Source organism: Mytilus californianus, unplaced genomic scaffold, assembly GCF_021869535.1.
Source record: "Mytilus californianus isolate M0D057914Y unplaced genomic scaffold, xbMytCali1.0.p SCAF_2, whole genome shotgun sequence".
Lineage (NCBI taxonomy): Eukaryota > Metazoa > Mollusca > Bivalvia > Mytilida > Mytilidae > Mytilus > Mytilus californianus.
In genome coordinates, this window is record NW_026262668.1 from 4,601,675 (window position 1) to 4,673,763 (window position 72,089).

The 72,089-nt window shown below is 32.9% G+C and overlaps 3 protein-coding genes across 3 annotated transcripts in view; all 3 read right to left on the reverse strand.

The window, feature by feature from the left end:
* Window positions 1–632: 632 nt before the first annotated feature.
* LOC127729115 (sulfhydryl oxidase 1-like) lies at window positions 633–46,482 on the reverse strand. The gene is made up of 10 exons (XM_052236771.1): window positions 46,168–46,482; window positions 43,201–43,301; window positions 38,189–38,337; window positions 34,751–34,841; window positions 32,426–32,565; window positions 29,622–29,762; window positions 26,499–26,628; window positions 26,172–26,288; window positions 24,765–24,903; window positions 633–2,526 (listed from the first exon to the last, which is right to left on the reverse strand). Exons 1-10 carry the CDS (start codon window positions 46,391–46,393, stop codon window positions 1,817–1,819), a joined length of 1,944 nt encoding a protein of 647 aa, XP_052092731.1. The 5' UTR covers window positions 46,394–46,482; the 3' UTR covers window positions 633–1,816.
* On the reverse strand, window positions 7,354–22,419 carry LOC127729112 (uncharacterized). Its single transcript, XM_052236768.1, has 8 exons — window positions 21,963–22,419; window positions 16,464–16,645; window positions 15,789–15,856; window positions 15,187–15,273; window positions 12,575–13,978; window positions 11,789–11,984; window positions 10,730–10,891; window positions 7,354–9,723 (listed from the first exon to the last, which is right to left on the reverse strand). The coding sequence occupies exons 1-8, from the start codon at window positions 22,199–22,201 to the stop codon at window positions 8,780–8,782; spliced, it is 3,282 nt and encodes a 1,093-aa protein (XP_052092728.1). The 5' UTR covers window positions 22,202–22,419; the 3' UTR covers window positions 7,354–8,779.
* A 25,017-nt stretch (window positions 46,483–71,499) lies between the features above and the next one.
* The window catches only part of LOC127729123 (CD63 antigen-like), a 12,195-nt gene continuing 11,605 nt past the window's right edge, over window positions 71,500–72,089 (reverse strand). The window contains exon 7 of the mRNA XM_052236780.1: window positions 71,500–71,863. Coding sequence (XP_052092740.1) covers window positions 71,798–71,863 — 66 coding nt within the window. The 3' untranslated portion in view covers window positions 71,500–71,797. The remainder of the gene's footprint in view (window positions 71,864–72,089) is intronic.

A 72,089-nucleotide genomic window follows, 5' to 3' on the forward strand; every position in this document is an offset into this window, starting at 1 on the left:
ATCTTAAGATAATGCCAAATAAAGTTTAGACATTTTCTGAATGACAGGACTCAACCCAATGTTTTTCCCCACTTTGGCAAGTTAAAGCACTACAGGAACTATATACATATTATTTATCGTGTAGGCTGTAGGTTGATTTAAAAATGCAGAACCTCATAAATATTCATAATCTGTGTCTTTACTTTGCATATTTCATTCAAAAATTATATTTTAGAAAATGCATCTAACTTTTGAAGCCATTTCAAGTAAGATTTTCATTAAATCAGCAATCCTGCCTGCCCCTCCCCCCCAAAAAAATCCTACAAATAATAAATATTGATTGACTACTGACTGTATGCAATGTAAGTCCATTTTTCAACATTAACCTTGAATGTAAATTAAATCAAAAATAAAATAGACAAATTGTAAAAGAATCAAACTTCATTCAAAAGTCATACATACTTATAAATATAATACATTCAAATGGAAATGTTGAAGTTTTTGGAATGTTATACTGATTAAAGCCATGTAAAAAAAACCTTACTTTTCAAGTAATTCTAAACTTACACCCCCCAAAAAAAATTTACAAATGCCAAAATGTGGTCCATCAATTTTTAAAATGGTACATACTATTGATTCATTATAAGTCGTGCGATTTCCTGTATATAGGTAGACTACAAATTTGAATGTTTATGGATGTTCAAACTATTTAGTTTAGCTTGTTAGCTTACTTTGACAAAACCATGAAAATCAAACATCCACAAAATTATTTTTTATTCAACCCACGAAAATTGTTCCTAATGAAAATATTTGAATCCACAGTCAAACACAAGTTTTTCTGAGAGGTAACATTAAAATCTATAAATATATTGCACTTAATTCTGAAGCATCAGTGGAATCATTATTATTCCAAGGGACTATTTTTTTTAGAATTTTCTGGGTCAAAATTATATGTTTAACAAAGAATAAATTTTCTATAGGGTTTGTATACAAAATTTGAAAAAACAACAAAATGAAGATTCCACAAGAATGATTATTCCTCAATCCATGAAATTTAGTACAAAGGAAAAATAAACGAATCAACAGTAAACACTCATTTCTCTTTAGTTTTACACATTTATATATGAAACATTGATTTCAATTTCATTTAACTAAAAAAAAAAAGACAAAAGGTTTCGTGTTATTCTTGATTATTACTTGATTATTACTTATAACATTTTAATAAATCTTCACTTTTTCAGCGGTTTCAACCTCTTTATATGTCTATTTTTAAAATTCTTTTTTAAGATTGTTGAAACAATTGTCATTGCTAATCATACAATATAATCCATGTCTCTCCCCAGCCCTGAAAAAAGTACCCATTCTCAAATGCAAAATATAGTATTTTTACCTCATTTATAATCCAATATAAAATGACATGGAAAAAAGACTAGATCTTGATACCAATTAATTAATTCATATCATAATCTAGCACTTTTAACTTATTCTTGCTAAGTGTCCCTATAATCCTAAAAGTATATTTTGAAGAAACAGAAATATTAAAAAATATAAAGGTATTTAAACTTTGACATTGATTTCTTAAACACTCATAACTTTAAAATTTTAAGCATTAGCTTCCACCAGCTACCTTTGTGCTGATTTCAATTGATTCCACAAAAAAAAATCCTGATGAGACTAAATAAAAAAATCTAACATGTTTGTTGTTCGAAAAACAATGTTATAACACACCCACCCCCTTTCCTTATTTACTTTCTCTCACTTTTTGAGGACAGTGGGACACACATTTGCCCTAAATAAACAAAATAGAACAAATAATTTTTTCGAATTTCACATAAGGTTAAGGATTAGAGCAGCCATTACATGGATTCATTTTCCTCCTTCTTACAAAATGGTAATACAACAAACCTATAATCGCAATACATAAGGCATAAAACAATACACACATGTTCATATCACCTCTACTTAAAACTGGTGAATATTTAAGTTTCTCTTCCATCAGGTATTTACTACTTGCTAATTTTTTAGAGACAGGTAAATGTTGACCGGACAATTTTATTTTTTCTTCTAACTTTTGTCTTTTCATTTGTCTTATTTCTTTGATTTTTTCTAAGTCTCTACTTCTCTGCATCCTCTCCCACCAATCTAAGTCAACTCGAGATTTTTTAACATCACTTTTTGTGTTGAAAGAAGAAGAATTTTTTACAATATTTTCTATATCATACATTTTTACAATAAATTCTAAAACTTCTTTTTTATCCCAATCTTGGGTACTGCCATCTTTTTCAATCCCTTTTCTGCATTTCGGACAAACTCTTTCTGATGGAAACATAATCTTTGGATGTAATGGGTCCTCTGATTGGTCACCGTGGAGTCTTTTATTTGCTTTGTTATGAGCAGTCCACAACCACAAGACTTGGTCAGATGCTGAGGAAATCTGTCTTTTATCAGCCATTTTTAGAAAATTTTTGACACATTCTTTGCAACCAAAGAAATATTTCATATAGTCTGTAATAGCATTAATTACTTCTGCATAGAGAAATTTTGGACCTAAAATAAAAAAAAAAATATATACTGATATATGAAATATTTGATATAAAGGTCGATTTGAACCATTTGTGAAGGTTTTTAAAAGATGTATGTAAAGTTTGTTTAACCATATCTGAAATACCCTAATTGGCTAAAATGAAGAGAAAATTTTTACAAAAAGTTCCAATATGAGAAAAAAAAAACAAAACAAAAGCTAATGAGTCTTCGAAGATACTAATTTCTGATGAACAATAATAATTGTGTTTGATTCAAATGATAATAAAATGCTCCGCAGGGCGCAGCTTGATACGACCGCAGAGGTCGAACCCTGAACAGTTGGGGCAAGTATGGACACAACATTCAAGCTTGATACAGCTTTGCATTTGGATTGTGATTAAATATTTGACACAGCATAGGTTTCTGACACAGAATGAATGTGGTCTAAGAACTTAAAAATTTTATTTTTTAAATTGGACATTCACCTATTATGGTCCAATATCCAAAATCTAAATACATGGTTAGATTCAGCATATCAAAGAACCCCAAGAATTCAATTTTTGATGAAATCAAACAAAGTTGATAACGGGGCCCAAAAATCAAAAATCTAAATACATGGTTAGATTCAGCATATCAAAGAACCCCATATATTCAATTTTTGTTGAAATCAAACAAAGTTTAATTTTGGACCCCGATTTGGACCAACTTGAAAACTGGGCCCATAATAAAAAATCTAAATACATGTTTAGATTCAGCATATCAAAGAACCCTAAGAATTCAATTTTTGTTAAAATCAAACTAAGTTTAATTTTGGACCCTTTGGACCTTAATGTAGACCAATTTGAAAACGGAACCAAAAATTAAGAATCTAAATACACGGTTAGATTCGGCATATCAAAGAACTATTGGATATTTCTTGCTATTGCGCAATACTGTGCAATTGAAGATTTCTTGCTATTGCGCAATACTGTGCAATTGAAGATTTCTTGCTATTGTGCAATACTGTGCAATTGAAAATTTCTTGCTATTGCACAATACTTATTATATAATAATTTACACATCCTGTTTGGTGTGTATCTCAGGGCTTCCAAAATTATTTTTAGCCAGCCGGACATTTTATATATTATCCCGATTTTAATCCCTTAAGACTAAACAAACAAAAGGCCATTATGGTAATCAGTTGCCGAGTTGGCCATCCCAATGATATTGACATTAAAAAAAAAAACGATATTAAACTTTCTTTGATTCAAATTCGAAGTTCTGACGTAAACTGTTAAATTGGCAGTGCATCATTCGAAGTGTGCAACATCAGCGTACTTATATCTGCCTTAGACTCTTTATTTGTGCAAAATAACGTTGTCAAAAACTTTACTTTCGTTTTTAAATCTAATATACCGGATGTTATCTTGACAATGGTAAAACATGGACCAGAGACCGATACGTAAATTCCGTGTACGTTTGCAAAGCGTGAATGAGTGGAAGAAGCTCTTTCTACGTTATTTCTTGAAGAAAATATTCGAAATAAACGTGAGATAAAGGTATCAATGACAATTTAAGCATGTTAGCACACGTGTACTAGTTCTAACAGAGACATGTCTCTAGTTCAAACAACGTGGTTATAACGATTTTTCATTTTCACCTTTTTAATTTTTTGATCAAATCATATTTCTAAATGTATTCAGTGTTCTCCCCAGGATTTTTGGATAGCACCAGGGTAACGCGTGTGAACAGCTTGGTGAAATGATTCATACAACCAGTTGTGTCGCGTGGCGTCGCTTTATTTCTAGTTACTGCAGTTTTTATGTCTCTTGTTTAGTTTTAATACTGTGGTACTGTGTTATGTCAGAATATTATTGGTTAAAAAGATCAATAAACAGTTTGTATGCTTTTAATATTTTTTTAAAACAAATAAAACATGATTCATTACATAATATTCATCTAAATTTAAAGTAATTAAATCTTTTATAAAATCCATGATCAATAAAAATAAAATATCATTCAAACAGGAACATATATATTGTTAGATATACTGTTCCCAGATTAAAAAGAGAACAAAAATGTTCAATTTAAAAAACCTTTCTAGTTTCTAGAAAGAAAGTTGTTGTATGTGAAAGGATTCCTGTCATAAGGAGATATAAAATTAACAAGAAACAAAATTGTGTAATAATCTGAACCAGTTTCTATCTTAAATTTTAATAAAAAGAAATTTTTCATAAATTTTAAAACATTTTGCCATAGATTTCATGAACATGTAAATATAAGCCTTTCTTGTTTTTGGTGATAATCAAACATAGATACAGACTTAATACTGCACTGAAATCCAAATCTTTATTTGTCATGATCCATTTCAAAAGAATTGCTAAATCTATAAATTTATCTTAGGTCTATAGATCTATAAGTAACATATTCAATGTCAACAACAAAGTCTCCCTATTTTCCCGCCCTTAATGACAGGAAGTAGATATAAATAGATTTAACATGTGCTTATGGATTAAAATTGCAAGATCACTTCTGTTATTCATTAATGATCATATGGATATAGATATCCAGTTTGAAGGTACAGTCATGCATTTTATTTATAAAATAGAATAGATTGCAGTTAATTGTAAATAATCTTGAATATTCTACGTGAACTAACTGGGTCATGTGATCCTTCTCCTTTGAATTACTTGTTGACAGTTTGAAACCGGAATAGCATGCAATAACTATGTCATAATTAAAGATAAATTTGGCCATGGTTTAATCAGAGACATATAAAACTATATAATAAGTATTGAGCTAACTTTATAATGCACAAAATATGTACCGCCGTGTGTACAACTATCGGGTCAACACGGTTTGTGTACAAAGTATTTGCCGACTTGTCAGGTGGTGAGTGAAGCCTTAAAATAGTTATCTTTGATCATAAAGTTATGATCTCTAAATTAAAACACAAAAGAATCATGTAAAAAGTGTTAATTACATCGGTTAAATCCAATCAACAAAGGTTAACCTCATAAAGGTAAATCAATCACGTGGTGTAAACAATATGTGTTGAACTGGTTTGAACTGGTCAAATTTCACCTGGAATTTTATACCGCACGGAAAAGATTTAACAAATCGTTTAAAACTTTACCGATTTACGATTTTTTAACTGAAAATTTTAGCACCACGGAGAAAAATTATACATCGCGGTAAGAACGATACCACCACGGTGAAAAATTATACATCGCGGGCCCGCGGTCCTTTAAGGGCCTGTGGAGAACACTGGTATTTCTGATAATTTAAATTTTTTGACTAAATTAATTAGATGCAAACCGCTGAAATGTAAGAAAATAACTTTGAATAGACCGATCAATGTCCGGTTCAAAATAGTTTACCTGTCACCTGAACAGGTAAATTTCAGCTGTTCGATAACTAATTAGCCTTGATTAAAATGAGAAGGTATTAAAGTAGGGGTTGTTTTGATAGTACTTAATGATCATGTCACTTTTATGACCGGAAATGTGTGGCTGTTAAAGGCAAAACGTTGGGTCAAAAAGATCGCAAATTATGTTTAAAATGACCGTCTCTTAAGTACAGGTCCATGTAAGAATCAGGCAAACAGTGATAAGCCCATGTTGGCAAATTGATCAAATAACATATTCTAGATGTGAACATACCTTATAAGAATTTGAAAATGAAATCCTTTTTAAAAAAAAAAAAAATTTGTGTTAAAAAAAATCATTTTAAAATTTCCCCTTGAAGGCCCCTGAAAATGAGCAAGGAAAACTACAAAAAGGCACGTTTTTAAAGTAATTTATCTTGCTTTAATCATCTAATTTTTGTTGCTAGAATATATTTTATATAGAGTTCATATGTATAGTGATATGAAAACAGATTGAAAATTGATTTCAAATATTTTCTTCCCTAGCAACCGTAACCATGGAAATGTGATCAAAAAGCATTTTCGAAAAATGCAAATTTCATCTAATTTCATTTAATTGTTTTTAGAAACAGCAACAGTATACACACTTTTATTATATATTTCCTTTTAGTAGAAGCCCTATAGAATAAATCTAAACAAAAAAAAGTTCGGAAATATTTTGCTGCTGTAGGTGGCAGCACCATCAAAATCATCAATTTTTAAGTTTTTTTTTATGTTATTTATGATTTTTACGCCCCATGTTGATCCAATTTAAGTGAAATATTCACTAATGTCGTACCAATTCCTATACATATGATATACCAGGGTTTAAAGGGTTAATTTTCTTCATTTTGAGTGGAACAATATATAGCGTGTTCATGTATGATTGGGGAGGAGGGTTGCTTAAACTATTTCCAAGGGGAAAAAATGTTATGATTTGCATTAGTAATGAGCCATAGTCCACAAGAAATTGTGTTGTTACCTTGCAAGCTTCAATTGGATCTGAATTGAAATAAATGAAGGATATGATTTCTAAAAACCAAATAATTTTCTCAATATACTGATCCACATCTCACAAGCCACTTTAATGAAGAAATTTCAGCCAACGATTACTATGTTTTGTGTCTCCCACACTGATTTTTATGGTATTTATAGATGAGATAAACAGATACTCCTACAAAATGTTTGTTCAGTGGTACAATCAGTAAAATAAAGAAACAGATGTCCATGGCACAAAGGTTCCCCCCCCCCCCCTTTTTCCCCTTCCCCAATATGTAAATATGCAAAAGTCAATGTTCTTGTATTAAGCATTTTTTCCCTTTTGAACAGGACATATCTAGTGAAATTACATGTATAAAGTGACACCACCCTTATTCGTATATCGATAATATTGAACTTAAATTCAATGTTTACCTCAGAGTCAATTGGAGATCATGGAAGTGAAGAATAAAAAGAAAAATAGATAATAAGTTGTTCAAATGTTTAATTGTCCAAAAAAAAATTAATTATATGGTATAAGAAAAATCATTTTAACATATTTTAATAATGCTTAGTTTTCATTGTTCAAATATGTATCATAAGCTTCTATTCAAAAGAGTGATTGCTTAGTACTTTAATAATTTGTGACAAATGTTTTTATGTTCGTTTAATATACTGTTTTGAACAAGAATGTGTCCATAGTACACCGATACCCCACTCACACTATCATTTTCTATGCTCAGTGTACTGCGAAATTGGGGTCAATACTTTAATTTGGCAATAACATTAGTAAGATCATACCATAGGGAACATGTGTACTAAGTTACAATTTTTTAGGCCTTACAATTCATCAAAAACTACCTACAATTCATCAAAAACTACTTTGACCAAAAACTTTACTTGAAGCAGGACAGACAGACAGAAAAACGAACGGACAAACAAACCAATGCACAATGTTAAAAAAAAAAATAACAAAAATTACAATTCATTACTGTTACAGTGCAGTTGATCTCATATTAGGGTAAATATTTCAATTCTACAGGTTCAGAGAAAAATTTAACAAAAAATGTTTGTTTAAAAAATGGACAGATTGAAGGACAATTTGATTGTAATTTAGCCCAAACTTTTTAATATGTTTTAAAGTTTTTCAAGCCATTAAGGATGTACTTTGGTGAAATTAAAAAAAATCAAGAATTTAAAATTGATACTATTCGTTCGGGAAAGTATTAGTTAAGAAACAAAATAAGCAAAAATATTAATGGGTTATGGAGCTCCTTTTCAAAATATTTGGATTTTTAAAAATTGCTGGAAAGGCGGACTGGGATTAGGAATGTGTCAAAGAGACAACAATCCGACCAAAGAATACACAACAGCCGAAGTCCACCATATTTTGGTAACTGACATTTAATGAGCTATTGAAATCTTATTTGAAAAGAAAAATAGGTGTTGTGGGGCAAAATATTTGACATCTGACACTAATTCCTAGACCTTATTCAAGTACATCCTAAAAGACACTAAATGTCATTCAGCTTCTCCACAAATTTTCTTGATCCAAAACCGGTTTTAATAACATGAATAAGTAAATTGCTTAACCAATACACAATATGATGACTTATAAGACATGCACACAAAAAAAAATAATCTGCTAAAATAAGCTTAAGATGTTTTTTTTTATTTTTTTTTAAGATATCACTTATAAGTAATAATTACTGTTAAAAGAAATTTTGCACCATACAAAAAAATCCTAGTTCTTGGTACAAATGGATATGTTTTTTAAATATTTATAAAATTTATGCCAAAATTGTATATTAGTTAGACTAAAAATTTAAATGTTACCCATTATTCAAAATTATATGACACTGTACATGTAGCCAAACAACAATAACAGGTATAGAATAATAAAAGAGTAAATAGTTATTGAATATTAGCGATAACAGTTTCCTCATCAATGGCAATTAGAGCTGCAAGAAGATCTTCATCATCAAGTTCAGTCTTCACTAAAGGATTAGGGGTTCCTTTACTACATAACCTTGAAAAGTAAGAGGTTATCTGACTGGCATTAAGCCAATGATTAATTGGAAACATTTTTTCCCCATTTGAGTTTTTCATCTTTTTCATTTCTTCTGCAACAGAGGTTGGGTTACACTTTTTTCCTGTTCTATTTCCTTCTTCAAATTTGGCCAATAGAAAGTTTTTAACAGATTCAGGAAATCTTGATATTCTCCTGCCTTTCTTTAAAGCCCATCCCATATTACTTGTGGAAAATTCTTTTTCAGTCCCATCTGTTAATGTTGATTTATTTTTGGTTGTAAAGACCACTTCATTGCACAACTGTGCCCACTGGTGTCTGATTTTATCATAGGTTGTTTCCCGTTGCAATTGTAAAAAATGCTTTCCTATCAGTAGATGGTTTTCAAGTCCATTTAAGGTAGCAAATCTTTTGACACAGCCAACTACTGTGCAATAGAACAGCATTTGATCAGAACTTTCTGAATGACAAGAGGATAATCTTGATGAGTCTTCATCATTTTCTATTTCTGTTTCTGGTCCTTCAAGGAGATTAACTGTAGGAACTGTTTTATGTGTTTTGATTTTTCCAGTTATATTAACAGGTAAATCGAATCCTGATATTACCACACATCCTGATTCATTTTCCTGCTGTTTACCAAAACCCATTTGGTCTAAGGATGCATTAGGAATAAATTTTCCTTTGCCGATGTTGTAGGCTTTCCTTAGTAGTATACCATCTTCTTCAACTTGCAACTCATTAAAATCATTTATTCCTTTCAACTTGTGTGTTATCAGTTTGTGTTTTGAGGTGTCTATTACACATTCAGAGACTTGACATCCAGCAACACCTGTGAAAAGAAACAATAATGAGGGGAATTATAAACTAATTCAAAGGTCATGTTTTCAACTTCAACAAAATGTGTGTACATTATTTGATATGATCTTTTGATGAAAAAAAAGCAATTTTAAAAAAAGTAAAAAAAGTAGTTACATATTTGTTTTTCGCTCATTTTTAATACATAAATTAGGCCGTTAGTTTTCTCGTTTGAATTGTTTTACATTGTCATTTTTTGGCCTTTTATAGCTGACTATGCGGTATGGGCTTTGCTCATTGTTGAAGGCCTTATGGTGACCTAAAGTTGTTAATTTCTGTGTCATTTTGGTATCTTCTGGAGAGTTGTCTAATTGGCAATCATACCACATCTTCTTTTTATATATTATAAGGAAATTATGAACTAAATTTCCAGCTAATCTGACTAAAACTTTCTACTATGACCAAAAACTTTAACCTGAAAAAAAACCTGTTTTCACGTTAATTAAATTTCTATAATCAGATAATATGCTTCTAATTTGGCATATAATTTGAAAATATCCCACCATCAAGATCATTTGTACTAAGTTTCAAGCTGATGTGACTAAAAACTTCAATCAAACTAACTTTGACCAAATAAGAAACAGACAGACAAACGGTCAAGCAGATGGACACACAGACCAGAAAAAATTAAGTCAATATAATATCATACATGGGGCTTCAAACAACATGCCATAGATCATTTTAACCAATGCTTTAAAAATTTTCTATTTAATATGGGTGATTTTACATGCGTATGTGAGCCTCAGCCTTTTGTTGTTATTTCATGAAGACACTGTTTTTTTAATATAGTCAAGTCTAACATTTTGACATTATCATGTCAGATTTATTTGTGAAATGAAATTTACTTCTGAGAAACAAACTGTCTCTGAAATTGTGTATTGAACCGGATTTGCTTATCTTAACAGGGCACATTTAGTTCACAGTGGGTTTGTGTTGTAATTATGTTTTCTGTTTGAACAATGTACATTTTGTTAATTTACCTGTTCCAGAGTCAAGTGCAGTTTTCATATCAGCTGCTGTTACGATGTTTTTTCCACTTGCAACCCAACTTTTCATCTTTGTGCGCATATGTGCTATCTTTGAATCACAATATGACTTTCCTGCTTGGGCCTCAGAATAGCAATATCCCTGAATATTGATCCCTATGAAATAAAAGATATTCATTACTTTGCCATAAATTCTGAAGTCTCTTCAATTTAAATATACACAAAATAACTGATTTTTATGTTAAGTATTGTGTATAAGTTTCATTACATTAGATTGAGGAAAACTACAGCAAGAGAACGAAAATTAAAAATTTAGCAATTTTACCATTTGTAAAGGGGCATAATTCTAGAATGGCTAAAGTGACGCCACCAAAATTCAAACTTGATTGTGTTTTGTGGTAATAAGCATTGTGTTTAAGTTTAATTACATTTGGTTAAGGCAAACTAAAGTTAGAGAACGGACGTACAGTGGTTGTCGTTTGTTTATGTGTTACATATTTGTTTTTCGTTCATTTTTTGTACATAAATTAGGCAGCTAGTTTTCTCATGTGAATTGTTTTACATTATCATTTCGAGGCCTTTTATAGCTGATTATGAGGTGTGGGCTTTACTCATTGTTGAAGGCCGTACAGTGACCTATAGTTGTTAATTTATGTGTCATACCACATCTTCTTTTTTATATAGACAAGGGTAAAACTTTAAGCTCCCTCTGCTATGGCAGGGGACATACAATCAGTTTATGAAACATGTCTAAATAAATAGAATAAGGGCAATAACTCTTCATGTGTTGTCTGATTCATCAGAAAATTTCTTGTTGGATAGCTTTTGTTATGGTGAACAATTTTACTACTTTAGTTTTTCCATAACTATAATTATGTTATTTTTTAGATATAGATTGAATGTTATCCCTAGGTTGTTTTTTCCAAAGCAATGTCTCAAGGTGCTTATTAAAAATAAAGATTTAGATGAACATTACACTAGTGCCACTAATACTGATATTGTTTTCTCCTATTCTCCTTTTATCTTAGCCCAAATTATTTTGTAATATGTTACCTGTTCTTTTACTTATTTCTTGTAAGCATAACCAGATATGTCCACAGTGGTAGCATGCTGCATTATCTGATCGCAGAACTAACTTCTTAGTTTGAGGGAGTTGATCTTTGATGGTCATTATAACATTTTCAAGAAGTGAAGCCACACAAAACCAATCCTGTTTCACAGATTCTAAAACATGGGTGAAAGTTCTATGCTGAAAAAGAAATGCACAAGACTTAGTGTATACATACAATTTTTATAAATTTGGATACTGAATTCATTTAAAATAAAAGACTACTTATATATTCATTTCATAAGAATCTATTTCATGTATTTCATTAGAATCTTAAACGAACACTGAATAATTTTATTTCTACACTATTTTCACGTTTCACAATTGGTGAGAGACATATATTTCTTAACACTAATGAAAAATTAGTTCTTAGCAAATAATTGGTTAAAATTTTATCATGATTGATGTCAAATTTTCATGTCAACAATTTTTTCAAACTTTTTAAAATTGAGCTAATTCTGACATGTAATATTGTTTATATTTGTTGGTTGTTTCAAAATAAAAAGCATATGATTGATATGCATGAAAATTTATAAAATACTTCCTTTTCGGTAATTACAGAGTGCATTGGCAATACATGTGTATGCATGAACAATTTGTACATGTCAATAAACAAACGATTTTTTTTTACATGTGTGACATAGCATGTAAAATGTATATATCAAGCCACATCTGTAAAATGCATCAATGTATTTTAACCTTGTATTACATACATGTACATATGCACTTACATTAATTGATCCATCTTTTTCTCTGTATATACAAACAATCACATGCCAGTTCTTCCCTCTTTGACCAAACCAGTCAGTTTGTTTCTCACGATATTTCAAGGGTAAAAATTTCATGGCCCAATCCATAACCAGTAAAGCTTTATCTGTTTCAAGATGTTCTATGGTATCCAATCTAAATTGGTCTTGGTTGACAGTTCTTACAATGTGTGATTTCCAATCAAATATCACCATCATTGCATCTTCGATCACTTTTGAAAATTCTTCTTTGTCATCTCCATCATTCATGGTATCAACAATGTTGCACAATTTAAGATGAACATCTTTCAATAGTTGACATCTATCACATTGCAAGCAATGAATGTGATCACAAGTGTTTTGAAAATGTACATCCTTTGGATCACTTAAACTCCAGTTTATACAGTGATCTGCACACATATTTGATTGGTTGATATGAAGTTTAAAGTCGGTCTTAAGATAAATACGGGATGCGGTTAAAGTTGTGGTCAATTCAGTGTGAATATCGGAAGAAATAAAAGATTTTTTTTTCAAATTGTTGACAAATTCATGAAGTGATTGAAAAGCTTCAACACCTTCAGCTGCTATATTATCAAGGCCATGAAGATTGGTTCTTTGTGAGGCTGCACAAGCTGTGAGAATTTTGAAAAGTGAGCTCTTTCCAAGGGGTTCAAAGTTGAGATCTTTACAGTAAGAAAAATACATTTGCACAATTTGTGAATGACAAGATGTTCTCACAACGTCTGGAATTGTCACTTTTTCTCCAGTGTCAAATGACAATTCTCTGGTACCATATGACACTATCTGTACGAATGATGGATCGAAAAAAAAGTTTAAAGCATGTTGCATTTTCTCCTGATCCATACGCTCTCTAGGTCTCCTTACTTTTTCTTCAATAACCAAACCAGACCCAGATTTTGATAGCAGTCTTGCTTGGTCTATTTTATATTTTGTTATGTCAGGCAGACGCTGCATAATTTCACCTTTTGTCATTTTTTGGGAAACAATTGATAGAATTTGTGTTTGAAGTTTGTTGTCTGCTGTTTCTTCATACAGTTTAAAAATGGTATCAGTGAGCTCATCATCTGTTGGAGGCTTTGTTGGTTCTGACATTATAAGTTTTTTTAACTCCTTTGATTGCCCTGGAGCAATAATGTTAAGTACAGAATCTACAGATTCATCTGCTTTACGCTTATAATAGCGAATGGTACTGTCCTTCAGGGAAGATATATCAGAAAGTAACTGTCCTCTTAACGGACTTGATTTACAATTTAGTATTTTCAATGTTGCATTTGCTTGGTCCAAAGTGGTTTCCATTTCATCACTCCAATTAGATATTTGGGACAAAGGCTGCGATAAAGACTGGGACTGCTGTGTCACATCAGAGTACTGAAATGATAAATGACCTTTTAAATTATAGTAATTTATGTAAAATCTAAATACATTCCAATAAACAGGTGTATATAAATGTAACAAAAAATTAAAATAAGAGTTCATTTTCACCTACATCAAATGTTCATTCAAATGGTTTTAACTTTTAACCATGCCCTTGGGAAAATATAAATTTCATTGATGAACAATAAAATTGAGAATGGAAATTGGATATGTGTCAAAGAGACTACAACCCAACCAAAGAGGGGAAAAGCAGCTAAAGGCCACCAATGGGTTTCAACACAGCGAGAAAATCCCACACCTGGAGGCGTGCTTCAGCTGTCCCCTAAACAAAAATGTGTACTAGTTTAGTGATAATGGACGTCATACTAAACTCCAAAATATATAAAGGAAACTAAAATTATACAAGACTAACAAAGGCCAGAAGCTCCTGACTAGGTACAGGTGCAAAAATTTGGTGAGATTAAACAGGTTTTTTTAGATCTCAACCCTCAAATCGTCATATTTCCCATTTATAAACAAAGGCATATCAAGATATGCTGTAGTTTCATAAATTAAAATTTTTTAAATATTGTGATGTTACACTATTGTTTCAGATAAGGGTGAAGGTTTGGTACCATTAAAACGTTTAAACCCACTGCAATTGTTTGCACCTGTCCTAAGTCAGGAATCTGATGTTCAGTAGTTTGTTGATGTGGTTCAAAAGTGTTTCTCCTTTTTTATATAGATTAGACCGTTGGTTTTCCCTTTTGAATGGTTTTACAGTAGTAATTTTTGGGGCCCTTTATAACTGCTGTTTGAAGTGAGCCAAGGCTCCGTGTTGGAGACCATACTTTGACCTATAATGGTTTACTTTTATAAATTGTGACATGGATGAAGAGTAGTCTCATTGGCATTCATACCCCATCTTCTTATATCTATGAATAAAATAATGTGCAATAAAAGTTGCTGCAAGAAATATGGTCAAAGTTCCACAACTCATGAAAAGGATAAAATTAAACTAGAACTAGTACTGTGAGTTAACTCACTAAAACATATACCAGTAAACATCAGTTTAATTAGGTCTACAAATAATTGCACACAATCATACAATGGTTTCTTTTTAAAAAAGCTGTCTCGGAGGACTAGCTCCAATAATATTTGAATACTCTTTGATAGTAACTGCAGCCACTTTTTTCTCTATAAATTAATGAAGTACTACTCACGTTATCATCAAATTGCTGGATAGGACGTTCTCTCAATTTGTATCCAGATGCATATGTACTTTCTTCTGTATCAACTTGATCAAAGCACTGAAAAATAAACACAAACGTTTGAAATCTATGGAATATCATTACAACAGCATGAATTAATACATTCCATACATGTATACATTACTGAGTGACAAGAAATATAATATACATTTTATATACCAGTCATGTGCATAAAAAATGAATGAAAAATGTAATTTCCCTGTTAGTTCACAAGGTAACAGTGGACAGGAAGCCATGTGACCCTTTAGATACCCGGAAGCATTATTTTTACTGAAATTGTTCTCACTACTTAGATATATGTAGTATGTGGTAAAAGTAGAAGCAGCACAAATTTCAAAGTCTTCGGTTTGACCCCTTTATTGAAACCTCAACCTTTGGTTCTCATGGTGAACAAGACGGTTTTAAAATTCAAAAGGAAATGACTATTGAAATTGCTATAATGAATAAAACTAGGAGTATGACGACAAAAAATCATCCAATGTACTGTCAAATTGTGCTGTAAACGGTCAGATCTGCATAACATCATAAATCAGATTTTTTTTCAAATACCATACCTCATTATAACATTCTGGCGTATTAGGAATTAGGTCTTTACACTTTATCTTACATCCATTACAAATTCCTGAAAATATATATAATTATTTTTAATGAAAGAAAAATCCTGTGGGATAATGATCCAAATTATAAATAACACCCTGCCCTTGCAAAGTCAGAATATATCAATTAAAGTGTGCATTTGATTACATTCAGCATGCTCAGAAAGTAAAATTATACATTTACATAAATATAATGCCCCCTCTACTATTTTTATATACATTGGTGTACTGGGCATTGAACCATAACTAGAATTTAGTTTCAATGCGCTGTTTTTGCTAAGGGACACCATTAAAAGACAAAAGTTCAATATAGGATAAAAAACTTAATTCACATAGTTTTTTCACTGACACCTCCCCCCCCCCCCCCCCCCTTAACTGAATTTGGGAAAAATTGATAGACCATTATGGATATATGTAAAAGTGATGTTGGATAAACAAATTTGCAGCAATTTTTACCCCCCCCCCCCCAAAAAAAAAACTATTTGATTAAAGTTTTTTTATCCTTCATTGATTTTTTAATGTTGTCCCTAAGACATCAGTTAAAAGATTTTACATTGCACTAAAGTGCAAATATGTGGATTTTCTTCATGACCAGCAATTTAGATATCTTTGCAATAATAAATAATGTTTTACCTGAACCTACAGGTTGAAGACATCCAAACTTGTTAAGGATAGTTTTGCTCATTAATGGAGTCACTCCTTTTTGTGGCTGCTGATTTCCTTTATGCAACGGGAAGATACACTTTTTACTTGGTTTCCAATTTATTCCTAGACTGTATCTGTGGTATGGACAAACAGTCATTTCTTGGTCGAACCTTGAAAAAAAGAATGATTTCATTTTTTGAACTGCTTTTATTTAGGGATGCAAACGAGTACTCGTGTATCACTCGGTTGTACTGAGTATCGAATACCAAAATGATACTTGACTAATAGGTCTCCTGTTAGAAGGTTGTAGTTTTCTTAAGCTTAAACAAAAAATATTTTTATTAAGAGGGCCTCCCGGGAAATTTAATATAAGTTTGGTAAAATTTGTCTCAGTAGTTTCAGAGCAGAAGACTTTTGTCAAAGATAATGAAACGAAAACGGATGACGGACGCCAAATGATGAGAAACGATCACTTAGCTCTTTGGGCAAGGTGAGCTATAAATAAGTAGTTTTTGAAAATTAATTTGGAGTTTATTGCAGATAACACTTATCAATGGTTTTTTTTATTGTCAGTGTGATAAGTATACAATTAAAAATTATAAAGTTGCAATTGGTCATGTTTAATAAATAAAAAACAAGAGGCTCTCAAGAGCCTGAATCGCTCACCTGTATTTCAGAGGAGAAGATTTTTAAATAAGAGCAAACATGATGAACAAATTGTGTAAAATTGTCTTTAAAGGGCAATAACTCCTTAAGGGGTCAATTGACAATTATGGTCATATTAACTTTTTTGTAGATCTTACTTTGCTGAACACTATTGCTGTTTACAGTTTATATATATCTATAATAATATTCAAAATAATAACAAAAAACTGCAAAATTTTGTTAAAACTACCAATTCGGTGGCAGCAACCCAACAATGGGTTGTTCGATTCGTCTGAAAATTTTAGTGCAGATAGATCTTGACCAATTAAACAATTTTACCCCTGTCACATTTGCTCTAAAAGATTTAGTTTTTGAGATATAAGCCAAAAACTGCATTTGACCCTTATGTTCTATTTTTAGCCATGGCGGCCATGTTTGTCAATGGATACAAACTTCGGATACAATTTATAAACAACATACCTTAAGGAACATTTAGTTAAAGTTTGAAGGTAATTGGCCCAGTAGTTTCAGAGGAGATGATTTTTAAATGTTAGCAAACTTGATGAACAAATTGTGTAAAAATTGTCTTTAAGGGGCAATAACTCCTTAAGGGGTCAATTGACAATTATGGTCATATTAACTTTTTTGTAGATCTTACTTTGCTGAACATTATTGCTGCTTACAGTTTATATATATCTATAATAATATTCAAAATAATTACAAAAAACTGCAAAATTTTGTTAAAACTACCAATTCGGTGGCAGCAACCCAACAATGGGTTGTTCGATTCATCTGAAAATTTCATAGCTGATAGATCTTGACCACTTGAACAATTTTATCCCATGTCAGATTTGCTCTAAAAGCTTTAGTTTTTGAGATATAAGCTAAAAACTGCATTTGACCCCTATGTTCCATTTTTAGCTATGGCGGCCATGTTTGTCGATGGATCAAAACTTCGGATACAATTTATAAACTAAATACCCTAAAGAACATTTATTTAAGTTTGAAGGTATTTAGCCCAGTAGTTTCATAGAAGTTTTTTGAAATAGTTTACGAGGACAACAGACGACGATGACAGACGCCAAGTGATGGCATAAGCTCACATGGGGCCCTTAGGGCCCCGGTGAGCTAAAAATGGTTATAAAATTAGAGTGCTAAACAGTCCCAAGCTGAGCAGAAGCTTATATATGTTATACAAACAGGAAGATGTGGTATGATTGCCAATGAAATAACTCGGGGTTCTCATTACAGATTTTTCAAATTTTCATGAGTCCAGGACTCACAGACTCACCATATTGAGAGTTATGAAACTCTCCACAAGAGACTAAATGACTTAGAGATTAATTATAGGTCAGGGATTTTCCAACCCTCATTTAGGGTCAAAATTTGGGTCCCATTCCCAATGAGAAATATGCTCTTTTTTTCCCAATTTTCAGCTGTAAAATTCCCAACTGTGATTACATTGTTGCGAGATTTTGTTGGTGTCGTATCATTGTTTTATGTTTACAAATCTCTTGAATCTTGTTTGCAATTTATGCAGTTATTCCTTCTCAGAATGCATGATTTAGCACCTAATTTTTCATAATTTTCGGGGTGGGGGGGCCTTACCCAAGACCCCCCTAGAAAGTTGCACATGCTGAAGCAACATTGTGCAGTGTGCCCTCAGAATAACCATACTAATATATTTTCCCCAAAGCCAACATTTCATGAACTTTTATTCCCAATTGCATGTGCCCCGTCCCCTAAACACTAAAAAAAATCACTGAATTATAGGTCAGGGCGGTTAACAATGAGCAAAACATTTACAATGTACTGCATAGTCAGATATAAATGGGCCCGAAATGCAAACTGTGACATTTTCCACATTCTGCATCATACCAATTATCTTTTTGAATTTTATAAAAAAAATCTGTATCAAATACACGTATATATGTCCAGAAATAATTACTTGCCTATTATTGTTGTATTCAAAACATTGAAAGAACATTTAGTAAAAAAGTATAATGGACAGAACCAACCAAATCGGGAAGGCACTGGCTACGGTTACATGGAAATGTAACAATAATAAAAATATTATGGTTACATTGGAGACTAATTGCTGGAATACAAGGTTGGGTAAGGATCCGATTAATTATGACTGTAACAATAATATTTGTGTCTACGGTTACATTGCTTTATTGAACATTATATAAATGATCTTCAATGTACGCTAGATTTATTAAACTTTAACCTTCTGTAGTTTTGTTGATTATTTTTTTTCGCCAATAAGAATGAAATTACAATCACAAAATATCTGAAAATTTACTCTAAAATTGAAAACACTGATTCCACCAGTTTCAACATGTCGGCAAATGTTGACATCAATCACTGTGACAATTGACTTGTATTTTTCAGTTTTATTGTTTTTCCCCAGCTATGCTAAGCTGGATATTGAAATCGGAAGTGAACATTAAATCAATTATGGACGACAATGAAATCATATTACAAACTCAAATGCTTCCAAAAAAACAAATGGATAAAAATATAAACATCGAAAGAGTAGAAAAATATTTTTCACCTGAAACATGACAAACATTGATTGATTGATTGTTGGTTGCTTAACGTCCAGTGGCAAATATTTCATACATATTCAGGGCGAGAACAAATTAATAATAAATACAATAGGTAGGTTCTGTAAGAGGGGCGTCCGGGATTAAGGTCGGAGAAATTTAGCCTGCCACGGGAAATGAGGGTATATTGGATAGGGACAGAAATTTAGCCTTGCAACAGGTCACCTACGGACCCCTCAAAGAGTTGTTGCAAGGGTTCTTAACGTGCAAAGAGCGTGGCACTCTCTTTACACGAGGCATTAGATTTAACGTCCCCATTCTGACCTGACGTGGCTGCAAATTTGTACATCCCGCACAGCCAAACGGATGCCCCATTTTAGCACGGGTTTTACTGCCGGTCGGAGGAAGACCAATGGTGACCATACTTCTATTCCCCAGTCACCCTTGGGGGCTGACAGACATTGAAAGTTGCTTTAACTTTCATAATGGGATATTGCAGAATGGAATTGTACAGTATGCAATACAGACGTGCAAATTGCTGCATCACTCGTTTGTGATGGCTGCTTAGATTATGGTTTCACCAAAATGCGTCAGACTATAACATGTCGCTCCCAAAACAACATACTGTACATTGTATATAAAAAAATAAAAATTGTATGCAATATTGTAAAATATAAATAGAAGTTTTTAAGTTTAATTTTAATATATACATGTATAGTCCAAGCTGGCAGCATACATTTGGAAGTGCAAAAATGTAAGATCATGTAACAATAACGCAATGTAACCGTAGACTCAATTATTACTGTTACATTTCCATGTAACCGTAGCCAGTGCCAATTGGGAATGGTGTATGAGCGAAACGACAAAAGGGTGAATGGTTTCATGGCCTAAAAGTCTCAAGAGCACCACAAGTTATTGCATAAATTAAATACATTTTGTACATGTACATGTAATCATTTGCACTTTGTAATATTTTACAAAAAAATATATCAAATGAATTGCACAGTAAATCTTAAAATGTTTATAACCCATTGGGGAAATTTGTCCCAAGCTAGAGCTTTAACCCTCTTGCTGCCAGAAAATACGACAGCTCAACGTCAGTGATGTCTAACAAAATTTGATATATGACGTCACGCCAAAATGACCGTTACATTTAGGAATCATTGAAGAAAACTATAACTATGTTTAATCTCTTGTCTTTTATTTGAAAATGATACAACAATGAGAAGACGCTTGCATAATTTTAAACATGGACATATGTTTCAGAAAAAGGGAGAAGGTTTGGTACCATTAAGACGTTTAATCCCGCTGCAAATGTTTGCACCTGTCCTAAGTCAGGAATCTGATGTACAGTAGTTGTCGTTTGTTTATGTAATTTATATGTGTTTCTCGTTTTTTTATATAGATTAGACCGTTGGTTTTCCCGTTTGAATGGTTTTACACTAGTAATTTTGGGGTCCTTTATACATTGTAGCTTGTTGTTCGGTGTGAGCCAAGGCTCGGTGTTGAAGGCCGTACATTGACCTATAATGGTTTACTTTTATAATTGTTTTTTTGATGGAGAGTTGTCTCATTGGCACTCATACCACATCTTCCTATATCTATACATGTGCCCCTCCGTCAGTCGGTATGGACACGTGAGTTTCGGGTTTGTGTTCAGATTTTTTCTTTCTTCGTTTTTTTTAAGCAGGATAGGGTAAATATTACTATCTACACTGTTCCTAATGATTTGAGGAGATACCATTTGATTTTTATTAGGGGGGGGGTGGGGGCGGTAGGATGACATTTGAAAAAAAGGCAGGTCGGAAGTTTTGATTATAAACAAAAATCAGGATGTGCAACCTGTCAAATAAAAAGGCAGGGTGACAACTTATGTAAAAAAAAAAGAAAGGATAAACTAATTAAAAAATGGCACGACCAAATAAACATGATAGAGTGAAAAATTAAAAGGCAAGACAGAGATAACAAAAAAAAAATATGCAGGACAAAATTTTTCATCCTAGCACCACCCCCAACCCCTAAACAATCAAATGATAGTTCCCTAAACAGCTTGATGGATGGGTGTGCTGCATATTTACCAATAAGACTCAAGTTAAGAACCCAAGTGACTGTGGTTTGTCCGATGGGACTGGGAGGCATAACAAAATACACCTTATGTCATGAACATATCGTCATATGTCATGAATGATGATGTTTATCATGGATGTTATTACTTATTCTATCTTTGTTGGTATTAGCGGTATTACTTATTTTGAAAACAGAGTGTGGGGACAGAGTCAGCATATTCATTTACCTGAAAATACCACATCTCAGTGCTATCAACTCTCCTTCACTGCCAACGGCTGGTTCATGTATAGTTTGGTGACCTCCACACAGTCTAAGATCTTGCAAATGCCGCGTTATGTCTTTGTCACATTCCGCCAGCTTTCTTACACTTTTATCCTGTTTATATACAGGATAATACCCGCATGTGTGGGTTGAAAACAGACTAAGGCTGCACTTCATGTCGGGCGGGACCGACTCGTCTGCCATTTGTTATTGTTGTTGTGCAGACTACGCGCCTTTTTTGAAAAGAGGTAACCAAGCAAGGGAGATAAACAACACGGTGAATGACGCGTTTCAATTATTTTACTTTAGTGAATAACATTTTTCAAATAAAAATTTCCAAACTTTTTATTCATTAAAAGAGAAGATATGTATCAAATGATTTCAAATATAAAAAAATATGTGTGCTAAGCATCTGCTGTTTACAGAAAATCAATATTGAAGTTGACCTACTTTCAATGCGTTACACTGTTGTCTATGCAGACGGCGAATGCATTTTATCTATTTTTTTCTAGACAAATATGGCATACATTGATGTAATACTATGGTTTTGTCACCTTTATTAATGGATTACAAAGTTCCCAAAATTTCACCATATTCCGTGTATATGGACTTATCAGTTTTTATTTGATTTGCCTGATTCTTACACGGACCTGTACTTAAAGCCTTGAAAACTAAAAAGTAGATGACCGTTTCATGCTTTGCCCAGCCGGACTTTTACCGGACATTATACAAATGTACGGCATATATGACCGTTTTGGAAGCCTTGGTGTATCTCCTACCATATCATTATTATTTGCTTTTAAATATAAATCAGAAATAACCAACTTAAAATGGAAAATTTTAAAAGAAAAAAAAAAGGAAAAAAAGAAAAAAAAGGAAAAAAAAAAAAATCCCCTCCCCCCAAATTTTTTGAACCCCCTTATGATTCATCACCCCAAACTCAATCCCAGCCTTCCCTTTGTGGTATGGTACCTTGCAGTACAATTTCAGAGAGATCCATACACTTGAACACAAGTTATTGTCTGGAAACTAGAAAAATGTGTTTTTTGGCCCCTTTTTGGCCCCAAATTCCTAAACGTTTTGGGCAATTACCCCCAAACTCAAACCCAGCTTTCCCTTTGTGATATGGAACCTTGTAGTACAATTTCAGAAAGATCCATACACTTACACTCAAGTTATTGTCATGAAACTAGAAAAATGCTTGTTTTTTGCCCCTTTTTTGGCCCCTAGTTCCTAATTTTTGAGGCAATTATCCCCAAAATTAATCCCAGCATTCCTTTTGTGATATGGAACCTTGTGGTACAATGTCAGAGAGATCCATACACTAACACACAAGTTATGTCTGGAAGTTACAAAAATGCTTATTTTTGGCCCCTAATTCCTTTACTGTTGGTACCATAACCCCCAAAATCAATCCCAACCTTCCTTTTGTGGTATTGAACCTTGTGGTAAAATTTCATAGAGATCCATTCACTTAAACTAAAGTTAGAGTGCGAAAACTAATGTGTCTTCGGACGACGACGACGCCAACGTCATACCAATATATGACCACAAACATTTTTTTGCGGTCGTATAAAAATTGTTTATTAGAAGTTTATCAAGTGGTTTATATTGAATATAATACTGGTAACTAACATATCAATTGAAATACCAAAAGTTACCATAGTATCACAATCTGTAAATGTTAACTCCAGATTGACAGTTATGAGAATATCTGGATGGAGTTTACAGCATAGAGACTATTGGGCAAAAAAATAGAGGAAACAAGCATTCTGAGAGTATTGCATGGCAATACATAGTCCCCCACCAGTTAAAAACTAATTGTACTGGAACAAAATGCTAACTTGATCTATAACTTGTCATGGTGTAAACTATATCACAAATATCAAGTCAATATCTTCAAGCATGACGAAAAAAAGTGCGGAAAACTGATAATTTAAGTGAATTTTCTAAGTCCAAGGACCATAACTCTGCAAAAAATCATCAAACCGAAATAAAATTCAAACTTGGTCTGTAACTTGTCATGATAAAACTATATACCAATTATCAAATCAATATCTTCAAGCATGACGAAATAAAGTGCGGAAAACTGATTATTTGAGTGAATTTTCTAAGTCCAAGGACCATAACTCTGCACAAAATCATCAGACCGGAACAAAATTCAAACTTGATCTGTAACTTGTCATGATAAAACAATGTACCAATCATTAAATCAATATCTTCAAGAATGATGAAAAAAAGTGCGGAAAACTGAATATTTGAGTGAATTTTCTAAGTCCAAGGACCATAACTCTGCACAAAATATCAAACCGGAACAAAATTCGAACTTGATCTGTAACTTGTCATGATAAAACAATATACCAAGTATCAAATCAATATCTTCAAGCATGAAGAAAAAAAGTGTGGAAAACTGATTTGCCGGACTCACAGAAGGACAGACAGACAGACAGACGGACGGAGTGCAAACCTAAAGTCTCCTTCGACTTCGTCTGTAGGGGACTAAAAATGAGCTGAATATAAAGAATAGAGAATAATATGGTACTAATATATAAAGAATAGAGAATAATAGGCCAAAAAAATAAACATACGAGAACAATGACCTTTACATGTACTACTAAAAGAATACAGAAATGTCCCCACTCCAGACCCTCTTATAAGAAGAGTTAAGAAGAAAACCATGAATCATATAATCATTATGCTGAAACAAAATAAAGTTTAGTTACTTTATTTACCAAATTGAAACATTATAAAAATATCAGAAACTTACTGTTTTTTCCAATGAGGTAAGCATTGGCTGTAAGTGTATGAAACAGTGTCCACATGGAACATGGGTATCCTCTGTACCTGGGTTCACTCCCCTTACAACCAACCCAGCTAATTGTTTCTGGTAAATACGTATCTACAGACTACAAAGAAATAAAATAATTAGTAATTATCTCCCCTTACAGCCAACTTGGTTAATTAGATCTGGTAAATATGTAGCTGCAGACTACAAATAAATAAAATAATCAGTAGTTATCTCCCCTTACAACCAACATACCTAATCTTATCTGGTAAAATATATCTACAGATTACAAATATTTAAAATAATCAGTAGTTATCTCCCCTTTAATCTAACCCACCTACTTAGATGATCTGGTAAATATGTATCTACAGACTACAAAGAAATAAAATAATCAGTAGTTCTCTACCCTTACAACCAACATACATAATCTTATCTGGTAAAATATATCTACAGACTACAAATATTTAAAATAATCAGTAGTTATCTCCCCTATAAACCAACCCAGCTAATTAGATCTGGTAAATATGTATCTACAGACTACAAATAAATAAAATAATCAGTAGTTATCTCCCCTTTAAACCAATGCAGCTGATTGTTTCTGGTAAACATGAATCTACAGACTACAAAGAAATAAAATAATCAGTAGTTATCTCCCCTTACAACCAACATACCTAATCTTATCTGGTAAAATATATCTACAGACTACAAATATATAAAATAATCAGAAGTTGTCTCCCCTTACAAACAACACAGCTGATTTTATCTGGTAAATATGTATAGACAGACTACAAATAAATTAAAAAAAAATCAGTAATTCTGAATCGATAACTAACTGAACAAGAAATTGCATGCATATTGTGCACCCCTTCCTAAATAGACATTGACTAAAAATTTCATGCTCTCAAGTGGAGTTATTAAATTTCAAAGTATTATCTCACAGAGGGTGACTACACAGTACAATCATCATTATAAAGTGTTAGTCCAAATATCAAATCATTCCTTAATAGAAGAGGTGAGTTATATATATAAAAGTCACAGCAGAACAGACAGAACTATGATTGATAGTGGTCTCATTGGCAATCATACCACATCTCCTTGTTTTTATATAGACAAGTTCATTGCAGAATAAGTTGTACTTCTTGACCCCTTCTTTTACATTTATTTTTCAAATTATAACGAAATATTTTTGGCCAGTGCCCATATCACAATGAATCAAAACAAACATATATTTACCTGTAAACTGTCTATATAATACACCATGACTTCTCCCGGAAGTCCTGAAGAAACAGAATCAAAACCAACATATTTACCTGTAAACTGTCTATATAATACACCATGACTTCTTCCGCAAGTCCTGACGACACAGAATCAAAACAAACTTATATTTACCTGTAAACTGTCTATATAATACACCCAGACTTCTCCCGTGAGTCCTGAAGACACAGAATCAAGCCAAGTCTTTATTCTCCGTAAAAATTTCTTCAGATACTCTTCACCTGGGAAATACTACAAAAATACCCCACATTCAATTGACTGATACAGAAAAGTTCAAAAATTATAAGTACATTAAATAGAAATTAAAATTAATAAAAAAAATGTATGTTGCAAATGAACTACCTGTTTACATAGAGTTGTCTTTCATTGTATTTTTACATTTTTTTGTATTTTGCATTTATTCTACAAATTTTGGACAATTTCTTAAGAATGTCAGCATACCTTTGTTAGAACTCTAATGAAATCTTTAAGTGCCTGTAGAGCCTCTCCATCAATAGATCTCTGTATAGCTATTTCTTGTCTGAAGCTGTAGGATAGTGCTGACTCTAAATCTGACATATATACAACTGTCCTGAAATACAAATCACACATTTTTTTAACACTTTTCAATCTGCCATATTCAAAACTGCTTAAAAAGTAAATTTGTGTCACTCATTAATGAAGATGTCCTGAAAATACATACACTGATACATCATGATAAAGAGTACATAACATTGGTGTTTTTTTATTCCCTTAACTATATGATTGGCATTGAAGCATGACAATAACTAAGTATAATCATAAATATATATTGAATATATAAAGAACTTTATCATAAACTTGAAAAAAAGAAATATCCACCTAAATGAAACGATTGTATCTTAAGATTTTTATATTCTTCATTTTTGCAGTGAAAACAGATTTTATTGAAAATTTACTGAAAAAGAAAAAGAGTTTGAAGTATATTTTGTTTTCATATTGATTTTTAAAAATATGTGTCTGGTAATATGGTAATCCATAAGATTCTGTCTCATTGACTTCCACCTAACAAGTCTTTTATTCCAACAACATCCACAAAGGTGACTGTGGAATAGATATATGGTCACTTGGTCTTCTTCCAACCAGCAGGATAGCCCCACCAAAGTGGGTCATCTGAAGGCTGTGTGGGATTGATGTATCAAGCACACAGCCACATACGGTCAGAATGGAGACGTTAAATCTGATGCCTTGTGTAGAGAGAGTTCCACTCTGCACTTTACGAACCCTTGCAACAACTCTTTGAGGGGTCCATAGTTGCCTGTTGTAAGACAAAATTTCTGTCCCTATCCAATATACCCTCTTTTTCCAAATTCCCCTGACCTTCATCCTGAACGGCCTCTTTAACAGGACCTACCTGTTGTATTTATTGTTAATTTTTCTTGTCCTGAACATTCATGAACTATTTGCCACAGGAGGTTAAGCAAACATCAATCAATATTGCAATAACAAATTGAGTACTGTTTCAGTGCAATGTAATCCATAATGATCATATCTTTTTTAAACAGTCAAAATACCAGTAAAATCAGAAAATAGCATCTGAATTAGTCCTTAAAGCTTAATTTCTAATCCAAGTGGAGCTGGGAACAAACAAACCACACACATTGTTCATCAATAGTCAACAACTACTTTTAAATTCAGAAATTTTAGCAAAGGTTTTTCTCATTGGGAAAATTGCAGGGAGAAAGGTTACTTGCATACAGTACTTCCTAAAATTTCAATAAGGCTACCCTTAAAAAATTATTTGTTTGATGTTGCCTACACATGCCTCATAGGGAGGTAGGGATTTTAATTTTTTTTTTACTAACAACATCAGTTACATGATATAGAAAAGAAAACAACGTTAGAGCAGTGAAAAATCTTTTTAAAAAAAATTGTGTCATATTTCCAACAATTTTTCAGGTAGGCTGCTTTTTAAGTTGGTAGGTAGGCAAAATCAAACAATTTAAGTTACCGTATATTGGGTTTTTTTCGCGTCTGCTTTTTTTCTGGATTTGATGACAAAATTGGCAGGTTAAATTTTTACTGTATTATTTTCGCTGAATGGGAAAATACTAGGGATGTCAACAAGTACTCAAGGATCGTTTGGTAGTACCGAGTATCCAATACCAAAATGGTACTCGAGTAATCGGTTTCCTGTTAGAATGTTGATACCTTCTTAAAGAAAAAATATTTGTATTAAAAGTGCCTCCCCGGAAATCAAATATTAATCAAAATTAAAATACAGTTCAAATGTTTGCGTTTAATTGTCATTTAAAGTTCCTTTGAACAGAGTTAGGCTATGAACAAGAGCACCTTTCCAAAGCTTACACTTTTAGCTAATGGTGTCATTCCACCACCTCTACCATCAGAGCAAATCAAATATTTTCATCAGTAGGACTGTTAGTTAGGTAACAAAGTCTAAAAATCAACTTGTCCCAAAAAAAGTAGACGAGATAATATTTCTAAATAAGAACAAATTCGTTCGTGGCACCCTGTGTCGACCCTCAGAGAATGGTTAAAGGCATCAGTAAGTTCTAATCATCTCCCCTTTGTTGATCATTACATGTGTTTCTTTACGATTCCCAAATACTGTTGTTTGAGTAATCATTTTCTGTAGATGTTTATTAATTAATTGATTAGATTATTGCCAGTTTACATAATTAGTACATGTAGTAAATGAGCTATTAATTATGGTATAAAATTCCTGGGACTATTATCTAGTCCTAGGTAATAATGTTGAGGGTTTTACATTCATAAGACAACTACCCACAATACGTAAAATGCGTATAATTTCCATTTTGTAGATGTTTTTCCGAGCGAGTACTCGAGTATCGCTTGGTAAATTCAACGAGTACTCGATTAGTAAATCTTCACCCAGTTGACATCTCTAGAAAATACACGCAAAAAAATAACTGTATTGTATTGTTAAAGTAGTAAACAACATGAACTTAATGAACTAACAGTTAGTCGATATCAAATAAATAAGAGTTCTACAAACAAAACATACACTTTCAAGGAACGTAAAATATTTATATTGGAGTATGTTAAAAGTTGAAGGTTTTGATCCTTACAGGTATACACATATCCGTGTAAATGTAATCTATTTTATTTTTACATTACATGCAAAATGTTCGGGTTATGACACCAATCAACAGAACGTCGCTAACTAACATTTTTAACATGTCACTGATTGTTGTGTTGTCAAAAGGTGTGACATGTATGATTAGCTAATTAATTATTACGAAAACAGAGATCTTAATTAGGTATGCATGTTCTTGGGATCTGTTGAACAACACAAAACACTCCATAATTAACAGTCTTTCAAACAATCATAAATCTTGGAATATGCAGGGAAATTTACGTGGGGTCAAATTTTCATGTTTCTTTGGGTGCAGAGAACAAAGTGAAAATTAAACACACATGAAAAAAACCTGATATTCAATATTTTTTGGCCTAATAAATCTTGCACTTGTGTCCATTGATTATCAATCCCAATAATTCAGTGCACACAAATATTTTATATTTACATTTCTGTGGAATAGTATAAGTCAGTGAATCAAACCTTACCCATTAGTAATTGCCGTTGTTTGCATCTTAACAGTTTTTTCTGCCATCTTATGGTCTTCTTGTGTCTCTCCATTATCATCATGATCAGCACCTATAAGCTTTTTAATAATCGCTACAATGGTTTCACGGTCATCAACTCCTCTGTTAAAGAAGAAAAATCTTTTTATAATAATACTGTTTGTTCTCATTTATATATTGGAACTTGCAACTGTCTATTATTATGGAGAACTTACAAATTGAAATGTAAAGGTAAATCTTTATAGTATCTTATCATCATATGTATACATTTTGATTGATCAGTTGTATAACAGATAACAACAACTGCTAATTTTAAATAAATCAATCACTTTGAAAAGTTGTTTTGACATCTACTTTTGGAATTTCAGTACCTTTTATATTATCAGCTATTAATGAATGAAAGATATAGGGTAGATGTATCTTTTATTTTAAACTTAAAATATGCCACTTCCATATATGGTTTTGTGGTTTTAGTTTTTGTGGTTTTTAGAAACATAAAACAAATATGTATGTTTTTTTTCTCAAAATAGGTATTTTTAAACCCAATACATTATAAATAAATAAATTATGATACATTTTGTTCGGTAACAAAGCTTGCAGTACTCATCATGCTCATTTTCCATTAAATCTAGTTAAAACAAGAAATGATTGTAACAGGATGCTGTTACGAAGTCTCCCAAACGAAGCTTCCATAATTCGTAATTCCCAGGGTCGCCTGACATTGGGCAACGTCCAGTGAAAATTGGTTTGGTCCAGTAAAGTTATATGCATTAGTGATGCCTGGGGACTAACCTTGTATATCATTCAAATCATCTTGGCATGACAAACCAGAATATATATGGTTTAGGGGTGGGGATCTCGACCATTTATAAGATACTAGAACATTGGGGGTGGGGAGGAACCCCTGGGGACTGGCCCTATACGTCATTCAAATGTTCATTACATCACAAACAGGAATATATATGGTTTAGGGGTGGGGATCTCGACCATTTACAAGATACTAGAACATTGGGGGTGGGGAGGAACCCCTGGGGACTGGCCCTATACGTCATTCAAATGTTCATTACATCACAAACAGGAATATATATGGTTTAGGGGTGGGGATCTCAACCATTTACAAGATATTAGAACATTGGGGGTGGGGGGAACCCCTGGGGACTGACCGTATACGTCATCCAAATGTTCGAGACATGACAAATAGGAATATATATGGTTTAGGGGTGGGGATCTCAACCATTTACAAGATATTAGAACTTTCTCAAATGGCAGGGGGTCGGGATGACCCCTGGGGACTAACCCTGTATATCATTCAAACCATCTTAGCATGACAAACCAGAATATATATGGTTTAGGGGTGGGGATCTTGATCACTTAGAAGATATTAGAACTTTCTTAAATGGCAGGGGGTGGGGGTGACCCCTGGGGACTAACCCTGTATTTCATTTGATGTGCTTTATCATGACAAACCAGAATATATATGGTTTAGGGGTGGGGATCTCAACCATTTACAAGATATTAGAACTTTCTCAAATGGCAGGGGGTCGGGATGACCCCTGGGGACTAACCCTGTATATCATTCAAACCATCTTAGCATGACAAACCAGAATATATATGGTTAAGGGGTGGGGATCTTGATCACTTAGAAGATATTAGAACTTTCTTAAATGGCAGGGGGTGGGGGTGACCCCTGGGGACTAACCCTGTATAACATTTGATGTGCTTTATCATGACAAACCAGAATATATATGGTTTAGGGGTGGGGATCTCGACCATTTACAAGATATTAGAACTTTCTCAAATGGCAGGGGGTCGGGATGACCCCTGGGGACTAACCCTGTATATCATTCAAACCATCTTAGCATGACAAACCAGAATATATATGGTTTAGGGGTGGGGATCTTGACCACTTACAAGGTATAAGAACTTTCTTAAATGGCAGGGGGTGGGGGTGACCCCTGGGGACTAACCCTGTATTTAATTTGATGTGCTTTATCATGACAAACCAGAATATTTATGGTTTAGGGGTGGGGATCTCGACCATTTACAAGATATTAGAACTTTCTCAAATGGCAGGGGGTCGGGATGACCCCTGGGGACTAACCCTGTATATCATTCAAACCATCTTAGCATGACAAACCAGAATATATATGGTTTAGGGGTGGGGATCTTGACCACTTAGAAGATATTAAAACTTTCTTAAATGGCAGGGGGTGGGGGTGACCCCTGGGGACTAACCCTGTATTTCATTTAATGGGCTTTATCATTTAGAACATTTTCAATTAAAAAGATTGTGTCTATCACAAACGGTTTTCAATTTATAATCAACTGAAAATTTAAAAAAATAAAATCCCGTAGGGTTCTATAGTAAAACCCTCTTTACTTTTTGCCCCTCAAAGTACCCCTTTATAAACCCCATTGCACAAACAAAACCCTGATTGCACCACTAGACATGTTAGTCTAACATATTGTGAAACCCTAAGTTAATCTGACAAGCGGTTTTGGAGAACGGGTGCGGACAAGTTCAAATTTAAAAGCGGCGGAAGAAGAAGAAGAATAATAAGAACTGAGCAAAAACAATAAGTCTTCCCAAACTTCGTTTGGGAGACTTAATTAATGAAATCATTCTTTCACATCGTAAACTTTCCCACACATTTCCAATGTCACAATTTATGCTTATCTCATTGTCTCACAATATAAAGAGGCCATCGTTGGATAACAACACTTACACTGATTGACCTCATAGTATCATAACATGACTGGTGGCACTGTTAAAATGATTGACTTACTTGGCTATATGTTCAAACCTGCCATCACCACCATGGAGTAAGAATAATGAAGGTAAATGTGTCACTCCAAACTTTACTATGTTTTGATTGGTAACTGTTCTTATCAACAAATGTTTATACTGGCTTAAATCTAGTATCACCTGTAAACATGTAATAAACAAATTTAAATCCATAATTTGTATGAGCATTAGTAAGATTATTCTGGGCAAAACTGATTCCAGGTTAATAATGAGCAATCCTTCTAACTAAAAAGCTGAAACAAGATGCTAAAATGTGGTTATGTCTATACAAACTGACTTGTGTCAAATTGCACAAATATTAAGAAAACAAATTAAAACCATTTCAACCAAAAAAATATTAAAATGTATGCTACAATAATTAATATTGACATGGCTTTTTATATATGAGCCTAATTTTTTGTTTCATTATAAGAAAAATATTCAGATCACATCACCAACAAGGCAATCTACAATAATAACAATGGTCCAACCTTTTTACTTTTACTTTGGAATTCTTGTGTAGTTCATTAACTGAAAATTGGAATTCCATCACAATACATGGTTCACCACAGAATGAAAATCAAGGATTGGGGAGTGATGTCGTCAATTCTAAGACCCTCTTAACACCATATAAACTCATAAGACCCCCGTAAACCTAAGACCCCTTAAAACTAAAAGTCTTAAAGTTAGATGTGGACATATCTTGAGTAGGTATTTCAATACAAGGAAAAAATTATAATTGAGTTATCTTTCTTGTATTCAAGTGTGCTCCTACTTCTCGAGAGGATTATACACAGTAGAAGTGAATACAATCAATGGAAGCCGTCATGTTTTTTCTTATCAAAAGTGAGGGCAGGCAAAGACAAAATATATCTGAATTTGACATTTCATAGGAATTCATTTTAACCAATGTTTTTTTAATAAGTTCATTACAGTTTTCGTTTTTTTGTCAAGAGTTTTCATAATGAAACTTCGGTAAATGTTGCAAATTGTGTGGTCATATGTTGAAATGTCCAATGACATTGCTGACTGACTGATGCTATAATTTAGGGATGTCAACTCGGTGAAGATTTACTAATCGAGTACTCGTTGGATTTTCCAAGCGATACTCGAGTACTCGCTCGGAAAAACATATACAAAATGGAAACACAAAATAAAATCCAATTTACAGATTGTGGGGAGTTGTCTTATGGACGTAAAACCCTCCACATTAATACCTTGGACTAGATAATAGTCCCAGGAATTTTATACCATAATTATGAGCTCATTTACTACATGTACTAATTATGTAAACAGGCAATAATTTAATCAATTTGTAATTATTAATAAATATCTATAGAAAATTGATTACTAAATCAACAGTATTTGGGAATCGTAAAGAAACACCTTTATGATCAACAAAGGGGTGATCATTTAAAAGACTTTAACCATTCTCTGAGGGTCGACACAGGGTGCAACGAATTTGTTCTTATTTAGAAATATTATCTTGTCAACTTTTTATTGGACAATTCAATTTATCAACTTTGTTACGTAACTAACAGTTCTGCTGATGAAAATATTTGCTGTGGCGGTACAGAGGTCACCTTTGTAGAATGACTAGGACACGATTAGCTAAAAGTGCAGGCCTTGGAAAGGTGCTCTTGTTCATAGCGCATGAGGGGATTTTAAATGACAATTAAACTCAAACATTCGAACTGTATTTTTATTTTGATTTCACGGGAGGCGCTCTTAATAAAAAAAAATTCTTTAAGAAGGGAACAACATTCTAACAACAAAAAAAAATGATTAGTCGAGTATCATTTTGGTATTCGATACTCGGTACTACCAAGCGATACTCGAGTACTCGTTGACATCCCTACTATATTTGTATGATTTAATTTTGATGATCATTAAGGACCCATCGGATAATCAGATTACCTGTAACAACAAATGACACCTGTTGTGACTTGATTAGCTTGGGGTCGTAAACTTGTCATAAACTTTTTTAGTTGGGTTAGAGGTATCAGGTATTTAAGTACAATCTATTTTTGAAGCTTGGTCATATTGGTAGACAACAAAATAAGCGTGGCACATGAAAATCAAAAGGTGGCGGAGGGAAATTCAAGCATGGCGGTGTCCCACACTACAATAGGTCATGGTGATCCCTGCAATAACTATCATAGTTGGTTGTGTACAATATCATTTAAACCAAATTGTCTGAATACAATCATGTTCAGAAAGTATTGACACTATTTAATTTATGCACTGGCGGTTGATCTACTGTGTTGTTAAAAAATCAAATGATAACGTTCTATAATATAATGCATTAAAGCTTTAGAATTGTTACCTGTCTGCCGATATAAGACTCTTTATGTTCAAACAGTAGAATGACATGTTTATGAATATCTTTAGATTCTTCCCAGATCTGCTCTACAGTACTGAAAAATGATAAATTTATATTATGGGCTATTCCATTTGAATAAATAGGACAGGGGAGAACTCCCACAAATAAAAAATAATAAATTAGTCTTATTACAGAAAGATGTCAACTCCAGGTCCATATATATCTCCTTACAATGACATACTAAAATCTAATGTTACTCATTTGTAAAATAATCCAGTGCTTCATTTTATTACATTATTTCTTATACCTCTCACATTCATCTGATATAAAAACTGTATAACAGCAAAAAGAAATCATAAAAACCCAAATATCATAAATACACTCTCTAGTCAGCAGCCTGTAATTCAATGGATGTTGTTTGTTGCTGTATATCATATTTGTTTTTCATTTATTGTTTTGTACATAAATCAGGTCGTTTGAATTGCTTTACATTTATTATTTAAAGCCTTTTATAGCTTGCTATGCAGTATGGGTTTTGGTCATTGTTGAAGACCAAATTAGCTATAGTTGCTTACTTTTACATCATTTTTTTCTCTTGTGGAGAGTTGTTTCATTGGCAATCATACCACATCTTCTTATTTTTAAATTAAAAGTTAATAAATTGCTTCGCTGAGCGCAGCTGGATAAGACCGCAGAGGTCCAACCCTGAACAGTTGGGGCAAAAATGGACACAATATTCGTGCTTGATACAGGTCTGAAATTGGACTGTAATTAAATATTTGGCACATAATAGGTTTATGACACAGAATAACTGTAGTCAAAGGACTTAGTATTGGTTATATAATTTGAATTTATATTCAATTTTTGCTTTTGTGCAATACACTATGCTGTTGCGAATTGACCCCCCCCCCAAAAAAAATTTTTTTTTTTACCCCCCCCCCCCTTTTTTTTGCTTTTGTGCATTACACTATGCTGTTGCAAATTGACCCCCCCCCCCACACAAAATTTTTTTTTACCCCCCCCCCCTTTTTTTGCAAAAAAAACCAAAATATTTAAAGAAATTTTCTTTTTAATTTCTGAAATCTAAAATGAGAAAAAATTGTCCTCCCCCAACAATTTCTTTTTTACCCCCCCCCCCCCCCAATTTTTTTTACCTCACCCCCCCCCCCCCCCCCCCTTTATAAAAAAAAATCTTTCCCTCAAGATATGGTCATAATCTCACTTCAATTTTCCAATGGAGTTTGCAACCATAATTACCCATTTGAATACATCATAAAAGTCTTAAAATAGAAAATGACATACATAATCATGACTAAAATTAATATTCTTTAATCAGCATTTTTAATAGTAACTTCTAAAAATAAATTGAGAGCTAATCACCTCAAGACAATACAACATTTCTTTATACATAATTTTAAAGCAACATTGTACTTTTAAGTAATTGTCCATTAACCAGGAAACCCTTGTTTTTCCCCCTTTTTTGCCCGTTATTACTTAACGGTTTGAGCCATAACCCTCCAAAACCAATCCTAACCATCCCTTTGTGGTATGGAAACTTGTGGTCGAATTTCAGAGAGATCCATACATCTTTCCACAAGTTATTGTTATGTCTGGAAACTAGAAAAATGCTTATTTGGGCCCCTTTTTGGCCCTTAATTCCTAAACTGTTAGGACCATAACCCCCAAAATCAATCCCAACCTTCTTTTTGTGGTTGTAAACATTGTGTTTAAATTTCACAGATTTCTATTTACATATACTAAAGTTATTGTCTGGAAACCAAATGTCTTCATACGACGCAGACGACTACGACTTTTTTGCTGTCGTATAAAAATGATATATCCACCCAAAGGTTAGATTTATTGTTGCTTGATTAATGTCCAGTGACTTGTACTGTTGGCATTTTTTTTTAATATTCTGGACGAGAACAAATCACAAAGGTAAGACAAATTTGAAAAACTAACATCTATCATTTAAGGCTGTATAGTGAACTTTAGATGCTTGAATAGATTGATTATTGTTTGCTTTACGTCCAATCCCTAAATACATGCATATTTCAAATGAACTCATTGTTTTTCTGCCGTCTGATTAAGCAATATAACTGTCAATTTTTGAATACAGAATATTAGTATATTTGTATAAGGGCAGTCAGGGGTACTACTTGTACAAGTAATCTTTATTTACTTGAAGAAGTAAAAAAAATATACTTATATAAGTTAATTATAATGTTTGAATAATCTCCCCTTAATTTTTTCAAAAATTTACTTGTATAAGTAAATTTTTTTTACAATCCCACAAAAATTCTCAAGTTTTGAAATGTTAAAACATGCCTTTAATGATTTTTCCCAGGTTAGCTCATAATTTTTTATTAGAGTTCAATGTTTCATCTCATTAACTCAACAAAGAAACTGATTGCGCAAAGATCTTATGTATTTGCGCAAGGCCTTCAAAAATTGCTTCTTGGGGGCTTGTAAATGAGCAGTGTTCTGAAGATAACAGACAAATGAGATTTTCATTGTCCATGAAATTACACTTAAATGATTAGTTAAGACATCTGCAAAGGACAGAAAATTTAAAATTCTATTAGAGCAAAGAAGTCCTATGAATACAAGAAAAGAAGATAGGATAACTTTTTCACTTATATAAGTAAAAAAATCTGAATGTCTTAGGGACATAACTAAGCCAATTTTTTTTTTACCTATACAAGTAAATAAAATACACTTGTATAAGTATCCTAAAAATTTACTTATATAAGTATATTAATATTACTTCTTCAAGTAAATAAAAACTACTTGTACAAGTAGTACCCCTGACTGAAGGGGTTTAAAACAGAAATGGGAATATAAGGAATGGACTTGTATCTAAGGTAGTACAATGTATATATGCTTGGATAAACCATTTTTTACGGCATCAAACATCTTAGTACTTGTATTACAGTTTTTCATTATTCCATCAGTTGAAACTGTTTAAAAAAACAACAGTAGAGGTATTCTTGAAACATTGAAATAATGCAAAGTATATGGACTACTGATGATATCTATATAACTACAAAAAATACATATTATGCCAATCTAATTATACTGATCAGCATTAGACTATTTTATAGAAGTATCACAAGAGTTGTCACACGTGGAGCAGGATTTGCTAACCCTTCAAAATCACCGGAGATAACCACCACTTTTTAATTGGGTTGTCAATAATTTTCTGTGTAGTGTTTGTCTTTCATTGTCTTTTGTGTAATGTCATGGGTAGTTTCCCCTTGACTTACAAGTTTTAAATGACCCCTTAGTATCTTCTGTCTATTTTTCTAGAAGACAATCGTACCTGAGAGGCTGTAACGCTGGCAATGAGGAAGGTTAGTGGAACCTTCAAACTGACCTACATGTATGTAGTTTATAAAACTCCTACCAATGGAATCAATGTCCTGATCGTGGATCTCTTACCTGAGAGGCTGTAAAGCTGGCCATGACGAAGGTTTACTGGCACCTTCAAACTGACCTATGTAGTTTATAACTCTCCTACCAATGGAATCAATGTCCTGATCATGGATAGGCTCTCCTCTATACGCTTCATCAGCATTTGGTGGAAAAAACTGAAACAATGCATATTGGATAGAATAAATAAATGAGGAATGTGTCAATGGGGCACAGATGATGCCCCAGCTTGCATATAACGTTATAAATTTGTACTTGATCTGAGTTTTGTTGTAATAAGCATTGTGTATAAGTTTGATAACATTTGGTTGAGGCAAACTGAAGTAAGGGAACGGAAACGAAAAATTCAGCAATTTTTCAATTTGTAAAGGGGCATAACTTAATAACAGTAAAAGTGACGCCACCAAAATTCAAACTTGAACTGTGTTTTGTGGTAATGAACATTGCACATAAGTTTCATATCATTTGTTTGTGGCAAACTAAAGTTAGAGAATGGAAACTAATAATTCAGCAATTTTTCCATTTGTAAAGGGACACAACTCTAGAATGGTAAAAGTGACGCCACCCAAATTAACTTGATCTGTGTTTTGTGGTTATAAGCATTGTGTATAAGTTTCATAACATTTGGTTGAGAAACTAAAGTTGGAAAACGGAAACGAAAATTTCAGCAAATTTTGAATTTGTAAAGGTGACGCTACCCAAATTCAAACTTGATCTGTGTTTTGTGGTTATAAGCATTGTGTATACTTTTCATAACATTTGGCATGTTTGGTTGAGGCAAACTAAAGTTAGAGAACAGAAACGAAAAATGCAGCAATTTTTGAATTTGTAAAGGGGCATAACTCTAGAACGGTTAAAGTGACGCCACCAAAATTCAATTTGATCTGTATTTTGTAGTAATAAGCATTGTGTATAAGTTTCATAACATTTGGTTGAGGCAAACTGAAGTAAGGGAACGGAAACGAAAAATTCAGCAATTTTTCAATTTGTAAAGGGGCATAACTCTAGAACGGTTAAAGTGACGCCACCAAAATTCAAACTTGATCTGTGTTTTGTGGTAATAAGCATTGTGTTTAAGTTTCATAACATTTGTTTGAGGCAAACTAAAGTTAGAGAACGGAAACCAACTTTGGGACGTACATACGTACAGACGGACAAGGGTAAAACTTAATGCCCCCTCCGCTACGGCGGGGGCATAAAAATTTGCCTTTGGTAGTGCTGAGAAAACTTCCTGGTATCTCTATGTTTCTTTCTAATGAAGAGAAACTAGACATTGCCAGTAGTGACTATCTCAAAATTAATGTTAAAATGATAAACAGAATCAAAGCAGTGTTAATGGTCCATGCAGCAATGGTGCGATCTAAAGTTTTTCTTTTGTGTAATGTATATCTGTTATTTTGCTGATATAATTACAGGTGTCTATGGTATCTGTTGATCAAATACACAATTTATATACTAGACTCATAGTGATTTAATTTATAGCTTACCTTTGGACCAAAATTTAAAAGCAGGAAATGTGTCAGAAATTAAAAAAAAATACTCTAAGGTATCTTTTGTTATTGTTTTGCTCTGTTGAGTTGTTAACACAAACATGTTAATGTTTACCTCCACACCCCCTTTCATTCATCCTCATTTCACGGTAGTAACAAATGTTAACTTAAAATGGCTAAAGTTGTTAAAAAAGTATCATATTTATTTCAGAATTTGTAAAATCTTTAATAATACTATAACAGGATAACAGGTCAATTATTAAAAATTCATTCTAAAAAAATCTATCATGAAAACAAAAGCATTTTAAAACGCAGGTGTTGGCATTGATTTTTGTAGAATCAGAAAATGAACAATGGTATTGTGATGCATGCATTGATCATGTTGATCTCAACAGATTAGCTCTGTATTGATTTTTAACATGAGAGCTGATTTTAAGATAAAGAAAATAAGATAGACATATAAAATCCTATCAATCATTTTCTAAAGTTAAGTTTGCCCATTTGTCTATCAGAGCCAGCTGAGGTATGAAATTTTCATAAAGACTGGTGATAATTATAAAAGAAATCTCTGAAAATGACCAAAAATCAAGTCAGTAAAATAGTCCTACAGAAAAACCTACAGGAGGAACTTCATTCCACTGTTTTAAGTATTCCATAAAATTAAAATGGAGCTTTCTTCCATGGATTCAAAAATTTCTTAAAAGTTTCATCAAAGCATGCTCTAATAATTGCACAATTTGATGCATGAATAGCAGTATACTATACTGTCCAGTCTGAGTAAATTTGAAGTTAAATTCCTATATAAGGAAATCCAAAAAAATTTTAAATCAAAAAGGATCTTACTTTTACCAATCCCAACAACAAAGTATACAAAGCTTGAAGTAAATTGATCCAAGCATATTAGCGCTAAATCACAATATATATATGTGAAAAATAGCCAGACATCTGATGGTTTAAGTCTCTTTGGAACCGGAATGACAGATTGGAAAAATTTCTATTAAACTGAAAATGAGCTTTCTTTTACCAAAGCCATTTACAATTTTAAGCGTACTAGAAAAATAAATCTGAAGGTTAATATCGCATTACTCTGGAATGACAGAAATCAAAAGTCTTTCATCGTCATCATATATATATATATAATTATATATTAACCATTTAAATGAAAGTGTAAAAATTCAAGTAAATCGATCAGAACATACTCTAGTTAGTGTGCAAGGTGTTAAAAATTTACTAAATGCATTTTTTTTTTTATGTTTTTCACTTTTAGTTCACAGTATACAGAAAACATTGTATATTTATTTTTGGCCAGAAATGAGAATATCTGATAAGTAATTTTAAATATTTCTAACTTCATGACATGTACAACAACTATATCATGTATATACATAGGACAGATGTTACAGGTTTTTTTTAATCAAGTACCAAGTTTTAATTGATTTGCATACATTTCCATCAATTAAATTTTGACTAGTCAGCAGGCAAAATTGACAGGTGATTGATCAACGTGTACTCCATGACCTTACACTAGTTTAATAATTGAAAGAAAAAAAAAACCTAGTCTTAAACTTCTATGTCATTTGGTCTCTGGTGGAGAGTTGTCTCATTGGCAATCATACCACGTCTTCTTATTTTCATATTTACACTAGTAGCAGTTTATACTATATCCATCCCATGCTACAAATATTTCTTTATCAGTACTTGTTACATGTAAAAATATGTATGCATTTCATGTGTCCAAGTCAGGTATCATGTAAGAGGGTAGGACTGTCTTTTATCGCCAAGCGCCAAACGTCCCTTTTTCGCTACTGTTAGTGTCAAATGAGCCTCAATTCTTTATCGACATTCGTCAAATCTCATTCTGTAGCTACATTTAGTGTCAAATGGAGTAAAATATTTATTGTTAACGTTATTTTAACAAATATTTTACCATCATTCGTCATGTGGGGTACCCCATTCCTACCCATATGAAAGTGGTTTTCTTATGTCATATCTTCATTTTTTTTTTTTTATTTGGAGAATTTGGTGTTGACTGCAGATTCTTTAAATTCTGTTTAATTTATTCCCATATATAATTTCCTAGATTAATAAGGGTGTGATCATGGTGATTTAGAGATTGATATATTGTGTAGACAATGGTAGATGTCTGTCTATTGTTGATGACTGTATGTTACCCTCTAAATGTTTATATTTCAACTTATTTGTTTGTTTTTGTTGTTTAGTTGCTGCCTTATTTAAATGTACATATAAACCACATCTCCTTTTATTCATATCAGCAGCTTATATTACAATATTAATCATCTTTAAAAGAGCTTCAGTAGCAAATATTACAGCCATGTTTCAGTTGAAGACAGTAGGCACTTTTACAGTCGGAATTCTCATCACCTTTAATTTGACATATTTCACTATTCATTTTCATAATACGTAATCCACACATGTACATGTGTAGATATTTTTAATACAACCATGTGTGACATTTTTCATTACTGCCTGCTAACATATAAATAATAATATTAACAAATAAATAGATCAGAACAATTGTTTTCAGGTTGTAAAAATTACATTTCTTTTCAAAAGAATTCCAAATTCAATTGTAACATTATTACTTCATTTTTGTACTTAAAGGAAATCAAATTCAATATTACAATATTTATGTAACAGCCTTTTATTTAAGTATGTCATATGTTCTACATGTCAATACAATACTTGTACAATAATGGCTGGATAATCTTGTATGTCATATGTTCTACATGTCTGTACAATACTTGTACAATAATGGCTGGGTAATCTTGTATGTCATATGTTCTACATGTCAGTACAATACTTGTACAATAATGGCTGGGTAATCTTGTATGTCATATGTTCTACATGTCAGTACAATACTTGTACAATAATGGCTGGGTAATCTTGTATGTCATATGTTCTACATGTCAGTACAATACTTGTACAATAATGGCTGGGTAATCTTGTATGTCATATGTTCTACATGTCTGTACAATACTTGTACAATAATGGCTCAGTAATCTTGTATGTCATATGTTCTACATGTCTGTACAATACTTGTACAATAATGGCTGGGTAATCTGGTATGTCATATGTTCTACATGTCAGTACAATACTTGTACAATAATGGCTGGGTAATCTTGTATGTCATATGCTCTACATGCCTGTACAATACTTGTACAATAATGGCTGGGTAATCTTGTATGTCATATGCTCTACATGTCTGTACAATACTTGTACAATAATGGCTGGGAATTCTTGTATGTCATATGCTCTGCATGTCTGTACAATACTTGTACAATAATGGCTGGGTAATCTTGTATGTCATATGTTCTACACAACTACACTTACAGTAATTGCTGGGTAATCTTTTGTGACTAAGTTCTACTTGACTACAGTTACAATAATTTCTATTATTAACCTTTGTATGTCATAAGTTCTCCATGTTCAACAGGACTATACATACAATTATTGCTGGGTAATCTTGTATGTCATATATTAGTTCTACAAGTTCAACAGGACTATACTTACAATTATTGCTGGGTAACCTTGTATGTCATAATCTCTACATAGTGGTATGTTATCTTTCTGTGAACAATCAACTGCTCCAACTGAAATTACTTTCTGCCATCCTGAAATCAGTATTTTTCAAATTTTAATGGGTAAATATAATTCTTGATGGAAGATATATGACCGATGTTTTGTTTTTACATGTTTTATTTTCATAATATTTAGACTGTCAATTTACAACCCAAGTTTAAATTCTAGACAATCAGTTTGTAAAACAAATACGTATGCAAATTTCAACAGTACAAAAATTATCATAACAAAGACTAGTTGTGGAACCGTAGCTCTTAGGTCCTTGTGATATTTTTTGACAATTTGCGGACTATTTCATTTATGGTCGGCACAAATCAGAAAATATAATAAGGACTATTAGAGTAACGGTTTTGCAGCTAAACAAAGACAACCATCAAAAAGGTTCTTGACTTGGAACAGGTTTCTAACAAACACAAAACTAATATGATAGAAACATACATTTAAAACCAATCATAATCATTCCATTATTTATTTATTTTTTTAATTTGTCCACAAGACATTGCCATATCTGCCTTACCAGGCAACTGTTATATGTAGGGTTAATATTTCAAGCAGGTATCATTATTTTCCTACACATGATACTGATTTTCATATCAAAAACAAACTGAAAATGAAAATCTGGACATATAAATGTTGTTATAGTAACTCTTTGCTTATGGTATACCTTGAGACAGAGCCACTATGTTCCTTTAACCAGGGGATAGGGTATAAACACTGAAAATATGTCAAATTTCCACAGACATGAAAGGAAACTACATGTACATAGTCATGTCCAGTGCTCCAGCTAGAAATCAAAAGGGGCAGGGTGCCAGTGGAGGGCAGGGCACTTTTTTATGAAAGGAAAAGGCACTGCTCATTTCTTTTGTCTACCATTTGTATACGTTTCTGTGTGTATCACGAGTTCACATTCTTTTTTTTACTGTATATGTTGTTATTAAAGATGCATAAGTTGTTGTTTTGATTATTTATTCTATAAAATTTGCATTAGAAAATGTAATTCCTCATACGACATGTTCATAAAACATGTCAATACACATTCATACATCACATCACTATAAACCAATAGAGGCAAATTAACCTACTGTTCTCCCACGCCCTCCCCCCCTTTTTCCAAAAAAAAAAGACAACATAAACTAAACATCTCATAGTTAGCATACATGTGACAGAGTTGTCTTATTTCAAAATTTTCAGCTAGGGTTTGGCCCTCAAAACTTTTTTTCATTGTTTGTGTTAAGGAATTACTTAGTAAAGCATCATCAAGTTGATGTCATGATAGTTTAACTTCACACTACCCATTTATGTAGGATTGCAGCTTAACATCATCATAAAAATTGGTCATATAAATTTCTTATTTGATAATGTATAGAACATGGATTGCTAAAAGTATGATTATCAAAAATAAATTGCAATATATTTTTTTTTGGTATGTTCAAAGACAGTAAATATCCTTAAGGCAACATTCTTATATAATTTTGTATTCAATTGGTAATTTATTCCTATTTTTAATACTAGATAATATTTTAGGAGCACAAATTTGTAATAAGCTAAAACAGGGGAAGTAACTCCATATATAATTAATTTCTAAAACGTTTACTGTTTGTTTGTCGCTCACAAGTTGAGATGGACGGCGTTTCTGTGAAGGCATAGCTGTATTTTGATGACTTAAATTCTATTCTAAAGTCATGAAAGTCTTCATTTATACACTCTTCTTGGAGATCGAGAATGAAAATGCGGACCCAAGCTAAAAACACTCGCTGACACATTCATCAAATTTATGAGAAAAAGGTACATTGTCTTAATTAAATTACCTAGTTATTAACACCTTTGAAGTCTTATCCACTGTAATTGATTGTAATGACATGATTAACCTTGGGGCAATCACCTGTTGTCATATATGTAATTTAACTTTGTGATAAGAAATCGATGAAACAAAGGCAATTTTACCAAAACGGCACAAGGGTTTTTGGGAAAAAGGCGTCAGGGCAGAAGGGCGCGGATGAAGGCACCCAGGTCGCGGCTGAGGGCACCCAGGGCACGGCGCCCTTCTATTTTGGGCTAATGAGACCACTGATGTCCTTATTACCACCATGATGAAATCAAATGACAGATTACTTTTGAAAGACCTTCCATCAATCATGTCATGATCAGTTACTATGAGAATATTGGATATACATGTACACAAATGCAGAGCTACTTAATTGATTTGTACATGATGTAAGGGTTATTAATTTGAAATGACTTGTATTAATCCTTCACCATGATAACAGACTTCCTGGTGTCAGAAACTCCCTTGGTAGCTGAAGCACCGAAAGAATCACAGGTCAACTCGGTGGGAACAGAAAAACCTAAGTGATACATGTAGCTCAAGATTGATCTCCTGGTTAAAGTCAGGGGGTATGTCTTTGACTAGCCGAGGCTCCAATGTACTCATTATAGTTTAAACTCTGGTCTGGGTACCAGAGATGTGAGAGGGAGGATGAAAATTACCCTTCTTATGTACTCAAATTTTCCACACCCACCTCACAATCGAACCCAGGACCTTCAGCACTGTGGCCATGGGTCTTAGCCATTAGACCACAAACTCACACAGTACAGGTGCATCATGTGACATACATGTACATTTTTTTTACATGATAATACACGAACAAACTGTACACATATGTCATGATTAGTCCAAATAATTATGACGTCTTGAAAGGCTATTTTAATTTTTTTTCTGTGACACTTTCCTGTTGTAGGAAGGCGTCACAGAAAAAAATAAAAATAGCCTTTCAAGATGTCATAATTATTTGGACTAATGTCATGATATCATATGATACAAACAAAATGGGCCCCTTTTTCTTGGTAAATGATTGAAAAATTACAATACATGTCAACATAAGACAATGGTAATCAAACCTTTTGTTTTTGTCGCAAATTCTTTCCACTTAGGAGCAAAATGTATACAATGACCACACCAGCTGTTGTAAAATTCAATTATCCATGCATTTTCTGAACCAAGAACCGCCGGTGGGAAAGAATCGGTTGTTAAAATAACGACATCATCGCTGGATTTATAAAGTCCTTCGTCTCCAAAACATATCGTACATTTAAAAATGAGTAAAATCCAAAGGAAGACAAACATATTATCGTCATCGCTTTTCAACGTTGTATGTAAAAGTTTGATTGATCACAAGGCATCTGCACGTCAGCCAGAATAATTTCTTCCGATTTTTTTTTGACAACAAATTTCCGAACGGATTTAAAATAACTAAGTACCGACTGATAACTCTAAACAGCAAAGCGTCCAAACGCACCTGTTCCAATCTCGGCCCATAGCAAACTCGGTCAATAACAAACTCGTCCTCTCAAACTTGGTCGTCAAAATCGGCTTCTCAAACTCGGCTTATAATAAACTCGAACTATTAGAATAATTCAAATAAGATAAAAGATGTTATTAGAATAGATTGGAAACAGTGTCGTCAGGTCACAAAAGACGCTCTTTCATCGTATTGTAAAAATTGGTGTAAACGGGAAAAATCTGATAAAAAATCTCTTGATTCTTATTTGAATAAATGAATGGATGTTGTGGATATTCGAATATCACATTTTGAAAATAATTTAGAAACAAATAAAATATGTCATAATAAGCCTATTTCTAGAATAAGAACTCGCAAAGCGTTTTGTGTTTGTACCGGCCGACAGAGCAGCCAACAATGTGGTGGTGGTATGTCGTAAATACTACACGGACGTTCTTAAGGGCATACGATACAGTTTTGATCCCACGGTGAATTTTTGACGAAAGTTTGCAAACAAACTATTTTTCACCTAGTTAATTCAAATATGTAATAAAACAAATACCTTCATGTGCTACTTTTAGAGATAAATGGGGTCGAAATTCTAGACATTTACTGGAAATTTCGGTTTCTTGGACATTTCTATCCTTTGGAATGACATACCTAAGTTTTTTGTTTTAAAAGATAAACGCAAGCAGATTTTTGTAAAAAGCATCTGGAATATCTTTTCTACATAAACGCGCTTTAAATTTGTGTAATAATTCATTGGAAATTATTCATTTTGATCACATTTTGATGATTTTAGTTAAAGAACGGCATTTATTGCAGTATATTTATCTAATTTAAAAAAAAATTCATCGGTGATTTGTTCAGTCATAAAAATTGGCACAAATATTCTTCATACATAATCAAGACAAATGTCATTTTTAAAAAGAAGGGTCCATGAACACGTTTTCAAGTTATATCAGTCTGAATGATAGAAATTCAGTCGAAAATGCATCTTTTCCCGATATGTTACAGTTTGACGTCGTGAAAAATAACATTTTACGTTAGCAACGTCATTACCTCCCCTATAAATGTATCGCCGGTATGCCCTTAAGAATGAAATTTTAAATTCTTCTACATTCAAGTCCGAGCGCTCCACAGAGAGTCATATATTAAACATTCATATTATTACCACATCACAGCTCAAGGCCTCTTCTGAACATTTGAAGGTCCCTACTATGTATTGGTTACCTAAACTACACAAAAAACCAATAAAATATCGTTTCATCTCGGCCTCTAGTAAGTGTTCTACAACTTTCAGTGCTTTCAAATAGTTCCTTAACTACTACCAAAGAACTTATTATTAACTTTTGTAATAAAACATATGAAAATAGTGGAATTAACACTTTTTGGAGTGTAAAAAAGTCTTTTGATGTTTTAGATAAATTAAGTGCCCTTGATGGTCCTTTTGATTTGGTTGACAGTTTTGACTTTTCAACTCTTTACACCGTATACTTCCACACAATCTTATCAAACAAATGTTTTCCTACATCGTTTGGTAAATCTGAATGCAAATATATTTGCTGCAACTCATTTAAAGCATTCCTCTCTAATGAGAAAGGTTAATATGCTAGATATACTTACTGGAGGTGTGATGAGATGATTGAAGCTGTTAATTTTCTCCTTGATTATATTTATGTATGTTTCGGCAATACAGTTTATCGACAGGTTATAGGTGTTACAATGGGCGCCAATTGTGCCCCTTTGATAGCAGACTTGTTTTTGTATTGTTATGAATCACAGTTTATGGCCAAACTCAGTAAAGACCCGTCTAAACTGCATTTAATTGATAAATTCAACAACACATATCGTTATCTTAACGATATTTTTTCGTTAAATAATCAAGAATTTTCTAAATATATTTCCGAAATTTACCCAAAGGAACTTATTTTAAATAAATCAAATATAAACGGTAATAACTGTCCTTTCCTAGATTTAGATATTTCAGTTTTACACGGGAAATTCTTCACTAAAATTTACGACAAAAGGGACGATTTTTCGTTCCCTAATGTTAATTTTCCTCTTTTGGACGGTGATGTTCCTTTGGCACCATCTTACGGTGTTTATATATCACACCTCGTTCGCTATGCCCGTGTCTGTTGTAGCGTTTTGGATTTCAATGAACGGAATCTATGTATTACCGATAAATTATTAAGCCAGAGATTTCGTAACACAAATTGCTTAAAACCTTTACTAAATTCTTCCATAGATATAAAGCTTTTGAAGTTTGGTTGTACCTGTAGAAAACTTATTTTTAACGGGATAGCACATCCTAATTTTTACGGAGATGTTGTTTACCGAGCCCGGAAATTCAGATACCATCCGGGTAAACTTACCGATCCTTTAAATAAACTAACCGGGATGCGGTATTCAGTACGTAGGTGAAACTGGACGATATTTATCTAAACGCACGCAAGAACACCTGTATCGTTTTAAAAGACCCAATAAATGCAAAAGTATCATTTATCAACATCTTGAAAAGCACAATCATCCTATTAAATATTAAACAGCTTTAGAAGTAGTAAATAAGCAGCCTGGTGAATCTCATTCAAAGTTTGTACGATCACGGAAAATAATTGAATTAAATTGGATTAAAAAATTACAGACAGTCTACCCTCTCGGTCTTAATGATAATATCATGGGAATCGGTAATATATCAAGAACCGATTCTGTTAACATTTTGGATATAGTTTCTAAAACTGTTCGTAAAAAACGTTCTCATGGGCGTAGAAAAAATCGCAATCAAAGAAAATTTCGGACCAACCATACAAATATTTCAGACCTAATTTCTATTTCAAAAATCAACGGCAGACATTATCTATTAACCAAGCTCTGCTCTTTACCTATAAATAAATTAAATAAAATATTAGACGATTGCAACACAATTTCATATTGCAGTCCTAAGTATGAAATCGTTCAAATTATAATGGCATATTGTTATTCTAAACTGTTTCCCAAAATTGATCGCCCTGAAGATCATAAAAAACATTTTATTAAAATAAAGTTTGTCAACAAAGGTTTTGATTTTGTAAATATTGCCGGTATTTTTAACGACCATTCTGTTATAGAACAAATTCCTGGATATTTTGATAATACTGAACTCCCTCTTATTTGTTATATTTACAAGAAATCTACCCGGAAATTGGAAAGAGTGTCGTAATATCATCAACGACTCACTTCGTGCTTATTGTTTGAAATGGATAAAACGGGAAAAAGCTGACAAAAAATCTTTGGACTCTTTTTTTAATTCAGTAATGAAGATAGTTAATATACGTATACAACATTTTAAAGAACATTTTACTCTTAACAATAACCATAAAAATCCTATTTCTCGTATCAGACATAAACTAAAAGAACTATCCAAGGAATCTGTTTTTGTCCCGGCTGATAAAGCTGCTAATAATATCATTATAGTTTGACGTAAATTTAACATTGAGGTTCTGCAAAAGGAAATCACCAATTCACCAACATTCCAACTGACTTCATTTTCAGAAAACGATATCTGTAACAAACATAAACTATTAGCTACTTCTTTACAAGCAAAACCAAATACAATGAAAGTCGATCCCAACTATGTACTGGCTTCCGAAGTTACACAAATCACCTTACAAATATAGATTTATTTCGTCTTCAAGTCATTGTTCCACTATTAAATTGTCTATTCTACTTACTAGTACACTTGGTACAATCAAAAACCTGATAATAAATTGTTCAAATAAGGCCTTTGAAAATAGTGGAATTAATTACTTTTGGAGTGTCAAAAACTCGTTGGAAGTACTTGATAAATTGCATGCATATATTGGTGATTTTGAATCGGTTCAAAGTTTTGATTTTTCTACCCTATATACCACTTTGCCTCATATTCTTATTAAGAAAAAAATTACATACCTAATTAAATGGGCATTTAAAAAGTCGGAAAGCGAATACATACGTTCAAACTCTTTTAGGTAATTTTTTAGTAGCAACAAACAAAAGAACTATGTCAATTGGACATGCTTTGATACTATATCTGCCCTTGAATTTTTACTTGATAACATTTTTGTTCGCTTTAGAGATTCCGTATATCGTCAAGTTATCGGAATTCCAATGGGGACTAACTGTGCACCACTTATTGCGGACCTGTTTTTGTATTGTTATGAGTTACAATTTATGACTAAAATCAGCAAAGACCCATCGAAACAACATCTGATACAAAAATTTAACAATACTTTTAGTTATTTGGATGATATATTGGCTCTCAATAATGACGACTTCAGTATGTATACTAAAGAAATTTATCCTGTTGAACTTACTTTAAATAAAGCTAATACTAACAATGACCACTGTCCTTTCCTCGATCTTGATATCTATATCATTAGCGGGAAGCTTAATACAAAAATTTATGATAAAAGAGATGATTTTTCATTTCCTATCGTTAATTATCCATTTTTAGATGGTGACGTTCCCTTGTCACCATCTTATGGTGTTTATATATCTCAACTTGTACGATTCGCTCGTGTATGTAACAACGTATTAGATTTTAGCGAGAGAAATTTATGTATTACTGAACAATTATTACACCAGGGTTTTCGATATCATAAACTAGTCAAAACATTTACTAAATTTTATCATCGGTATAAGGACATCATTCGTAAATATAACTCAACATGCAGATATCTTATACGTTCGGGTATTTCACATCCAATCTTTTATGGTAATATTCTTTACAAAGCACAAAAATGTCAGTATTCACCTCAAAAGCTAACAAAACCTTTAAACAGATTACTCAGAAGGGATATAGTTACGATACTGTTGTCAGGTCATTAAAGATTGCATATTTTGGCTTTAATATTGATTCACTCATAGGGTCTTTGCATCGGAATTAAACACATTTATTCTAAAACCAGTTGTTGGCATGACACGGGTTATGTTCTTCTCATATATTTTATGACGGTATAACACTAAACCCCTAACAGGAGGGATTGTCCCTGATATTCATATGATGAAGACATAATCTTTTAATCAGTTTAATTGAGGTCTGGAGCTGGCATGTCAGTAACTGCTAGTAGTCTGTTGTTATTTATATATTATTGTCATTTTGTTTGTTTTCTTTTGTTTCCTATTCTGACATCGGACTCGGACTTCTCTTATACTGAGTTTTACTGTACGTACTGTTGTGCGTTTGTTTTTTCTACATTGGCTAGAGGTATAGGGGGAGGGTTGAGATCTCAAAAAACATGTTTAACCCCGCCGCATTTTTGCGCCTGTCCCAAGTCAGGAGCCTCTGGCCGTTGTTAGTCTTGTATCATTTTTAATTTTAGTTTCCTGTGTATAATTTGGAGTTTAGTATGACGTCCATTATCACTAAACTAGTATACATATTTGTTTAGGGGCCAGCTGCAGGACGCCTTCGGGTGCGGGAGTTTCTCGCTGCATCGAAGACCCATTGGTGGCCTTCGGCTGTTGTCTGCTCTATGGTCGGGTTGTTGTCTCTTTGACACATTCCCCATTTCCATTCTCAATTTTATTATTCTAAAAGATTACCAATTCAACACTATAATTAGATCTTTAAATATTGATTTTATTGGTATCAATATTGATTTTGTTATCAGTAAATTAAATCCAAACTAAATATTATTTTTATATACATATGCACATTCATGGCTCTACAATCTGTCGTTACCTGTATCTTGGCATTGCACAAAGTCATGTTTTTCTATGACTGTTAATGACGTCTTTACACTAAATTCATTGGATGTTGGATGTGTACTGATTGATATTTTAGTCTTAGATGCATGATTTTTTTATTAGTTGTTATTGGCTTTGAACTAGCTGTCAGTAATTGCGAGTGCTCTCAGATCTGTACTTAGTGACTTTTTTGTGGGGATTTATAAGTACCCTGTCACGTCCACGTTTTCGTTAGATGTATTTCTGCTTTGTATTCATCTGATGAGTTAAGCTCTTTTCAACTGATTTGTATAGTTTGTTCTAATGTTGTACTGTTACACCACTGTCCCTGGTTCGGGGGAGGGTTGGCGCGCCTTCAAACTAGTTTAGCCCCGCCACATTCTGTATGTGCCTGTCCCAAGTCAGGAGCCTGAAATTCAGTGGTTGTCGTTTGTTGCTGTATATAATATTTGTTTTTCGTTCATTATTTTGTTCATTAATCAGGCCGTTAGTTTTCTCGTTTGAATTGTTTTACATTTGTCATTTCGGGGCGTTTTATAGCTGACTATGCGGTATGGGCTTTACTCATTGTTGAAAGCCGTACGGTGACCTATAGTTGTTAATTTCTGTGTCATTTTGTCTCTTGTGGAGAGTTGTCTCATTGGCAATCATGCCACATCTTCTTATTTTTATATTAACTTTTATTCAAATTACTAATCAAAAATTAGAAATTATTTATCTTTCAACAGATTGAAAGAAATATATAAATGATGCATGATGATGTTAAGGAGATAAAAAAAAAAGAATTGACTTATTTCAGTTGATCATTCAAGACTCTTGTTACGACTTATTTTCTATTCTTTTCCAATCTTTTCATATATCTTTAAATTTCATTTGCTTTGCTTAATAAAAGAAAGGCGAAGGATACCAAAGGGACATTCAAACTCATAAGTCGAAAATGCACTGACGCCATGGCTAAAAAAGAAAAAGACAAACCAACAAACAACAGTACACAAAACACAACAAAGAAAACCAAAGACTGAGCAACACTAACCCCACCAAAACTGTGTGTGATCTCAGGTGCTCCGGAAGGGTAAGCAGATCCTGCTCCACATGTGGCACCCGTCGCGTTACTCATGTTAGTACCAACCCGGTGATAAGTCTAATTCGGTAGGCCAAATTCGGGGAAAAGGGGAAGGAATAGTATTTACGACAATTGGAACATATCCGTTATCATCTGTGAAAAGGATATTCCATAACGGTCCGTAAAATTTACGAAGGGACGATTTCAACTTCACAACTTGGAACTCTTGGTTTAATAGTAACCTGATGTTCAGTGGTTGTCGTTTGTTGATGTGGTTCATAAGTGTTTTTCGTTTCTCGTTTTTTATATAGATTAGACCGTTGGTTTTCCTGTTTGAATGGTTTTACACTAGTCATTTTGGGGCCCCTTTATATATAGCTTGCTGTTCGGTGTGAGCCAAGGCTCCGTGTTGAAGGCCGTACTTTGACCTATAACGGTTTACTTTTACAAATTGTGACTTGGATGGAGAGTTGTCTCATTGGCACTCATACCACATCTTCTTATATCTATATAATAGCTTCCTTGTGAGCAACAACCCTCTATCAAGGAAATCATGATAGGAAATACAAGCCCTGTAATATTGTATCAACTGGGATATATATACTCCGTATGTAGGGGCTGCTGGAATGTTGTTATGGAATTGGGAAGCTGAAATCATCTCTTTTGTCATTAAGTTTTGTTTTGTTTTCAACCGACCATCATCGTCAATTTCTAGATGTAAGTCAAGATATGAGGCAGACTTAACTGAAAGGTAAATATGCTAGATATACTTACTGGAGGTGTGATCAGATGATTGAAGCTGTTAATTTTCTCCTTGAAAATATTTATGTACGTTTCGGCAGCAAAGTTTATCGACAGGTTGTAGGTATTCCTATGGGCACTAATTGCGCCCCTTTAATAGCAGACTTGTTTTTGTACTGTTATGAATCACAGTTTATGACCAAACTCAGTAAAGACCCGCCTAAATTGCATTTAATTGATAAATTCAACAACACTTACCGTTATCTTGATGATATTTTTTCGTTAAATAATCAAGAATTTTCTCAATATACTGCCGAAATTTAACCAAAGGAACTTACTTTAAATAAATCAAATTTAAACAGTAATAACTGTCCTTTCCTAGATTTAGATATTTCGGTTTTACACGGGAAACTCCACACTAAAATTTACGACAAAAGGGACGATTTTTCGTTCCCTATTGTTAATTTTCCCTTTTTGGATGGTGATGTTCCTTTGGCACCATCTTACGGTGTTAATATTTCACAACTCGTTCGCTATGCCCGTGTCTGTTGTGACGTTTTTGATTTTAACGAACGTAATCTATGTATTACTGGTAAATTATTAAGCCAGGGATTTCGTTACCACAAATTACTCAAAACCTTTACTAAATTATTCCACAGATATAAAGATTTGGTTTTGAAGTTTGGTTGTACCTGTAGAAAACTTATTTCAAACGGGATTGCACATCCTCATTTTTACGGCAATATTGTTTACCGTGCCCGGAAATTTAGAAACGATCCTGGTGAACTTATCGATCCTTTAAATAAACTTATTCTAAAAGATTACCAATTCAACACTGTAAGTAGATCATTAAATATTGTTTTTATTGGTGCTGATATTGATTTTGTTATCAGTAAATTAAAAGCAAACTAAATATTATTGTTATATACATATACACATTCATGGATCTACAATCTGACGATACTTATATCTTGGCATTGCACAAGGTCATGTTTTTCTCGGATTGTTTATGACGTCTTTACACTAAATCCATTGGATGTTGGATGTGTACGGATCGATATTTTAGTCTTAGATGCATGATTTTTTTATTAGTTGTTAGTGGCTTTGAACTAGCTGTCAGTAACGTCGAGTACTCTCAGATCTGTACTTAGTGTCTTTTTGTTGTTTGGATGTACAAGTACCCTGCCACGTCCACGTTTTTGTTAGATGTATTTCTGCTTTGTATTCATCTGATGAGTTAAGCTCTTTTCAACTGATTTTTATAGTTCGTTCTTATGTTGTACTGTTACACCACTATCCCAGGTTAGGGGGGGGGGGATCCCGCTAACATGTCTAACCCCGCCACATTCTGTATGTTTGTGCCTGTCCCAAGTCAGGAGCCTGTAATTCAGTGGTTGTCGTTTGTTTATGTGTTACATATTTGTTTTTCGTTCATTTTTTGTACATAGATTAAGCCGTTAGTTTTTCTCGTTTGAATTGTTTTACATTGTCATTTCGGGGCCATTTATAGCTGACTGTGCGGTATGGGCTTTGCTCATTGTTGAAGGCCGTACGGTGACCTATAGTTGTTAATTTCTGTGTCATTTGGTCTCTTGTGGAGAGTTGTCTCATTGGCAATCATACCACATCTACATTAACTGTATCTGTTGTATCCTTTATCTCAAGTTAGGATAGGATAGATCACCAAATTATTAAGTGAGAGAACAATGTATCATTAAATGATATATCAATCATATAATAATATATCAATCTGTTCGGAAATTTGTTGTAAAAAAATTCGTAAGGGTTCCGCGGAACCCAGTGTCTCGCCTACTTTTGCTGTTAATCGCAGGCTCAACAAAAATGAGAAAAAAAATTAATAAAAATATTCCTCTCTATACTATCATTTGAATGTAAGTAGCTTCTGTCCAAGTTTGGTAAAAATCCAGGATAATTTATGAATCTAATAAATGTTTTAAAAACTTAAACTGCAGACTGTATGTAATGTTGACTGGAAGAAAAACTAAGTCCATTTATAAGTAAAATACGGAAAAAATGGAACAAAATTTTATCAAAATTTCTTTCTAGATACTAGCTTTTGATCATAAACAAGCTTCTGTCCAAGTGTGGTACAAATCCAGGATAGTTTAAGAAAGTTGTTAAAATTTTAAAAACTTTAACCACAGAGTGAATGTAATGTTAACTGGCAGAAAAACTAAGTCCATTTACAAGTAAAATACGGAAAAAATGGATTTTTTTTTTTACAAAATTTACTTCTGGATACTATCTTAAGATCATAAACAAGCTTCTTTCCAAGTTTGGTAGAAATCCAGGATAGTTTAAGAAAGTTATTAAAATTTCAAAAACTTTAACCACAGAGTGAATGTAATGTTTCCTGGCAGAAAAACTAAGTCCATTTATAAGTAAAATACGGAAAAAATGGATTTTTTTTTTTACAAAATTTACTTTTGAATATAATCTTATGATCATAAACAAGCTTCTGTCCAAGTTTGGTAGAAATCCAGGATAGTTTAAGAAAGTTATTAAAATTTCAAAAACTTTAACCACAGAGTGAATATTTGTGGACGCCGCCGACGACGACGACGACGACGACGCCGACGCCGACGGAATGTAGGATCGCTATGTCTCGCTTTTTCGACAAAAGTCGAAGGCTCGACAAAAAACCAAACTAGAATACTAGACAGTTCTTTTCCAGATGCTCAGTTTAGTGTAAATGGATATCATTTATGGAGAGCAGATAGAAACCAGAACGGAGGAGAACTTTTTCGCATAACAGGTATGTAACAGGAAGTGTAATCACAGGCACTTGTCTCTGAAAGAAAATACCTAGACAAGTGCCTGTGAGTGTAATATAGAATTTGAATCGGTAGAATAAATTTGTGTAGACTTATTAGTCAATAATAAAAAAAAGCTAATAACAGGGTTATCTAGACCGCCATCCGTATGTCAAATTCAGAATTTGGGATGAAGAAACCATTATAAGTGACCAGAAGAAAGTAGCAGAACACTTCAATGATTTTTTTGCTCATCATTGTGACAAAAGATATTGGCAACAACACACCTGCTAACAATAACCCTTCAAGTGTTAAACAAATACATGAAAACAAAACTACCACACAAAAACTTGAATTCAGTACCATCTCAAATGAATTTGTAGACACACAACTTAAAAAATTAAACATCTAAACGGCAACAGGAATAGATGGCATCTCAATTAAACTTCTAAAACGAGCACAATCACTAGCTGAATTGATTAACAAGACTATAAAATCAGCTACTTTTTCAGATCAACTAAAACAGACACAAGTTGTACCGTTGCCCTAAAAGAACAATGTACTTGACGTAGGCAACTATAGACCAGTAAGTATAATTCCTGTTACTAGTATCTCAAAAATTGTCGAAAGAGCAATTTACAACCAGCTAGTTGAATACTTCAATACACTCTTTCACCCATACTTATCAGCTTTTCGACCAAAATACGGATGTCAAACTACTCTACTCAGAATCATTGAGGATTTGAAAATGGCAATGGATTAAAATAAGTTTATTGGGTCAATACGAATGCTTATGGTCTTTCAGCTTCTTCTCAAGAACTGATAAAAAAATACTTATCTAACAGGAAACAATGTGTTCGAATCGGCTCTAGTCTGATCAATTGGCAAAATATTTACAAAGGAGTACCACAGTGTTTTATTCTTGGTACTAAACTTTTCAACATTTTCTTAAATAATATATTCCACTTCACCTCACACAGTTCACTCTACAATTATTTTGACGACAATACACTTTCTTATGCAAATAGGGATATAAACACAGATATTTTTACACTTGAAAAAGACAGTTTGGCTCTAATAGACTGGTTCTCTTCCAATCAAATGAAGGAAAACCCTGAAAATTTTCAAACTTTGGGAATTGGCCAAAAAACAATGGACAAAAAAATTACATTTGACCTGTCAGGTAATAAAATAAAATGTGAAAAAGAGGTCAAACTATTAGGCATCACCATTGATTTTGAACTAAATTTCAAAACACATATCTCCAACTTCTGCAGAAAAGCATCTAGACAACTTAATGTTTTAAAAAGTCTTCGCAAATACTTACAACAAACTGGGAAAAATAACAATATATTATTCTTTCATTATGTCAAACTTTAATTTCTGCTCATTGCCTTGGCATTTTTGCAGTGAGGCAAACACTATTACAATTGAAAAAGTACAAGAATGAACACTTCGCTTCATTTACCAGGATAACAACAGCACATATGACCATTTACTTTTAAAATAAAAAATGCCATCTCTTAAAGTAAAACGCATAAAAGCCATGACAATAGAGGTATTTAGAACAGTAAATAAAAAAAATCCAATATACCTACATACTCTTATAAACTAAATATTCTTTCAGATATCAAAACTTAGCTGAAATGCCTACACTTAGAACTACAAGGTATGACTTGAAATAATTCAGATATTCAGCTAAACAATGGAATGAGTTGCCAAACCTCTTTAGAACTGAATCACCGTTTATTCAATTCAAAAGTCTAATAAACTCATGGAATTGCAACTCATGCCATTGCAATGGATGTGCTTAATATTCATTTTTATGTTTTATGTTACAGCTTTGAAATATAAGTAGTGCTGCTTATTATACTTCCACTCTTATTTCTGTTTTATTGCTTAGTGTTAGGGTGGTGTTTTATAATTTGTGATTGCTGTGCTTTAGTGTTTTTTGTTGCTGCTTTAATGCCACTTTTAGCTTAGTGCTCATGCATGCATATAATGTGAAGTATTTAACTGAGTTCAGCCTCGCCTAACTGTGCACGAAATATTTGTTTTATGTATTTTATGCTTTAAAATGAGTTATAAAAGCTCAAAGAGCTTATGTTATTGTTTTGTGACATGTCGACTTTAAGGAGAGTTGTCTCATTGGCACTCATACCACATCCTCTTTGAATAATGGGTCTCATAAGCCAACTCAATGGCTGGGTATTGATTGTTTTAATGTATATTTTTATTATGTTATTGTATATTGTACAATCAATATGTGGCACTATAATAAAATCAAATCTATTATTTATTATTATAATAAAGCTTTTAATTTAATGATTTGAATTGATTTGATCATTTGCATGACTTATTTTAATGAACATGACCTATACCTATGATTACAGCTGAATGTCGCCATGTGTACCCTTTTCCCTTTTTGATAAGTTTTAAATCACCTTTAAACCAGTTACTAACATGTGTTCTGTTAATACCTTTTTAATTACCATAAATTAAACCTAAGTGTTGCAAAGTTGCAAAACAATATATTTCACATGAAAACTGACATGTCAGCACGCTTTATTTTTTTGTATGAAGCACAGAATTAAAAAAGGAAGCAATTGAAATTATGCGTTTACACATTTGTGATTTTTTTTACCAAATCCCTAATTTCCACCAAAAAATGTATGCTTAAAGTGTTTTTAGAATTGAGAGGCATTATATATAATGGAAACGACCACAAGCCGGCTTGAGGAATGGATCACCGTTTTTTCTATTCTATAAGAAAGGCATTATATATATATATATAAACAACTTTTATTGCCATATAGTATGGATTATTTCTTCAACAATACATAGATATATTAACAATATGTAAAGTTCTAAAATACAGCCGGTCTAAAATAGTGGATAACAAATTAAACATAGACCTGCCATCAACACCAAATTCTTTACGTAACAAAACAAAACCATTAAGATATAACCTATGTTTATGGTAAGAAAACCACTGACGAGATTCATTATTTTACAGGCACATGGAAAAAGATTATAATCTTATAAATGTGACATGGTTGAAATCGCTCTTTTTTAATGTCGGCCATTCGACAAACAAAAGATACTGGCATAAGAGAACACATACTATAAATCAGAATATAAAAGTACTAATTACTAGTAACTCTATAAAAGGGTATAATACATTAAAACGATATACACACAAAATAATAATAAACAACAAATTACTCCGTATTAAGAAATCAAATTACTAGTCTTGGTATGATATGAAATCATGCTGTCATACATTGTTATACAGGTGGCTGTACTACACAATATATTTCATACAACAAAACCATAAACAGTACGGGAATACACTTCGCTGACGAAAGTTTTCCTACTTGCGTTTCACCACTCTTGCATATTTAAGCAAATGAAATATGTTTCAACTAAATCAGCAAGACATTACATTGTGATAATTCCCAAAACAATCCTGTACAGAACTGCAATGCCGAAAACTAAAACAAACAGAACATTTTGGTCTTGTCTCAAACAAAAAAAAATGAGAATCGATATTCATCTCCAAAAATATAAGAGCCACACATTTAAACACTATTATGATAGCCTTTATCAATAAGTTTACTGAGCCAAAAAATAAAGATTTCCTGTAAAATTACTACTGAACTTGTTAGCTTTATAAATAATATGACCTTAGTCTGGTTTTAAATCATCACTTTTTATTATATTCCTGCAGAAGGAACCATATTTCCACAATAAGTCTCAATATTTGTGTTAAAATTTAGTAAAGTTTTGTCCAATTTCTAATATCTATAACTTTGATGTGAAAGGATCTTTGTAAGTTTATTGGAATCCGAGACTTCACAACAAACACGCGTACGTGCATTTAAGTTGACATTGACAATTAAAGGTTTTGTATAAAAAGTATTTGAAGTTAGATGAATTGCGTATGAAGTGTTTTTTCTTCTTCTGAATTCATAGAGCTCATTAATATAAAAACATTACATAATTACTTCTAATAGGATACCAAAGGGAAAATAACAAATCTTTTATCAGAGGGGGCCTCGGTGGCCGAGTGGTCTAAGTAGTTACTTCTGTAATCACTCAGGCGGAAACCCAGTTGAAAGAGAACAAAAGAATCGAAGCTCTTTGTTAGAGAAGGCGATAAATGCTTACTGTAATGTTTACTATAGTAACAAAATTTTTAAAAGTTAATAGAAACAAATAAAATGACAGTTTTCGGCTAAATTACGATGTATTTTTTCATAAAAACACAATTTGCATAAGTTTTCAATTTATCTATTACATAATTAAGCAGAACAATTAGATACCAAGTCGACGACATGGTTGTCTATTCAGTTGGATCTAAAAAATGCATAACCTCCGATTTTTTATTTTTTTTTACCACGGACGGAGAACATATCAATCTATTTGTTCCTTAATTTTCGTTTCTGCCCTTCCATTATGTAACTCAAGAAAAAATTCAAAAAACGGGTAACAATTGCATCGAAAAGATCAAATCGAGTGCACCTTTTTATGTTAGGGCGTGTTTGAGTTAAATATTTTGTCTTGAAAACGTATAAAGCAAGAGTATTTGATACATCATCTCGCTTCAGATTCTATTATTTTTATATATCAAGGCTACAGGTTGACTTTATAACATCGAAAGTTCACAGTACTAAAAAATTAAATATATGGGTCAAGTGAAATACCTTTCTAATGAATCACAAAAACAGAATAGGTGTGTTTGAATAGCAAATTTTTACTAAAAGTACTTGACGACTGACTTTTAAGTTGGATCTTAAAAATGCATATCTTCGAAAAAACTTCATTTTTTGTGTGTGATAATGAGGGTTTATAGTCTTCAACCACTGAAAAATTTTAGTCTGCCCTTCCACGAAATATTTAATTAGAATTTTTTTAAATGTTTATGAATTTCCAAAAATTCCACCTGACAACCGATCCGACAATAGTTTTAAGTTGACTGAATGCAGACAAGTACATTAACTGATGCTCATTAGCTAGTAGATACATTAATTTTGTCTTTTAAAATACACCTGGCATATAAGGATCGTAATGGTGCTATGTGGATAAATTTATCGGTTTTCAAGAGCTAAATTGGAAGCGCGTCATCCCTACAATGGCTTCCATTTTTACGATTGTAAAAATGAACTGGCGTAATGGGGAGATAATTTTGACGAAGTAGAATCCTGACTGCACTAGCCAGTCAACACTGAGGTTGTGAGTTCGAACCCCGCTCGTGCGGGTGCACTCGACTCCAATTTTAATTGACTAGGATTGTCAGTTTTCCTATCGAAGGTCGGTGGTTTTCTCCGGGCACTCCGGCTTCCTCCACCAATAAAAACTGGCCGCCACGAAATAGCCTAAAAGCGGTGCTTAAAAGTGGCGTTAAAACACCAAAAATCAAAATCTTTTATCAGAGATGACCAGATAACCCAATAGTCAAAATAAATAAGACAAAAAAAAAGATTTATTAATTGCTCTGTGTTGATGTCTAACGGCAAATATTTCATTCAATTCCAGGCAACCAAACATAAAACTATATTGGCCCAGAAAATCTAAGATTGAGAAATACGAAGAGAGGTTGAAAACACACTTGTTGTATGTTATCATATGGAACGCCATAGCTGTCTTATGTGGTACTCTGATATTACGTTATGTTGTTTTATTAATAATTGATGATATTTTGTCTTTACATAATATGTTTTTGACATAACGTAATGATGTTTTGATAAAACTCAATATGGAATAGTCATTACTAAATGATATTTCGATATGACATGATATGGTTTCGTATGGGCTTGATATAGTTTTGTCATTACTTAATATGGTTTTGTCATAACTCGATGTGATTTCATCATTATTCAATGTGGTTGTGTCATTAGGCAATGTGGTTTTAACATTACTTGATGTGTATGTGGCTTAACGTTAGGTATTTGTTTCATTACATGATGTGGTTTTGTTATTTCGTAATGATGATTTGCCAATTCTTCATATGGCTTTAACATTACATAATGATGGTTCAAAGTTTGACGATTTTACACAACATGATGTGTTTGTTCCTGTATTTGATGTGGTCCTGTCATTCTTTGATGTGGTTATCACATAACTTGGTGAGGTAAAGCCACGTGACCATCTTGGAAAAAAATGTTATATTTTTAGCCCGATTTCCATATGTCGTTTGTTTAATGTGCCTAGGATGAGTGTCGCTATCCATTGAGTTAAAGTTCAAATTAAAGTTCGAGTTGTGGTTCAGAGTTATTTGGTAAGAAAAAGGGGAAAAGCAGACAAAAATAAGAAAAAAGTACAAAAAAAATATCAATATTTTGGACATAAGGGGGATAACCCCAAACCACTTGGTCCTGCCGTTTTTTCCCCTTAGTTCTCAAATGGAAGCACTATTACAATAAATTCTTGAAGAATTCCACGGAACTCTGTCTCTCGCCTGAGATTGCTGCTGTCATTGTAAAAGTGTAATGTTGACTGTAAAACGTCCATTTATCGGTAAAAAACAAAATTAAAAAAAAATGTTTTTCTTTACATGCTTTATCTCGATATAGAAGATTTATAACAATTCATGGAGGTTTAAAAATTTATCATGACAAAAAAGTTTAATTTGGTAATATTTAATGCAAATAAAACTTATATAAAAATAAGAAGATGTGGTATGATTGCCAATGAGACAACACTCCACCACATACCAAATGACGTAGCAGTTAATAACTATATGTCACTGTATGGTCTTCAACAATGAGCAAAACACATACCGCATAGTAAGCTATAACAGGTCCAGAAATGACAAATGTAACTGGGTCGGACTAAGCAACAAAGCATCAATTCTATATAATAAGAATTCTCCGATTTTTTTTAGCGTGTATTATCATTTGAACATATACGAATATCAATCTTTTCATATAGATTTTTATAAATTCCATTCTCTGATATACCTCGCACTAAATTGAAAAACAACTTTTTGGAATATATGTTTCACAGGTGATGACGGATATGTTCCAGTTGTCGTAAGCACAATCCCGTCCTCTTTTCCTCGAATGTCGACCTACCGAATTAGATCAAATCACTGGGTTTGTTCTTTCACGAATAACACGACGGGTGACACACGTTGGGCAGGATCTGCTTACTCTTCCGGAGCACCCGAGATCACCCCAGGATTTTGATGGATTTATATTGCCCACTCATACCGATCTATAGAGTTAAGCCAATAGCATCTGATTTTTTTACGCCCGTTTACGGGACGTATTATGGTATACCGTCCGTCCGTCCGTCGTCAACATGTCGGACAATAACTCAAAAACGCTTTAAACAATTTGCATGAAACTATGGTGAGGTGTGTATATCTATTGACGTGAACTCTCTTTCGATTTTTATAAATTTTAGATTTTACGTTTCCGAGTTATGGGGTTTTATTCATTAAAAAAGGTTTTATTTCTTCCAGTTTTCGCACAATAACTCGAAAACACTTTCACCAATTTGCAAGAAACTTTGGTGAATTGTTTATATCTATTGACGTGAGCTCCATTTCGATTTTTATAAATTTTAGATTTTACGTTTCCGAGTTATGGGATATTATTCATAAAAAAATGGGCGATTTTCCAGTTTTCGGACAATATCTTCAAAGTGCTTTGGTGACTGGTTTATATCTATTAAGATAACCTACCTTTAGTTTTTCATAAATTTCTGATACAGCATTGAGAAGTTATTGAACTTTATTCTTTGAAAAAGCGACGGGCGTATCATGCGCTCATGGCACAGCTGTTTATTACAGTTTATTCTTGTGTTGTGCTGTTACACTATTCACCCATGGTAGGGTTAGGGTTTAGCGCTCACAGACATGTTTAACTCCGCCAAGTGCACATTCTTTATGTTGTTGTCCCAAGTCAGGAGCCTGTAATTCAATGGTTTTCTTTGTTTCATGTGTGTCATATTTGTTTTTCGTAAGTTGTTTAAAATTTGTTGTAAAATTCAAATATGAACTCATATTATATAACTCCAATTTCAACTCGAAATCCTAATCTAAATGAGACTCAAATTCGAAGTCTAACTCGAACTCTACCTGAAAAGGTAACTCAAACTCGAAGTTCAACTCGAAACTCAATGCTAACTCTATCTTTAATTCTAATTATGACTTGAATTCTAACTCGAAATCGAAAATTACTCGAAGTTGAAATCGAAGACGAACTCCAAGTTTAATTTGAACAGTAACCCGAACTTTAATTTGAACTCTAACTCGATGGATTGCCACACTCATCCGAGGCAAATAAAACATGGAAATTGGTATAAAAAAATAGAACTAGTTTTTCCAAAATAGTCACGCGGTTTTATCTCATCAAGTTGATGATAACCACATCAAAGAATGACAGGACCACATCAAATACAGGAACGAACACATCATATAGTGTAAAACCGTCAAATTTTGAAACATCATTATATAATTTTAAAGCGATATAAGGAATTGGCAAATCATCTTTACAAAATAACAAAACCACATCATGTAATGAAACAACTACATTACGTTAAACCACATACACATCAAGTAATGTTAAAACCACATTGCCGAATAACACAACCACATTAAATAATGATGAAACCACATCGAGTTATGACAAAACCATATTAAGTAATGACAAAACTATATCAAGCCCATACGAAACCATATCATGTCATATCGAAATATCATTTAGTAATGACTATTCCATATTGAGAAATATCAAAACATCATTACGTAATGTCAAAACCAACCATATTATGAAAAGACAAAATATCATCAAGTAATAATAATACAACATAACGTAATATCAGAGTACCACATAAGACTGCTATGGCGTTCAATATTATCATGTTATTGTTTACAATTATCAATGGGGTATATTTGTTTATATAACAACATCTGTTTATCTAACATAATTATACCCCCGCTTTAAAAAAGTGGGAGTATAATTCCGTCCCATCCATCCGTCCGATCATCCGTCAGTCCGTCCGTCCGTCCCATCTTTCTCAGGAACTACATTACAAGGATTTCTGAAATTTGGTTTCAGTGTTTATATAAGTCAGCTATACCGTGTGATGCGTTTTCAGACTCATCACTCAACAACTTCCTGTTTACCGAACACTTACATCATCTTACACATGACATCCAAGTTGAAAATTTTCGTCACATTTTTATCAGGAAGTACATTACAAGGATTTCTGAAATTTGGTTTCAGGGTTTATATAAGTCAGCTATACCGTGTGATGTGTTTTCAGATTCATCACTCAACAACTTCCTGTTTACCGTCAAGTATTTGGGCGGGGGTATCATCGGTGAGCAGTAGCTCACAGTTTCACTTGTTTGTTTATCTAGCAACATTTGTTTATCCAACATACTTATCTTTTCAATAGTATGGGTTGGATGGAATTAACTCTCTTTTTTCCTTTGTTTTCCTAGGATATTGGGATTTTTGTTGGATGGTAAAATTCCTCAGTCCAATGGAGGAACAAGTGATCAATATCTCACTTTGCTGGATTTTTATGAGTAAAAAAAGAAATTTCGTCACAAAACAAACCAATTACGGAGTGATATGGAAAAGACATTTGCCCTAATTGTCGTCACAACTACAGACGAAGTTGACCGTCCTAAATCAGAAAGGTACTAGTGGTGCTTGTCATATCAATGAGACTGCTAAAAAATTCAATGTTCTAATACAAGAATATCGTGATTTAGACAACAACTATACAGACCTTGAGGATAATAATACTAAGTTGATGGACGCACTTAATGATTTGATGACAAAAGTGCACAGAAGGAGTTATATTCCATCAAAAAATCAAATACTTAAGTCTGAAGAGAATTATAAATCAAAGCTCATCTATCAAGAAAATAAAAGTACTGAAATGAGACAAGAAATTTCAAATTTGAAACAGTTTTAAAAGTAATATGCAATATATACAAGGCCTCAGTGCAGTGAAACAGCAGTTGCAGTCAGTTTCATCACAGACGCAATTACTTAGCGTCAATGACCTTGCCAGGAGCCAAGACTTCATAGCATTGTATAATAAAACTGTCAACGTCGGACAAGTCCCAAATAGTAGAATTGACAGTCTGATAAGTTATTAATATTATGATAAAACTTGCATTTGATTTGGAAGTTTGGTTGTACCTGTAGAAGACTTATTACAACCGGGATAGCACATCCTTATTTTTACGGTGATGTTGTTTACCGAACCCTTAAATTTAGATACGATCCGTACAATTATCGATGCTTTAAATAAACTTATTCTAAAAGGTTGCCAATTCAAAATTGTAAATAGATATTTGCTTATTGTTTTTACCGGTATAAATATTGATTTTGTTATCAGTAAATTAAAACCAAACTTAATATCATTGTAATACATATATGTACATTCACGAGTCCACAATCTGTCGATACCTTTATTTTGGCATTGCACAAGGTCATGTTTTTCTCTGACTGTTAATGACTTCTTTACACTAAATCCATTGAATGTTGGATGTGTACTGATTTATGTATTAGTCTTAGACATGCTATTTCTATTATCTGTTATTGGCTTTGAACTAGCTTACAGTTTAAAGCGAATACTCTCAGATCTGTACGTTGTGTTTTTGTGTTAAGGTTTTTATGTGCTTTATATCGAACTGAAGAGTTCATTTCAACTGTTATTTTTAGCTCACCTGGCCCAAACTAAGCCACACCCATCATTGGGGCATTTAGCTTTAAAAATGTGTTCGATGACCCCGCCAGCCAACCAAGATGACCAACATGGCTAAAAATCGAACATAGGGGTAAAATGCAAGTTTTGTCTATTATTTTGAAAAACGTTATAAATATAGAAAATCTGACAGGAGCAGAAAAGTTCAAAATGTTGAACTCTACCAATTGTCCATATACGTTAAAACTTTCAGACGAATTCTAATAGGAGGTATTGCCCTTAAGGGCATACGATACAGTTACAGGGGAAGTAATGACGTTGATAACGTAAAATGTTATTTTCGCGACGTCAAACTGCGACATACCGGGAAAAGATACATTTTTCGACTGATTTTTATCATTCAGACTGATTTAACTTGAAAACGAGTTCATGGACCCCTCTTTTTAAAAATAGTAAATATGAAACCGAGTGCGGTAGGCGGAGGCAATAATCGACTTCCGTAAGTTCTGGTCAATGGTATCGGAAACATGCCGCTGATAGCGTCATTTTCCAAAAATTACATTAGGTTTGATTACGTATGAAGAATATTTCTACCAATTTTTATGAAAAAGTCAACAATGGAATTTTTTTAAATTAGATAAATATACAGCAAAACATGCCGTTTTTTTTCCTAAACTCGTGCAACTTTGATAAAAATAAATTATTTCCAAAGAATTGTTATCCAAAATAAGAACATACTTGTGTAAAAAAGATTTTCCAGATGTTTTTACAAAAATCCGCGTGTGTTTATCTTTTGAAACAAAAAAGTAAGGTATGTCTATCCAAAGGATAAACATGTGAAAAAAAAACGTAATTTTTGGTAAATGTCTAAAATTTCGACCCCATTTATCTCTTAAAGTAGCACATAAAGGTATATTTTTATTACATATTTGAATTGACAAGGTGAAAAATAGCTTGTTTGCAAAATGTCGTAAAAAAATCTACATGGGATCAAAATTGTATCGTATGCCCTTAAATGACAAATTTTACCATTTTTTTTTTCATTTTTGCCTTTTAATTTGAAAACTACAAGTGTTATTTGGATCGGTGTTATTTGGTCATTCGAGGTACCGCTGTTAAACCATACCTTTGTGCTACCCTGTTGTTCCGACAGTTATAGACATATATTTTTCATATATAAAGTTTCATACCACTTCAAATAGTTTCCATACAATTGTTTTAATAGGTTCTATACATTAAGGTTTCAGACCAGTTTCATACATGTAGGTTTCTGCCTATTTCCAAACATTTGGTTTGAACGAATACCAGACCGAGAGGGTTTTAAACAGTTTTGATTTACCAGGTTCGGGTTAAGTTGATATGTGTTGAAATTCACTTTAAATAGTATTTAATTGACTTTAGAAATTTTGCATTGCTCTTCAAATCCCAGCAAACTGGTACGTATCATAAACCCGAGGATAAACATATTAAAACGCCCTGTCCGGTTTCACGTTACACTCGTCTCGTGGGTTTATGTACTATTAAGAATGCAGTGATGTGATATTTTCCACTGAAAAAGCATGCATAGCATAGCATGTAGTACGAATTCATATGACCAGAGACAGATTAAGACCTTTCCCCGTTCATAAATACAACATATACATATATCCTAAATAAAAATAGGGCGAACGGACTATCAGGGCGAACAAACCTACGGCGAGCATGTAATCAGGGCGAACGGACCTAGGGCGAGCATGTTGCGAACAGATCTAGACCCGATTACCCCCCCCCCCCCCCCTTTTCTGGGACAATTTTTGTTGTAATATGCTGTACATCTTCTTCAGTTCTGACTAGACTAGCAGGGTCGGATACAGCTATTTTTAAAAAGAGGAACCTTACCCAGGATAAAGGGTCAGTTCCAACTAAATATCCCCATTCAAATGCATTGATCGTCACGTCAATAAAAAAGGGAGGTTTCAACCTCCGGAATCCCCTGCCCCCTGGATCCGCCACTGACGAGTCTCAATGTGTACAAACCTGACGTCAAATTATGTACTATAGAAGAAACAAATAGTATCACATTACACCCAAAAATCAATTACTGTTACTTCACATTACATTAATCCCCAAATTCAATTATATTACGATGTCAATGGAAGAAGTTCCCGCGCAAATGTCATGTGTTAAACGGGATACACTAAAAAAGAATTTTAGGTGTATGTTAGCATTCGCATTCCGATCAATTTACACAGTTCAATAAAATATATATGTTAACTATATTTATATTGGATTTGAATTTAGATACTCAGAGAAATGATTTGTTTCTCGCAGACAACGCTAAATAATATACATTAACTCGACATTGAATCTGAACACCCCTAAAGCAAAATGGTATATGCAATCGACCAAACAGATTTTCCTAATATTGATAAAGGTGAAATACGTAGAATAAGAATTGTGCACACTGAAATAAGATCAGAGATAAAGCCCTATGTAAAGTGAAAACCAAATAAAAAACATATATAAAATAATTGTTTATTAAATTTTCTGGCATAATAACCTTGAAGTTGAAACTAAAAACTATTACGTGTATCCTGTCAACCCCTGAAAAAAATAATACTGTCTCCTTGACTACTTCCGCGCGCCACGGACTTGAATAATATCTTGTGATAGTGTATGTTAATAATAGATAGAGAGAAACTTTAAATTGCAAAAATTATCAGCAAGGCAAAGTTCTACAAATAAGAGTAATAGTCGAAAACGCCAGTTGATTAATTATTAGAGTTATTGCCCTTTGATGACGATTTTTACCAATTTTTTGCGTTTTGCCTTATATGATAAAAATTGTAAAAGATAAATAGACACTTTGAATAAAAAAAAAATGATCAGCAAGGCAAGATCTAGTAACGGGTCAAATTTTATAGTTAGTAGACTGTCACGCTTTATAGGAGTGATTGCCCTTAGACCCTCTTTTGTGTTTTGAGCAAAACTAAAGAAGATAGAGAGAAACTAAACAGATTTAATGATCAGCAATACAAGACAGAGATTGTTGTCATGAATTCTATTCTCTATTCTGACTACAATATTGGAGAGTGTCCTTTGTTGAATATGTACATAGATCAAGGTGAGCGACACAGGCTCTTTAGAGCCTCTAGTTTTTATAGTTTGTTCTTTTGGTGTACTGTTACAGCACTGTCCCCAGGTAAGGGGAGGGTTTGGCGCCAGCAAACACGTTTAACCCCGCCACATGCTGTATGTGCCTGTCCCAAGTCAGGAGCCTATAATTCAGTGGATTTAGTTTGTTGCTGTATATAATATTTGTTTTTCGTTCATTGTTTGTACATACATCAGGCCGTTTGTTTTCTCGTTTGAATTGTTTTACATTTGTCATTTCGCTCATTTTGGGTTTTGCTCATTGTTGAAAACCGTACGGTGACCTATAATTGTTAACTTGTATGTCATTTGGTCTGGTAGCGAGTTGTCTCATTGGCAATCATACCACATCTTCTTTTTTTATATTAATAAAAACTAGAACAAAAGCACAAACAGATAAATAAAAATTAAATCTAGCTATACAAATACATTCTTCAACAATGGACAATCATCTATAACATATGTCAATTTCCTTAATCATTCCATTTGTAAAACGTAGCAAATGAATTGCATTTGAATGAAATAACCAAACTTTAAATAGTTTTAGCCTTTTTCTTGTAACTTGTACGGCTAAATTGTTTGGTTTTTAACGATATGAAACATAGTTTATTATGTGCTCTTCAACTGCGTTTTGATTTGGGTTTCAAACTGTTTGATTGAAGCGCCACTGATGAATTTTGTGTAGACGAAACACTTCTGATGTAATAAATCAGTCTGATATTAAGAATCTTTTATGTTTTTTTTTTTGTAATTAAAAGAAATTTTAAATGGAAAATACACAACCAACGCTTTCAAAATCTCTAAAGATTGTAGTTGGCATACAGTGAAGCAGAAAGGCATGAAAAAACAAGGCATATTAAGCTTGATTGTTTTATTCTAAGGGAAAATAAAGAGCTGATTTACAATAAACCCAATTAAGTACAGCTAGATATGTATGCTGAATATATCTTATTCAGACGCACGAAATTTATAAAACGTTATTTTCAATGATCATGTGCTCTAGGAATTCGTTCCATTACCAGTCGAATTATTTTCAAGTAATATAAATGATTTATTTGCTTCATAGAAAAATAATAAATATATAGTAAAGGTGAATTTCAAATGAAAATACTACATGAAGATTCAGCGCAAAATTCAGCTGTCTATTGATTTATTTAAATGATTTCTTTACTCTTTCTATCTTCTTTCATTAGACAACATGCTGAGATAAATCCAATAATCTGTAATAAAAGAGGAATGAACATTTAGTATTATCACATAACACATAACAGGATAACAGGAATTACCAAAAATATTTGACAGTACAACATACCATACAAACAACAACAAGCTACACATGGTCTATATAGCCTGACATGGTACAGACACACATGTGGTGGGGTTAAAAAAGCTTTACGTGAGAACAATACTTCTCATTCTTTGCCTATCTATACCATATGTCGTAAT

Bases quoted from the DNA above. Each gene is read 5' to 3' on its own strand.
- LOC127729112 (XM_052236768.1), bottom strand. From the start codon at position 22,201: ATGGCAGACGAGTCGGTCCCGCCCGACATGAAGTGCAGCCTTAGTCTG. The intron at 13,979-15,186 runs GTGAGTAGTACT...TTATCATTTCAG, and splicing joins TCCAGCAATTTGATGATAAC to TACTCTGATGTGACACAGCA. The intron at 9,724-10,729 runs GTAAATTAACAA...TTCTTTTCACAG, and splicing joins TGCACTTGACTCTGGAACAG to GTGTTGCTGGATGTCAAGTC.
- LOC127729115 (XM_052236771.1), bottom strand. From the start codon at position 46,393: ATGTTTGTCTTCCTTTGGATTTTACTCATTTTTAAATGTACGATATGT. The intron at 32,566-34,750 runs GTAACAATTCTA...ACATGTTTACAG, and splicing joins AGTCTTATATCGGCAGACAG to GTGATACTAGATTTAAGCCA. The intron at 26,629-29,621 runs GTAAGGTTTGAT...TTTGTATTTCAG, and splicing joins ACAACGGCAATTACTAATGG to GACAGTTGTATATATGTCAG.